The 67,177-nt window shown below is 49.0% G+C and overlaps 1 protein-coding gene across 1 annotated transcript; it reads right to left on the reverse strand.

Annotated features, from left to right (window-relative positions):
• Positions 1-16,910: 16,910 nt before the first annotated feature.
• Positions 16,911-36,357, reverse strand: LOC119400582 (homeobox protein MOX-2). The gene is made up of 4 exons (XM_049417727.1): positions 36,198-36,357; positions 35,362-35,415; positions 22,516-22,673; positions 16,911-17,095 (listed from the first exon to the last, which is right to left on the reverse strand). The coding sequence occupies exons 1-4, from the start codon at positions 36,355-36,357 to the stop codon at positions 16,913-16,915; spliced, it is 555 nt and encodes a 184-aa protein (XP_049273684.1). The 3' UTR covers positions 16,911-16,912.
• Positions 36,358-67,177: the final 30,820 nt, after the last annotated feature.

A 67,177-nucleotide genomic window follows, 5' to 3' on the forward strand; every position in this document is an offset into this window, starting at 1 on the left:
TAGTGACTGGTCGCTTTGCACATTGGATCCTAGGACTTGATATGCCATGAGGATGAATGAAAATTGACCACACATATATAGAGACTGTGAAACAGTCAGGAGTTCAGTTCATAGGTAAGGAAAACGTGAAAACGAAATCAGAACACATAGCAACAAAGGGGACGGAACGACACACTACTGACCACTGAAGTTGAACATGTGCTTGGCTTTTTTAGTCTTTCTGGGGTTTTGCCATCTTTCTGTGGTTTTGAGTACACTTCAGTTACTAGTAGCGCATTGTCCTGTCTGCCCCCTTCATTCCTCTGTGGATGTGCGTTTGTTTAGTCTCGTAATTTTTTCGTATTGCGTGTTTACATCTTTCTGTGGTTTCGATTAAACTTCAGTTGCTAGTAGCGCGTCTCCTGTCCCCTTCATTTCTCTGTGCTGTGATTGTTTTTGCACCCTCTTTAACTATGAATGTACACCAACTCGCCCAACTGCCCCTGTTAAGACTTATGTTTGCTGAATAACACTGGGTCCACTCAGCGTCTTTTTAAACAATGCGAAATTTTCAAATGCACACGATATCAGAAAGGTTGCACGCAGTATTGCGCATAACACTCTGCATCAATACCAGTGTTGGCCTAAATGTGGTAAGATGTACGAGCTGTTCGACATAGTGTAAAGTGAGGCACATCAGGGTGTTCCCACAATCATGGTTGTTGGCAGGGGTTTGCACAAAGGGCACCTGCCGCCATCAAGACACACCAGCACTTGACCCCACCCAAGCTACACCAATGCTCTCCTGCTCACCAGGCCGACACGTTATGCTGCCTTGCACCCCCAAGACAAAATCCTACCGACACTCATGCCACAATACACTTGTCTTGAACACAGACTGGTGGGCAAGCAACACTTGCTGCTTTGCCAGAAGTGTATTCCCGAAAATTACACAATAAAGAAGTCCAAGATTTCTGTATACATAAAAATGAATGTCTTACCGAAAATTCGCACTTGACTATCCTTATTGCAGACATTTTGTCAAAACACGAAATAAAGACAAAATTGAGATGCTGCTAAGTATTTCCTTGTGAGCGTTTCACTTCATGTGCACAGGGCGAAAAACAAACGGATGTAAAAAAAAATGCGAAACATCACCAGAAGTGTACTCTTGCCATGTTTACCATTATGTGGGTAGTTTTTGATGTCAGTAAAGTTATCATTATAAGTACACTTTAAAAGGGTTGTGAATGTTAGCAAGGTCTTGATTAACCGCACCTACTCTGTTTAAGAGTGAAGATTGGGCAACTTGGCACTGAACCATGGCAAAAATAAACAGCGCACTTCTAATGAGGATAAACTAAGGTCTGGGCACAATAACAGCGCTTTCACCTTGTCAAATTGTGTCAACAGTCATGATACTATGTGTTGACCTTGAAAACTATGGCAACATAATGCAAATTAATGAAAGGGAATAAACAAGATGATTCAACAATCTGGTTCAACAGACTCAACAGCTGACTTATATCAATGCGAATAAATTAGCCTTGCACATCTCCTAATGGCTAAGAATATGCACATGTAACCTTGGCAAATTCCACTGTTGATACGTGACCAATGAAGTTGCATTCCTTCCATGCCGTTGAATGGCCGTTCCTTCTTTTCTGTTTTCACTGTTTTCTGATTTTCATTGTTTTCACTAGTGTAAATGTTCACCCTTTTTGATTTTGTCACTTTGCAGATGGCGTAGGTGTTTTGCCTTTGAATGTGCACGTTTCTTCTGCTTTGTCTCTCTTTTTGCTCTACTGGGCCTTGTGCACTTCTCAAGCTACCATTGTCGCTTTTCACTTGAGGCCCATTTCCTGTATTTTGCTGGAATAAACATTTATCCATTCATTCAATACCATAAAACGCATGTGCTTCACAATACACACTGCACTTAGCAGATGTCTGTCACATGATATGGCCGTCATTGTATAGCTTTAACATGATTTATTCGTTCTAGCTAAATGAATTCAAGCGACGATAAGGGCTCGCAAAGAGAGAGAACATCAGTATTACTTACCATTTTTGCACTTAGCAGATGTCTGTCACATGATATGGCCGTCATTGTATAGCTTTAACATGATTTATTCGTTCTAGCTAAATGAATTCAAGCGACGATAAGGGCTCGCAAAGAGAGAGAACATCAGTATTACTTACCATTTTTGCACTTAGCAGATGTCTGTCACATGATATGGCCGTCATTGTATAGCTTTAACATGATTTATTCGTTCTAGCTAAATGAATTCAAGCGACGATAAGGGCTCGCAAAGAGAGAGAACATCAGTATTACTTACCATTTTTGCACTTAGCAGATGTCTGTCACATCATATGGCCGTCATTGTATAGCTTTAACATGATTTATTCGTTCTAGCTAAATGAATTCAAGCGACGATAAGGGCTCGCAAAGAGAGAGAACATCAGTATTACTTACCATTTTTGCACTTAGCAGATGTCTGTCACATGATATGGCCGTCATTGTATAGCTTTAACATGATTTATTCGTTCTAGCTAAATGAATTCAAGCGACGATAAGGGCTCGCAAAGAGAGAGAACATCAGTATTACTTACCATTTTTGCACTTAGCAGATGTCTGTCACATGATATGGCCGTCATTGTATAGCTTTAACATGATTTATTCGTTCTAGCTAAATGAATTCAAGCGACAATAAGGGCTCGCAAAAAGAGAGAACATCAGTATTACTTACCATTCTTGTTCCTGACTGTGCCGAGCACGCAGGGTGCCCATCATCTGCTTGGTAATGCACAGCGGCACGCTCGCTTGAGTCGACAGGCCGTCGAGATTATCGCACTCGCAGCGCAGCATGTCGCACTGTCGTCAAGCCACGCATATCACATCCAGCGGCGAGAACACAGTGAGGCTGCAGGCACAAAACGCGCACACACGACCGACACAGCTGATCACATGAGAAGTGGCGTTCACAAGGCCTAGCCGGGCTAGCTACGACGATCGCGCCGCCGCGGGAACGACTCCCTCCTCGCGTTTCTTTCTTTTAAATGCGAAGCATTTCTTAGCGAACCTCAGGCACTTTGGGCGTTTCTATCTACGTATCTATCTATCTATCTATCTATCTATCTATCTAGCCGCCTACGTCTGGGCGCTCTCCTGGTCGCCTCCATAACTTCTAATGTACCAAAATTGGCATAGCAGGGGATCAGTGTATGACGAACACGATTCACTGGTCATGGCATGAATAAGGCAAAATACCTGTCGCGTACGTCATGAAACCCTTTCTCTCAGTCACGTGTGGCACATACCCACGTACCAGAGTTTATGTTATGCGGGTATGTGCCACAGGTGATACAAAGTCTCAACCAACACAGTAAACGCGAACACACACAGTGACACGCAAGCAAAGTGATAATAATAACAATTGTCGGGGTTTTATGTCCCAAAACCACGATATGATTATGAGAGACGCCGTTGCGAAGGGCTTCGGAATTTTGACCATCTGGTATTCTTTAAAGTGCACCGAGATCGCACAGTACACGGCCATCTAGCATTTTGCATTTATCGAAATACGAGCGCCACGGCCGGGATCGAACCCGCGACCTTCGGGTCAGCAGCAGAGCGACGTAACCGCTACACCACCGTGGCGGACACAAGGAAAGTGAGGAAACTGAAGACAGAACACCTCTAGAAGACGCTCAACTACCATGCACTCATTCACGTGGTCCGCAATGTGGACCACGTCGATTACGCAAAAACCGGGGTCAATGCTTCCTACAATAAATCTGCCGAGCGAACAAGGCCTCTCATCATTACCGGTGACTTCAACATTGATTTATCAAGACCCAACAACGCCTGGTCCCTATGCTGCGTGAAAGACGGCTTGGATGTGGACAGGGCATCAAAAGACCTCGCTGCACATCCAGGACAGGAGACGCCATAGATGATTTCATCGTAAGAGGCATCCAGGATTTCCACCAGCTGTACTGTATACCTCGCACTTCAATGCACTTAGACCCCTAGTAGCCGCGATCACGAACGGAACCGATTAACAAGTCCGGTCCAGCTGCTGGTGCTCACTAACCACGGTGATGATGACCTTGTTCAAGAACTGCCAAGGACCCCTTCTACACATACACACGCGTTCGTGAAACTCGCGTGCATTCTCAGTCATAACGTACAAGTATAAGCATAACAACTGTAACGGAACTGTCATAACTGCATCTGCGACTGTAACGTACGTGCAGTGCGCCTGCCCGTGCAACTCGGCTGTTTGTATATCGAGGGGAACTTTCCTGACTGAAGCTTAGTTGCGAGCAACGCCTGTCCTGCGCATTTGTGTTTCTTCGTTGTGCTGTTCGGATTCGCGCTATCCAGTATTGAAGAATATAAGCACTACATATCAGCTTACCGCGTCTGGTGTTGGTAACACCCATATTGCTGTTGGCATCGTTACGCAACTGTAAACAACTGGTAATATAATACATATGCGACTCTTCAGCATATATGAGTGTGTTTATACCTCTTCCACATTTCTCTAGCGTCTTTCCGTAACCTTTCGCTCAACATGAAAACTTATGCCACATTTACCATCGCGCGCATGATTCGCATAACATCGATTCCCACGGTACGTGGGATCTGCCGAAATTTTTTTTTTCTATGTTTTTTTTTCTTCGCGCGCGCATGCGGCGCGAAGCTTTGTCCCATTTCACTTCGGTAGCGCCTCGTCTGGCTTGCTTTTAACCTGGCGGGGGCGGGCCGCAGTAGGCTGCAGCCGCCAAGGCCAAAGGGCTTCCTCGCTTCCTCTCCAGCCGTTCGGAGGGTCGCGTATATCTTTCTCTGGGCTATCTGTGCAAGGGATTTTTAGTGCGCTGAAGCATGCCGCCTCTTTCTTTTACTTCTTTCCCCCGCACAGTTGCATACATGCCCGCCAGCACTGAAGGCATTATGGAAAGCTTCGGAAAAAAATAGAGAAAACATGCCAGAGGAAATGGGATGGGAGTTTTTTGTTCTTGAACTCCATTCGACGAATGGCGTCAGACAGTGAATTTACCTCTTTTCTTCCACATAATTTCTTAACGAAGTAAAATTGAGGACGCAGAACTTCATTACACCCACCTCATTACACCCTAAGGGAGTACTGTCCAGATGAAGGTAGTATTAAGGAGGATTGTAGCCCTTAAAACGCCCAATTCGGCTAGTTTGCGTTTGCAGTGTAGGGTCTGACAAGCCACCGATATCACCAAGAATAAAGGCTAGCCTTGCCCTCAGAGTTGAGGGCTGGGCTGCTACCTGTGTCGCCAGAATATACATTGCAGAAAATGGACGTCGCTTAAAAAGTGTAAAAGTTTTTTAAAGGAAACCATGGGGCTGTCTCATAAAAACAGTGATGGATGAAGCGGGACATGTCTTTTAAAGATCTCCGGAAAGTGGCGTTTCCGCTCCATCTTCATTTGAGTACATTCGATAAGGACGTGTAAAACGGACACGTTCTTCCCACATCTTTCCCATTTTGGAGCGTTTGAGCTATTTAAGAGATGGGAATGAGTGCTATGGGTGTGTCCTATACGGAGTCTGCATAGAACAACTTTTATTTATCACGGCCGGGGAAAACTATGTTTTTAATATGAGGTTGCACTGTATGGAGCTTGTTGTTTATTTCGAGGTCCCATTGTTTCTGCCACCTTTCACGTAGATTGCGGTGGACAAGCGCTTTGAGATCTTTGTATGGCACAGTGTCCACGTCAACACGGCTTTTTTGCGCGGCTACTGCTGCGCAGGCATCCGCTCTCTCGTTCCCATCTATACCGACATGGCCAGGTACCCAACATACTGTAATCTCTGGGGTGCTCGGATATGTCGTAATTAATTGCCTTTCTAAATCACTGAGGACTGGATTTTTGTTTGGTTTGCCAGTGTTCTATGCACGAACAACGCTCAATGAATCAGTAAATACGACTGATTTCCTAATGTTATTATTAGTGATGCATTTTATGGCGGTTAATATGGCATATGCTTCTGCGGTAAAAATACTAGTGTGCGTGTTCAGTCTTTGTGAAGAGGCGAATTCAGGCCCGACGGCAGCGGCAGATACAGAGTGTCTAGTCTTTGACGCATCTGTGTAAAATTGCTGACAGCCACGATATTTGTATTGGAGTGATAGGAAATGCTGTTGTATAGCCGTGGCACGAGGATTGCGCTGTCTATCTATGTGGGAAAAAGACATGTCACATTTTATGTGGGTTTTTTGCCACGGTGGGAGCCACTCTATGGAAGGTGCTTGAGTGACTTGTTGTAGCGGTATTTCGGCTTGAGCAGCAGTCGCGGTACAGGTAAGACTGAATGGCTTTGAAAGAGACGGTCGCTTTTCAAAAAACCTATTATTATACCATAATATGCGGGTGAGTGCCCCAGGTGATTCAGTCTCAATCAACACAGTAAGCGCGAACATACTCGTCGAATCGCAAGGCTAGTGAGGGAGATGAAGACAGAACTCCTCTCAAAGACGCTCGACTTTTATCCACTCGTCCACGTGGTCCGCCATAATGACGCAGTGTTCTTTTCATTTCTTATAAGACTGTGCGATGACCTCATGGTGACCGATTATGACGTCAGATCGATTGAGAGCCGCTTTGTGACATGCGAAGAAGCAGTCGCTAAGTGCCCTGACGACATGCGGCTGTATTACATCAATGCGGACGTCGACCGCTATAACGCACGTTGCATCGACCCAGCAAGGGTGAAGGACATCACTACTGCACACCCATCAGTAGGATTGAAATGTGTGACCGTGGTAATGCGAACCAGCACAACCACGATATACGCCAGAAAAATATCTCGTGTAAGATGACATAGTTTCCCCTTGTGCAAGCAAATGCCATAGCCACACATAAGTCACAAAGGACCACATACGCCCACGTGGTCTATGGATACGATAAGCTCCAAACATTGAAGTTGGTCTGCGTAGCACTTTCCAGGGTTGGTCTGCGTAACACCAGCCTCGACGGCGCATACCTCACCAATCCAAAAGGTCACCACAGGTTCCGACATGTCGCCGGCTCTATCGACACAGTCTCTCGCAGGGTTGGGCAGAGATATTCAGAAAAGTATTCCGGAATACAGATATCGAAATACATGAACTGGAAGCCGAAAATACAGATACTGAGATACATTTGCCTTTAACGTAACGGGATATTTCGGAGATACTTTTGCAATAAGACGAAAAAAGTATTCCGGAATACAGTTATAGCGATACAGATACTGGAATACTTTTTTTTATTTCATGGATGCTCATACTACGCAAAGACACGTATTAGTGCAGCATGATGTTGTAATTAAAGTTACAGCGCATCGAAACGTTCAGTTCATTTATTTATTTATTACAGTACACTCAGCGCCATTAAGACATTGTAGGGGAGGGGGGCGGACAATGTTCATAATTAATAATTATGACATAATTACAAGTATCAATTGCAATTAAAATACACTATTTCACAGCAACAGTAACAAGGCTTGGACACCGAAATCGACATACTTGGCGAACAAACCAAGCTATACTAGAAATAGCACACTTTAAGCAAACCACTCGAATCACTAATGAATCTCTTCTAGTGCACTAATGAACCTCAGTGAATTGAGAAAAAGCGCACATTTATTTTGAAGATCTGCTTTGCTAAGAAGGTTGCCGTGTAGGCTTCTCAAATAGGCTGTCTTCTAACAGCGTCGGTTCAGCCTCAGCACAAGACTCAAGGAAAAAAAAGGTTTGTCTACCGCTGAAGGTGAGCACACATTGGTGTTATAGTGAATAAATACCGCCTTCATAGCCGGATTGCCCTGCAGCGTGGCGATATCTCTTCTCGGGTCATCTAGATACCGAAACACTTCCGCCCTCACTTAGGTTGTTCTGACTGTTCAGAATCCGAAGTCGGTCCCCATCTTCGGAATCCTCAGCCGTCTGACCCTGTCGGCTTCAATGAAGCTGTCACCACCACCGACGCTACCAGCACCCATTTTAGAAAGCCGCAACAGGCGAAGTCGGCTCCGGCGGTGGGGGAGCCTCCTACCACAAAAGACCGTTTCACGCATGTCATCAATTAGGAACGCACCCTGACATTAGAGAGGTGGCTGAAAGCGCGTCAGAGATAGCCATCTTCTAGTCACTTCCGCCGCGACTACGGGAACTGCTTTTGGAAGTGTCGCCGCTTTGAGAACTGAATGCCCGCGAAGCATTGCAAAGCCTGTTCCAAGGCGGTATCCGCGCGAGGGGTCGCGAAGTAATGGCTTGCCACCCGAAAAAAATTAGGCGTGCTGCACTGACCTTGAGAGACAGCAAATTTCGTCGGCAGAGGCTGACAACACTGTCCCCGCGATTCTGCCGTCTGCGTTGTCGCGCGCTTTACCACATGGACCATTCTGTGCTTGAGGGGAAACCATCGCCGCCCCATCTGTCGGCGACCGGCGGCGCGCCTTTGCTTGTCTTGGCACAAAAAAAAAGTCACTCCCCCATTGGAAACGCGCCTCAACTCATTTCCGACGCAAAAAAACAATGTAACGAGATACCCGTGTCCTGCATAGTATCGCGATACAGGCGATACATCGTAAATGTATTTCACTACTGAGATACAAATACATTTTTCAAATGTATCTCGATACAGAAATACAGATACTCAAAAGTATCTCTGAAATACTATCGCGATACTCTTGTATCGCGATACTGCCCAGCCCTGGTCTCTCGACATGACCCGCCTAGCAAATAGTTCTCTAGACATTGTCTTGGACTGGGATACCACCTTCATTTGATGCCACAACCACAAAATCGCCTCACGCTCGCCGCTCTCAACGTACAGTCTGTGCACGCGCAAGTACACCACCTCAGAAAAGATGCTCTGTTCACAGAAACTGGCGTGTTAGCACTTACTGAAACCTTGAGCGATGAGCCCAATGTGTCGTCCACAGCAAGCGGCTTCATTGAAGGTGTGGAGACGTGGTCACATATAGGAAAACGGCGATGCGCAACTTCAACGTAGGCTCGCTGCCATCTACCTGAGAACTCTCACGAATGCCTTCCACACACCTACATGGTTTCGTGAAACGTGCATGCGGTCTCTATCATAACAGATAAGTATAAGATAAGTATAAGCGCTACATATCGGCATACCATGCCTGGTGTTGTTGATACCCATGTTGGCATCGTGTTGACACCCATGTTGGCATAAAACACTTTCGTGTTAAAAAACAAAAAAAAAATCACTAAGACATGGCAAATGCACAATATAAAGGGAATATTAGGATAAACATCAGGTAATCTTTAACTTTTTTCCGGAGGCTGTATGTCGAAGAGTTGACCTGAATCATATTAGCGATTTCTCGATTGTTATTTAGAAAAGGTGGCATTAAATAGGCCACATTGTGGCATCACAATGTGGCCACATTGTGTTCACATTGTGGCCACATTGTGTTCACATTGTGGCCACATTGTGGTCCCATTGTGGTCACATTGTGATCACATTGTGATCACATTGTGGTCACATTGTGATCACATTGTGTCACAATGTGGCCTCACCCTATTTGATGTCACAATGTGGCATCAAATAGGGTGTGGCTCATAAAACCCCTGTAATTCATTAATTAAGCTTTGTTTGTGTATTCAGCTGCAGTGCAGTTTCTGTGCACTACTGTGTACTAGGAGGTTACACTTACCTGCGTTGCTTCTGTTACTAAAGCAAGAGGTCAGCAATGCATTGTTGCCGCGTGACGAGTTATGTTGTGGGTCATTAGGTTAGAGATAATTAGAACGGACACACTTAAAGGGACACTAAAGAGCAAAACGATTTTTCTCATATTAGTAAAGTACTCTTTCATGATGCCAAAAACACCACACTTGCTGCGAGAAGACGCTTAGTTAGCGAGAAAACGCGCAAAACAAAATGTGGGTGGCGAAGCCACCTTGAAGTTTCCGCACCATTCGCCGTGACGTCACATGTTTTGACGGCGCCTTCTAGGGACTATGTAGTTCCTAATCGGTGAAAATGAAGTACATTGTCCTCTGAGGGGGTCATAGACTTAATACACCAGTTTGGGGCTAATTTTGTCGAGGCGATGGCGCCGAAAAACGATAAATATTTTAAAATTCGTGACGTCACTCGGGGAGATTTCGGCGCGAAATTTAAAAATGAAACTTTGAACGTGATTTTCTCCTCTATTATAAAACGTGTGATGGCGAAATTAACGACGTTAGAGTTCTCAGAGCACAATTTATTGATCTAAACCGATTCATTGTTTCTCTTTAGTGTCCCTTTAAAAAATCACGCTCAGGTGGTTGCAGTGGAGTGCTGAAGACTTGTATATATTCTTTCATAGAACACTCACCAAGTGGAACACCTTATGTGCTGATGCTCTATCACTGTTCGGTCATGTACTCACTTGGTTGTCCCTTTGCTGTGTTCGAATGATGGGTTGTAGCGAAGCGCTGGAAGCCTGTAATGGGTCGCCCTCTCGAGCGCTTACTAGTGGGTCGTCCTCTTCCGCTCTTCTGGGACAGCACGCTCCTCGCGCTCAGAGTCGGCACCCCGCCTTGACTGTCGCAGTCGTTTATCGTCGCCGAGTGCCCGCTAATAAACGTCTTTATAATTTGGTGGAGGGTGCTGGGCTTTCACAACAACTTCGGCCCTCATTCGATGCCCCTGGCTCTTCGATCCCGTACCCTGCCGCCTACGATGCCTCAAGACGCCTCCCAGCAAACGGCCCCGCCTACACCGACCTCCTGCCCAGGTGTGCCTCGTATCCGCGCAGATGGCACCGGCGCAGATGGCACCGACGTGGAGGACTGGCTCGCGATTTACGAGCGCGTGAGTGTCCCGAATAAATGGGACGAGGCAGGAAAGCTGACTAACCTCGTTTTCTACGTCGCGGGTGTGGCGGGCTTGTGGTACAACAACCACGCATCAGATTTTACAACGTGGTCCGACTTCAAGACCGCCATTATCAATGTGTTTGGCCGCCCTGCCGTTCGTAAGCTGCAGGCCGAACAGCGCTTACGTGAACGCGCTCAGCAGGCCGGTGAATCATTCACCAGTTACATTGAAGACGTCCTCGATTTCTGTAAGAAAGCCGACGCCACCATGTCCGAATCAGACAAGATCCGGCACATCATGAAAGGCATCGACGACGACGCCTTCACCATGCTGCTCGCCAAGAACCCCAGCACAGTGGCTGAGGTCATAACGCTCTGCCAAAGCTATGAGGAGCTGCGCCGGCAGCGATCGATGACCCGTCGCTCTCCATCACGCGACGCCGAGCTCGCTGGCTTGTCGACCATATCCGACCACTCCGCGTTGCTCGCAGAGATGAAGACATTCGTGCGCGAGGAAATCGCGCGCCAATTCTCTCTGCTGGACTTTGCTCGCCCGCAGTACGTCCAACAGCCGTCGACCACCCTTCTGCCTCCGCTCCGTCGAGCAATTGAGCAAGAAATCGCAGAGGTCATGCCCGAGTACCACCAGCACCACACGGCTCCTGCACCCTTGAGTTACGCCCAAGTGGTCGCAAGAACGCCCCCAGCAATCCCTACGGCTGCCCCACACATTTACGCCGAAGCCTCCGCTCGACCTCATTCTTTCGAAGCGGATGTGCCGGTAACCTGCGCCGACGTCACGCACAGGCCACGACTGCAGCCCACCGTCCAGTCCAATCAGTTGCCGCCCCGTCAATCCCGTCCTGCACCATGGGCGGGCCCTGCCCCAGCGAACCGATGGCGCACACCTGACAACCGCCCCATATGCTTCGCATGCGGTTACGCCGGCCACGTGGCGCGGTATTGCAATCGCGTGCAGCCGCCTAGAGTCGCGTCGCCTGCCACCAGCCCGGCGAACCGCCCATATTACGACCCACCTACGCCACTGTCGCCGACGTCTCGCCCCGCTCCATCTACCCGCCGTTCCCCGTCACCACGACGCCGCTCGCTGTCACCGATGCGGCCACGTCTGGTCCCACGAGACCAGGAAAACTAGTCGTCGCAGTCCACGAGGCAAGGGCTGCGATACTGTCGAACTGCGAAAGCCCTCAGTGAAGCCCATCGAACGTGATAGACGTGTTTGTGGACGGTGTTCGTGCATCTGCCCTTATCGACACTGGAGCCGCCGTATCCGTTATGGACGCAAAGCTCAGCCGAATACTGCGAAAAGTGACGACGCCACTTTCCGGGCTCTCCCTCCGTACAGCCAGCGCCCAAAGCATTCACCCTACAGCGGTATGCACAGCCCGCGTCATGATTAAGGACGCTATGTACGCCGTCGAATTGATCATAATTCCTGCATGCTCTCACGACGTCATCCTCGGATGGGATTTTCTCTCCCGCCACGACGCCGTAATTCATTGCGCACCCGCCGAAATAGAGCTCTCACCATTCTCTAATTTGACGCCGGCAGACAGTCCATCGGCTGCGAGCAAGATACTCGTCAAAGACGACATAAAAGTGCCTGCAAACTCGTCAACGGCGGTGTCAGTTTACTGCGCCAGCCTATCCGACACCGTTGCACTCCTCTCGCCATATGACCGTGTTTGCACGAGGAAAGGCTTGCTGGTGCCTTTCGCGACTGTTCAAGTCACCCAGGGCAGCACCTCTATTTATGTAATCAACCCCTCCCCGTACAGTGTTACGTTGGTGCGAGGGGAATGTCTGGGCAGCGTAGAACCCCTCGAAGACGCACAAGTTATGGACGAGCCCGATGATTCGCACGGCCGAAGTTCGAGCACGCTCAGTGCTGTTTCGACGTCTGGTTCATCACACGCTGACATATTTGGTTCCTCTATAGCTGACAACCTTACGCAGGTCCAGCGTTCCCAGCTTTTGGACCTGTTGGAAGAATTTCGCCCTTCTTTCGATGTCGCTCAAACTTCTCTCGGCCGCACGTCGGCCGTTACGCATGGCATCGACACTGGCGACCACCTGCCACTGCGGCAACGTCCATATCGCGTATCTCCCGCCGAACGCCGTGTAATCACCGAGCAAGTCGACGACATGCTTCGACGTGATGTCATTCGACCCTCCAACAGCCCCTGGGCGTCTCCTGTCGTTCTTGTTGCGAAGAAGGACGGTTCTGTGCGGTTCTGTGTGGACTACAGACGACTCAACAAGATCACTCGTAAGGACGTGTATCCACTGCCGCGAATAGACGACGCGATTGATAGCTTGCAAGGCGCCGAATTCTTTTCATCTCTCGATTTGCGCTCAGGGTACTGGCAAGTACCTATGGCTGATGATGCTCGACCGAAGACCGCCTTTGTCACGCCCGACGGCCTGTACGAATTTAACGTCATGCCGTTTGGGCTGTGTAATGCGCCCGCCACCTTTGAGCGCATGATGGATACCGTTCTGCGCAACCTGAAATGGCACACGTGCTTGTGCTACCTCGACGACGTCGTCGTGTTTGCTCCGGACTTCTCCACGCATCTTCAACGCCTACGGCATGTTTTGACGCGTTTGAGCGACGCCGGTCTGCAACTGAATCTAAAGAAGTGCCGGTTTGCAGCACGGCAGCTGACAATCCTCGGCTACGTCGTGTCCAAGGACGGAATTCTTCCTGATCCCGCCAAGCTTCGGGCCGTGACTGAGTTCCCCAAACCTACGTCCGTCAAAGAACTGCGCAGTTTCGTAGGACTGTGTTCCTACTTTCGGCGCTTCATTCGAAATTTCGCGACTATCATATCGCCACTGACGAAGCTTCACGGAAGTAACGGGCCCCTCCATTCGTGGTCGTCGGAGTGCGACGACGCTTTCGCAAAGCTCCGTCGTTTGTTGACGTCGCCTCCCATACTACGCCACTACGACCCTGCGGCCCCTACAGAGGTACACACAGACGCTAGCGGTGTTGGCCTTGGCGCTGTCCTTGCGCAGCGCAAACCAGGGTTCCCTGAATATGTCGTGGCATATGCAAGTCGTACGCTTACTAAAGCCGAGACCAATTACACCGTCACCGAAAAGGAATGCCTGGCGATCATCTGGGCCCTTACGAAATTCCGACCTTATTTGTATGGTCGCCCATTTGATGTCATCACCGACCATCATGCACTATGCTGGTTGTCGTCATTGAAGGATCCCTCAGGCCGCCTCGCCCGCTGGGCACTTCGCCTACAGGACTACGATATCCGCGTGCTGTACCGCAACGGACGCCAGCATGCTGACGCCGACGCACTCTCGCGCTCCCCCTTGCCTGACGACAATGCTTCCAGCTCAGTGTCTCACAATGCCGTTTCGTCTATCGACATTCAAACCATCGCCACTGAACAGCGCAAGGATCACTGGATTGCCTCACTGATAGCCTTGCTGAGTGATCCATCGGCGACACCATCCACTCGCGCATTGCGTCGTCAAGCGCACCATTTCGCCGTTCGCGACGACCTCCTCCACCGACGCAATTACGGCGACGGCCGCCAGTGGCTACTCGTAATACCCCGCAGCCTGCGTTCTGACATATGCGAGTCGTTCCACTCTGACCCGCAGTGTGCACACTCTGGGGTATCGAAAACCTGCCACCGCATTCGCCAACGGTACTTTTGGCGAGGGATGTACCGCTACGTGCAGAAGTTCGTTCGCTCCTGCATCGATTGTCAGCGCCGCAAAACTTCAACGCACCTGTCGCCGGCAGGTCTGCAACCTCTACCTTGCCCTGACCGGCCGTTTGGGCGCGTTGGCATCGATTTGTATGGACCACTTCCTCTAACGTCGGCTGGTAACCGCTGGGCCATCGTCGCTGTTGACCACCTTACGCGATACGCCGAAACTGCCGCCCTCCCAGCGGCTACAGCGCGCGATGTTGCCTCCTTCCTGCTGCACCGATTCATGCTGCGCCACGGTCCACCCCAGGAGCTGCTCAGCGATCGAGGTCGTGTCTTCTTGTCCGAAGTCGTCGAAGCCATTCTCAAAGAGTGCAACGTTGTTCACCGGAAAACTACTGCTTACCACCCGCAGACGAATGGCCTCACCGAAAGCTTTAACCGCACGCTCGGCGACATGCTCTCGATGTACGTCGCCGCCGATCACACAAATTGGGATGCCATTCTGCCTTTCGTCACCTACGCCTATAACACCGCCCCGCAGAGCACTACTGGTTTCTCGCCCTTTTTCTTATTGTACGGCAGGCACCCGTCGCACACGATCGACACAATCCTTCCCTACAAGCCGGACCCGTCTGAGTGTGCGCCTATTTCTGCCACAGCAAGACTCGCTGAGGAGTGTCGGGAGCTTGCCAAGACATTTACTACGAATGACCAAGGGCGGCAGAAGAGCATTCGCGGTGACACCACCACTTCTGCGCCCACGTTCCTCCCTGGAGCACTCGTATGGCTCTCGGTCCCTACCACTGCACCTGGCCTCTCTTCAAAACTACTGCCGAAATACGACGGCCCCTACCGTGTCGTCGAACGCACGTCCCCGGTCAACTACGTGATCGAACCCCTTGAACCATCTTCGGACATGCGCCGTCGAGGGCGCGACATTGTCAACGTTGAGCGCCTGAAACCCTACCATGACCCGCTCATAGTGACAAGCAGTTAGGTCGCCAGGCGGCTCCCTTTTCGTACCCGGGGTAATTGTAGCGAAGCGCTGGAAGCCTGTAATGGGTCGCCCTCTCGAGCGCTTACTAGTGGGTCGTCCTCTTCCGCTCTTCTGGGACAGCACGCTCCTCGCGCTCAGAGTCGGCACCCCGCCTTGACTGTCGCAGTCGTTTATCGTCGCCGAGTGCCCGCTAATAAACGGTCATTATTTTTATTTTTCACCTTTCTGTAAAATGGATGTTAGCACTGAGTGCCGTAGAATAGTAGTTCGGCAGTATGTAACAAAAATGAATTGCAAAAATTTTATCCGATATATGTCCAAGTGCCATAGGTTTAAAATTCAAAGAACACCCATGGTTGTTGTAAAACGAACATACTCCCATTGCACACCTAAAAATTGAAAAAGGGTGCGCGAAGGGTGTGCAAAGAAAACATTACGCCCTTTCGGATAATATTGACAGAAAAATGGGGTGTACGATAGGTGTTTTATCTCAAAAACACCTATACGGGTGTGAAACGGTTTGCAGTGTAGGAACGGTGCAACTGCGCGTTGACGGGGCTAAACGCGGAGGCCTTCACTCCACCGCTCCCAGACGGCGGCACCACCCCGCGAACCAAGAGCACTGTGAGAGGAAAGTGTGAGAGATAAAAGACGCGTTCGTGAAGCCTCCTGCATGTGTGACCGTGGCACAGTGCCTGCTGCGCCATCGTCACGCATGCAGGAGGCCTTTTAGAGTGTGCTCATTAGTCCCAGTCTGCCCTCTCTCTCTCTCTCGTTTTCAGGCAACCCGCGTTTTTACTGTAAGTATCGTTTGCTCTCGTGTTTATTTGTTACACGTCAAAAAACAGGTATAAAGAAAAAAAGACCATGGCGCAGTGGCTAGAGCGTTCGTCACCAATCGTCGCGGACCGAGAGGTCGTGGGTTCGGCTCCAGTTTACGGAGCTCTGTTCTTCTAGATTTTTTTTCTTTACCATCTCATCGGGTGCATTTTGCTGACGTATTTCCTTGGTGGAAATGCGACATGAGAATCTTGGTGGGCCCCTGCATAAAACACTTTGGTGCTTAAAAAAAACCTGTACAGGCGTCATGCAATGCGAAGAGTTCCGTTAACAGGCGTACAATATTGCGTGGCAGAAGGGTAGAATTGCATTAAGCGTAACACCATGTGAACTGTTAACGAGTGGGTCGTTCGAAGGGTGCAAAACAGCGCAGCCGACAGGAGGGGACAGAAGAGGACACAGAGGATTCTGTACATAAGAAAGCATGATAGAAGCGCATTTTCTCCATGCGTTAAACCATATCAGTGTTTTCTGCAGAAGGAATGTTTTGACATGGTTGAAGGTCCAGCAGGAGTTGCGCAAGATTTTTATAGTAAGCAGTTGCCGTCGGAGTTCACTGAACAGCACGTGGGCATAAGTTGCCGCTTGTCAGGGTCAGCCTGCAGCATGATAGTGCTCCTCGGTAGAGAAGGAATGGGCTCCCATGCTGCCTTGGCTGCTGACCGGCTCCGCTTGCACTTCATGCGCCTGTTCTGGAACCATATCTTGACCTGCGCGACAGATACTTCTCAGTCTTAGAAATGTTTGATGGCTGTGTGGTTCTGCAGGCAATAATTTCCAGAAATATTTCAAAAATCGAACGTCCCTGATGCAAGCGCACTGATTGTTAACAGCGAGTTTGAAAAGACAGGAAATGTTCCCCATGAACTCGAAAATTTCGTTCGGCTTCCCTCGTGTGACTCTCTACTGGCCGTATGACCTAAGTCTTCACCGACGAGCGGGGCAAAGGGTAGTAAGAACTTAAAGCGATTAGGTGGGCTAGTTGGGATACTGAAGTTTAATGCTTTTTGAGTGCTTAAAAAAATGAAAGACCGATGGGTGCCTACATTTCTTGGCCCCCAGTCATTTTCCTATAAAATGCTGGAAGCATCAGCTGCGGTCGAAAACTGGTACCCTAAATTAAATTCAGCTAATACGAAAATGGTCAAAAGTGGCATCGCTATGAACTGCCTGAAGACCTCAAAGTCATGCGAACACCGGCTCGCTCTGAGCTTGCAAAAGAAAGTCCAAAGATTAGGTGTGACAGCGTTCCCGCAACGGATCATTGCCTCTGTGATAGAGGACCTTCTTATTCCAGTAAAATTCAATGGCCGACGGCAACTGGTGCCCGGAGTTAAATGCATAAACGACCCGTCGTTGGTGAAGCATCTTATAGCGGAGTTCAATCCGGTGGTGGTGGTGGTGGTGTGCGGCGTGACCACCCTTACTGCGCATGCGCAGGCCCTCTCCACACACCTCCTCTCCCTCTTCACTCCCCTCCCCCTCCCTTGGCAGTTGTGCTTGTCTCAGTTTCTTCAGAAATGCTTAAACCACTTAAACGTTCAGGATCCGTTCATGGTGTCTAATTCAGAGGTAGTTGTGCATTACTTGAAAAACTGCAAACCAGGCAAATTCCGTATGTTTAGTATTGATGCAGAAGATTTATATTATTCTATACCGCAGAGGGAATTGATAGGATGTGTGCAAAGATGCTTTGATTTGTACAATGATGAGTGTGAATTTGTCAATAAGTGCTGTGTTTCTGTCAGTTCCTTCCTAGAATTATTAAGCTGTTATTTAAGATCCACTGTTATAGGTTTTGAGGGTAAGCTGTACTTGCAAAGAGAGGGTATTTTTATCGGGTCGAAGATTGCCCCGGTTCTGAGCAATATATTTTTGGGTTGCGTTGATGAAGATATTGAACAGGAGCTTGGTGGGTGTGGTGTAAAAATTTTTAGGTATGTTGATGACTATCTTGTAATCGTAGATGAAAGTAAAAGCTCCAGAACTTTGGGTGACGTACTTGACGTTTTCAAGAGGGTTGGCAAGGGTCTAAAATTCACGTATGAGGCTCCTCAGCAGAACGAGCTGCGGTTTCTTGATTTGATGTTGTCCGCCTCTCATGATCACATTTGTTGGGAGTTTTGGCCACGTTCTAAAAAAGAAATTTTGAGCTATTCGTCTGGCCATTCAAAAATTGTGAAAGATGGCATTGCTGGCTCTGTTCTACGGTCAGCTATTAATAAGACGTGCTTTCATAAAATATATGACAGTGTGTCAAGACAGGTCGGTAGGTTAAAAAGTGCGGGGTTCCCGGATCATGTTTTGACACGTACTTGTGAAAAGTTAATTCGAGCAGTAAAACAAGGGGAGGGCAAGGAAGCAAAGAAAGAACAAATCGATGAGAAAAAGAAGAAATGTGTGGCCGTTGTACCGTATGTTCATGCTTTGTCCCATGGTTTGAAAAATGTCGCACGTAGATATGGGGTGGAAGTGGTTTTTTCGGTACCAAACAAATTAGGGGCTATTTGCGAACGTGTAGAGAGACAGGCAGAGGCCAAAAAAGAAAAAGAAAAGAGAGAAGGCTGTGGTGTTAAGCACAAAAATCCGGCTATCAGTTGTGCTACGAATGTGGTTTACAGTCTGCCGTTATCTTGCGGCTCTGTTTATGTAGGCCAGACGGGCCGATGTGTTAACGTGAGATTAAGGGAACATGCGGCCAACTTACGTTGTGATAGTTTTTCGCACATTTCTCAGCATTGTCAGAAGTGCGGCTGCGCGCCTCAGTTTAGCCTCACTAGCATCATTTCAAGGCATCATGATAAGACGACTCGGGAAGTAATCGAGGCATGGAACATTCAAAATAAAAAACAGTCTTGTGTCAGCTGTCCCTCGATTGCGCTACAGGATAAAGAAATCTTGTACCTGAATGGTTAACGTGCTTTGGGTTTTGGTTGTTTTTTTTTTTTTTGGTTTTTGACGTTGTGTGAGGCCACGTGTGTGTATATGTCTGCTCTATTATATGGAATAAACTTTAGTTGTGAGTCGGCGCTTGTGTTCGTGTGATCCTTCGTATTTTCGTCTTCCTTGTTGCGCCGTTCTGAAGCCATGCATCTGTACCAACTCGCCCAATTGTCAGTGCTACTCCCCTGTCCCCTCTCCCCCTCTCTTCTTTCCCCCTCTCCCTCCCATCTCCCCTTTCCCCTCTCACCGATCCCCCTCTCCACTCCCCCTCTGACACGCGGGCTCTACATGCCGAAACGCCGCTTCGAATCGCCTCATGGTCCTTTAGCGGGAGATGGCAGAGTTTTCAGGAGTAAGAATGGATTTGGCACTTATAGATTGAACATTTCATTTGGATTTGAATTCGCTATGCAAAAGAAGTCTGAATGGCATCGAATCAACGATATAGCAATATTTTTCGAGAAAATTAACACCGCCTTCTGCTTTCGTCGGCGCCATCCTTTGTTGCATGGGCGTAATGGCGACTCGAAAGGCGAGCGGTTCTTCCTGCACCGTTCTGGACTGTCGGCAGCGTGTCCTTGTCTTTGGCATCTGTTGAAGGCCTCCGAAAAATGCTTCAGCTCTTCTTCTTAGCTGCTTCTTAGCTGGCTTTAAGCGCGCCATTAGAGACTATAAATGGTCACCGGATTTAGTGTCTAAATGTTCACGATGACGATGCCTTGCTGAGTTCGAATGGCAGGACTGGTATGTTAGCTTTAGAAAGCTATCTGTGCTGTAAGTGCGTGTTATTCCTCAAAGATCGCATTAGAAGGCGTAAAAATCATGCTTCGAACAAGGCCATTACTACGCATCCCTGGTTTGCTGCTTACACTTTAAAATCATTTGTGGTTGTTTGGTCGTGGTAACCGCGATATTGAGATATGTGTGAAAAGGGGGCCAACTCATAGGTTGGAAATGAAATGCGCGTCCATTGCCACATTGCCGCTGCTGATTCGCTCTCGGTGGCGGCGTCGACTACTTGGGGTTACAGGTATGTTTCCACGCTTTCCTTGGCTCGAGACTCCAGTGAGAGCACTGTGGTCATCCTTTTTATATAAAGTCCGGCAATCTTTCTAGAATTTTGAACCCCATGAAAATGCTGAGACGGTTCTAAGAGATTTCGTAACGGAAATGTTTAAAAGGTGTAATTGCGAGTGCAAGAGGGGAAACACTTGAAAAACGGTCTTATTGTGGTACAGTAAAAGCTCATTGACTCGGAAACGAAGTGGACTATAAAATTGTTTGAATTAAGCGGAGTTCCAATTAGCGGGCGGCACTAGAATGAACATCGCACACACTGCGCGGGCAGAACCCAAAGAAGCCACCGCTGAACTCGTTATCGCGAACTAGGCACTACTGCACGTTTGTGGCTGGTGATTTCGTAAATTCAGTTCAGGGAGCTCTAACAGCGAACATAATCAATTGATCAGTCAGTGATACGCCAGAAATAAGCGCCGACATGCATGCATGTGGGCAGTGAGCCTTATTGTGAACTATATGATGATATTTATGCTCCAAAACACGTTTATTTACATGGCAGAGTTGCATTTGCATTTCCTTGCGTTTTTTCTGTCGCGACTCCACGAGCATCGTTTGCAGCTTGCCCGAGACCTCCAGCGCAGCGTCCGAATGCTCACCTGCTGAGAAATGCTGCTGTTTTGTTGTTTTGCATCTCTAGTAAATTTGGTTTGGTTTGGTTTTGCAACACAAGGCCGACTTGGAGTAGCAATGCGAACCACGCTCCCAGTACTAATTAACTGTTGTGGATACCGACGCGCTCGAATTATCGGGAGTTTTCCCCCATAGAAATACACAAGGCTATGCCGGGACCAGGGCGTCAGTTCCAATTACCTGTAAGTTCGAATTAACCGAGTTCGAATTAAGAGATTTTACTCTATTACATTCTCTTTTCAATAAACTTTGTTCACGATGACAGTGACCGGACACTGAAAAAATCTACAGCGACAGAGAAAGCTGACTTCCTGTGCGCCTTGTCCATAATGATTATTGGTTCAGAGAACACAGCGCACGTGTAATTGAGATAACTTTAGTCTTATTAAGCGCATTCTCTATACACCTAAATAGTGTATACGCCCATGTGGCTTTGACCATATAGACACCGTAATTAGTATTGAATGAGCAATGTTTCAAATACTCAAAGACCCCACATATGACGCTTTCTCATGAGGCCGTGACCTCATAAGTTGAGGAGCGCCAGCCCTTTAATCACACGCCCAATCACACAAAAGTTGGAAGCCTCGCTTCCGACTGTTGAGAGCGCGTGGCAGCGGCTCACGGGGTCGTGGACTGAAGACCTCGCTCACGCCCAGGGCCCGCTGAAAGACCCCACGGCTTCTCTTTGCTTTCATACCTGCTCTCTCTCTTCTTTCTCCCTCTTTGAAAGCTTTAACGAAGAGCTTGCTCAGTCTAGTAAGTATATGACTTGCCTGCTCAGACACCAGAGATATAAAGTTCTGCTACTGGTAATAATGGATGTCGTCAGCGCATATATAGGCACGCCTGCCTTATACAAACGGGCAGGTTCAATGGATTTCTCGATGCTTCAGGGTATATCACCATAGGCGTGCGCAGGGTTCCCCATCAGGGGGGGGGGGGCAAAAGTTCATCGCAGCGCCCACCCCCCCTCTATTTAGTCAATGTGCGAGGCAGGTTGCGCCTAAATCTAAATCTTAGGTCACCTAAACGTGCACCTAAATCTAAGTACACAGGCCTCAAGCATTCTGGCCTCCATCGAAAATTTGGCCGCCGCGGCCGGAATTCGATCCCGCGACCTTCGGGTCAGCAGTCGAGCACCGTAACCACTAGACCACCGTGGCGGGTGCGGTTAATATATCCTATGAAGTGTTTGACATAAATTCTACAACACTATAGTGAAAAGAACTTAAAGTTCTACGTTGTCAGCACCCGAAGATTGTCCTAAAGAGGGCAAACTAGTGTGGAACAGCCTGGTAAGAAGCACCAATAAATTTATTTCGCTCTCGTGAATCATTTTACAATGTACCTGTGTACCTAGGAAAGTTTGTAGGGGCCGCCGAATATTTGCTGTGTTACAGAATGTTTCACTGTTGGAAAAGCATGGCAACGTCATTCGTGTTCTCTATGCCGATAACGGCCGGGCCACACGCACCTGTCTTTCGGTGAGGTCCAAAGCCAAGGCTATCTCGTAGCGCCGCAGACGGGTGAGGTAGTTGCGCAGTGAAAACTCCGCTTCCAGCGCCTCCACTTGGCCTCGGCTGAAGGCGGTGCGCTCTTTGCGCGGCTCTGCTCGCTGCTCTGGGGGACGGTCTGCGTGGCAGAACACAGGGTGTACGCTTAATTTCGGGCTCACGACTACAACCGCCATACAAAGCATGACAAGCTCAAGTATGGCCATATCAAGAGCTGCGCAATGACATTCACAAATCATCTTCTACCGTCGCTGAAATTAACCTTAAAGCGAGAAGTGGAAATATATGTAATTTCTATCTGTAGTGAATGTTACGTCATTGAACCTAAGCTATATATTGCGCAAATGGAAGCCTACTTCAATACAAGCCTGCTCACAATGACTTTTTGGTAGCCTTGTCCATGCATAATGGCAATATTGCCACGAGATCAGCTTGTGTTATGCTGTGTCTTCCCTGACCGGCTTCTATGTGCCGCTGTGGACGAGAGATGAGGACAAGTCTTGAGCTTCGTTGTAGCGTCTCAAAGGCCATGGACACCAGAAAGAAACGTACGACAACACGCAGCGCTTTCTGGTGACCATGTCCTCTGCCGCGCTACAGCCTTAAAAAAATGACCAACAAGCCCGCGCATTTACCCTTATGGAGGACAAGGAAGTGGCAAAGACAATGAACTCGAGTTGTCAGCGATCAGATTAGTTCTGGTGTTCTGATAGACAGAGGTTTCTCAGCAGTGCCACACCAACATAACGTGGCAATATTACTAAGCGCCAGAAAAGAGACCACCCTAAAGAAGCTCATTGTCAAAAACGAGCGTTCACAACAGCGTCAAGAGTAAGCGTCAAGTCATCGCGCCGATGCCTTCGAGGGTGCGCGCGGCGCGATTTTAATCAGAGGCTGCCGATAAATACCGCGCCCGCCTTCCGCCGACAGAGAAACGCTAGCAAAACAGCCAGTGCGCTTGAACACAAGTGTACGCGCAAGAAAAACAAAACAAAATCGAGCAAGCGACGCCTGACGCAATCTGACACAAGACGGCTACAACCGACGTGCATCGAACATACGAGAAGGTACTCGCCCTTTCCCAAGTTTTCACTGTACTGCGAACGGATTGTCGAACAATCTCGTACAAGGGCTCAAACCCATATAAGCGTGCAGAGGCGGGGGGAAGTCAGTCAGGGAAGAAGTGTATTAATGATGCAGGTCGATCACTGAAGAAATGGCATGAAAGTCTGTCAGAGAGAAGAGGCCTGTAATCAGCAACTGCCGAAAGGGCATCACTGGTCAGCGCTAGAGTCAACGTGGTTCAATGTGTGTCCGTGTTTCTGGAAGAAGAATCTTCGAGAAACGCCCCAAGAATACGCCGTGAACCGGACTGTGAACCAGCCTTGTGAATATGATGGGACTTTTGGTATTCTCTAATTCGTGCGTTTGCATTTGGAGTACAACTGAATCACTTGTTATCGATTATTGTTAAACCCATGTAACGTGTTATTACTCGCTTAATTGATAATATACACTTTTTGTGTTTGTCAACTCTGTGCTCTGACTCGGTCTTTGGACCATGACCGGCACTGTTGGCGCGTTAAAAGGACCTGCTCTTAAGTTGTCTAAAGCGTTTGAGGGAACCAAATACAAGCTGTGAATTTCACCGCTGACTGAATTATTTGATAGGTTGTGGTTCCTTTCATATTCTTCTGTATGGAGTACAACCGGTTGATCTACCTTATACACGGACTGTTATGCGCCATTAACTAATAAATAAAATAAAAATGACTTGTGAATTCAGTGCGCATTTTTCTGCCTCGTCATGGTTTTAAACTGAAGCCATGAAGTCCTGAAGTCGCTGGCTCTCCGATCTGAGTGAAGGACAAAACTAGCATATCATGGCGCGCACACGAATAAAAAATATGTCGAAGCACAGGGACCGGCAACTATTGACTACCGCACGGCAGGAAGGTCTACAGTAGTCAGAATAGTGCATAAAGGTGAAGTCGAGGCTTTGACGGAAGCCCGTCTGGTCGGGAAGTAACATGATGGAATAAAAGCAGGACACCGACCATGAAATAAAATGCGGAAAAAGACGTTTCGGCTCCCCTGACAGGAGCCTTGTTCACAATGAAAGCGAGGAAGAGTGAAGCGATTCTTATGAGGGCTTTAAAATATGACGTAAGCAGCGGCTGTAGATAAGAGGGGGCGTTCCGTCATTTCAGTTCAAAGTATGATCCGTCGTTTGAATCACGATGGATTCTAAACGGTGTCTTGCAGACAGTTTTTTAACACGAAAGTGTTTTATGCCGGGGTCCACCAAGTACATACGTCACGGATATGACGTTGATAAAATGGACGCCAACGGGTGAGAAAGAAAAAAACCAAGAAAAAGACACCCCGCTGGGAATCGAACCCACGACGTTGCGGCCACGACGGCAAGCGCCCAACGCCCTACCGACTACGCTAACTCAGAAGATGCTAGACACGGCGCGAACGCGCCTTATATCTTTCACACATTCTCTTTCGCGGCGGGCGGAGCGGGGTGGTGCCGCCGTCTGTGAGATGTGAAAAGAAGTAATGCTTCACGATCGACACTCACTAGCTCTTACTCCGAGATTGCACGCGATATCGGAGGCCATGGTTAAAGCGTCTTGATACCAGAGAGGTAGACTGGCGGTGCTGGCGTCGCCGAGGCACCCTTGACGCAGTTACGTTCTTTGCCCTTGGCTTCGTGTTAGCGTGCGTCGGCTCATCGAAGTAGTGCAGCTTCCACGTGCACCAACGGGATTTCTCCGCCGCCGACTGCTTAGGTTGCGAGAGCACGGACAAACAAAACTGCTGCAATATGCGTTGCAGAAAGGACGCGATTTCGACGGGCGAATGTCGTGCCTTCGTGGAGCGAGACAGAGGCCAGCGGAACGCACGCGTTTGCGGCTCAGGCTGCGAACCTCTACCTCCCGTGTTGCTGAAGCGCAGTGTGTGTTATGTATGCATGAGCACAGGCGTCGGCTACCCATTACCAGAAAGCGCACACCGTGCCTTTTCTCTCCCTAATTGACGACGCTTTGAAGAAGTGCATACCGGGTACCAGTGTTGATTATGAGCGTGTTGATCTTCATCCTTGCGCGGGATTCACGATTCGCTGTGTCCAAATATATGTTCACACCGTCAGCTACCACAACGGTTTAATCATGATCATGGACGTTAGTCGTCGCGATAGAGACATGCTGTCAACATGGGTGCATCCACGTAAAACAGTGCTATAGCTGCCAAACACGAATAGGCATTGTACAAGCTCTCATATATCACTACACAATAAGCACTACTTCTGTGAAGACACGTTTCACTTTCGTGTTATACTGACTCCTATGACGGAGGGATCAGCCATGTTTTTTTAACACGAAAGTGTTTTATGCCGGGGTCCACCAAGTACATCCGTCACGGATATGACGTTGATAAAATGGACGCCAACGGGTGAGGAAGAAAAAAACCAAGAAAAATATACCCCGCTGGGAATCGAACCCACGACGTTGCGACCGCGACGGCAAGCGCCCGACGCGCTACCGAGTAAGCTAACTCGGGAGATGCTGGACACGGCGCGAACGCGCCTTATATCTTTCGCGGCGGGCGGAGCGGGGCGGTGCCGCCGTCTGTGAGGTGTGAAAAGAAGTAATGCTTCACGATCGACACTTACTAGCGCTTCCTCCGAGATTGCACGCGATATCGGAGGTAATGGTTAACGCGTCTCGTTACCAGAGAGGTAGACTGGCCGCGCTGCCGTCGCCGAGGCACGCTTGACGCAGTTACGTTCTTTGCCTTTGGCTTCGTGTTAGCGTGCGTCGGCTCAACGGAGTAGCTTCCACGTGCACCAACGGGATTTCTCCGCGGCCGACTGCTTCAATTGCGAGAGCACCGACTAACAAAACTGCTGCAATATGCGTTGCAGAAAGGACGCGATTTCGACGGGCGAATGTCGTGCCTTGGTGAGCGAGAGCAGCGCCTGCGAGACAGAGGCCAGCGGGACGCACGCGTTTGCGGCTCAGGCTACGAACCTCTACCTCCCGTGTTGCTGAAGCGCAGTGTGTGTTATGTATGCCTGAGCACAGGCGTCGGCTACCCGTTACTAGAAAGCGCACACCGTGCCGTTTCTCTCCTTAATTGACGACGCTTTGAAGAAGCGCATACCGGGTACCAGTGTTGATTATGAGCTTGTTGATATCATCTTTACGCGGGATTCACGATTCGCTGTGTCCAAATATCACATCGTCAGCTACCACAACGGTTTAATAATGATCATGGGCGTTAGTCGTCGCGATAGAGACATGCTGTCAACATGGGTGCATCCACGTCAAACGGTGCTATAGCTGCCAAACACGAATAGACATTGTACAAGCTCTCATATATCACTACACAATAAGCACTACTTCTGTGAAGACACGTTTAACTTTCGTGTTATACCGATTCCTATGACGGAGGGATCAGCCATGTTTTTTTCTCCTTTTCCAAGATCGTGCCGTTATCAAAATCAATGTGGTGGCTCAAGTTTTCAACGTGCTCGGCCAAGGCATTCGAAGAAACTTTTTTCTTGTTGACGTCATTGACATGCTGTTTGATCCGCTGTTCGAAATTTCCTGTCTCGCCGATATATACACTGTCACAGCCTTTACATGGGATCCGATAAACTACGCCAGGAAACTTTTCTTTTTGAAGCTTGTCTTTCACATTCACCAGCCGATCACGCAATTTCTGTGTAGGAACACGGGCTACTTGGACGTCGTAATGGCGTTGAACACGGGGGAGACCCTCGTTCACACCAGGCACGTACGGTAATTAGCATGCAATTGAATGTTTGCGAACTCGTCCGGGACCCGGTGCTCCCGCCGTCGCCTGGAGCACCGGGTCCCGGGCGAGTTCGCAAGCATTCAATTGCATGCTAATTTCAAGGCTAGACTTCAGTCTCGTCGCACGAACGAGACGCACGAAAACAAACTGGCTAGGCTATCGCAACCGTTTGAGGCCCAGCGCAGAAACGTTTCCGTGTCCACCGTGCATAACCTGTCGTCGTACCAGCCAAGCTCTGCCGAACTCGCTGTCCTGAGCCTGGGCTTGAATTTCAACGTTGGACCACAAAAAGATGCAAGAAGATTGGTTTGCGCTGTAGAAAATGCAATCAACAAAATTGAACCCGTCAGACGGGATGAGGCACGAACCCGCGCTATAGGCCTTCTTTCACGGTTACGCCCGAACCAAAACATCTCCCCGCTTTCAAGAGAAGAAAAGCAAACAATCAAAGACCTTCGCTCCAATGGAAACCTTGTCATCCTTCCGGCTGACAAGGGCAACGCGACGGTTCTTCTCAACACGGGTGACTACCGCAACAAGATGTTGTCTTTGCTTGCGGACGAGGCGACGTACTGCCGTCTCAAGAAGGACCCCACGGCCAAGGTACAACGCGAGCTGCAAAGGCTTCTTTCTGACGCTTTTCGCGTTATTGATCTAAGCACAAGGGGCTGTACTTCTCCCTTCTGTGCACAAATGGTTCTGCGCCAGCGCTCTATGGTCTGTCAAAAATCCACAAGGCGAACGTCCCAATGCGACCCATTGTCGACTTATACTGGCTCTCCACTTCAGAAGCTTTCCACTTACCTTCATAAGGTTCTCTCCCCCCTTGTTGGCAGAAGTGCCACTCACGTTCGCCATTCCAAAGACTTCATTGACAAGGTTCGTCACTATGCTCCCGATTATCAGGACGCCCTCGTCTCGTTCGACGTCGTGTCGCTTTTCACAAGTGTTCCTATTCGACTCGCCATGGAAACATGTGCCGCCGCCCTTGAAGATGACCCTACACTGCCTGAAAGGACACCCATTGACGTCCCTGACTTGAAAAAGCTCCTTCTGTTTTGCCTGGAGAACACTTCATTCGTGTTCGAAGGCGCCTTCTACAAGCAAGTGCACGGTACACCGATGGGGGCATCTATCTCGGAAACAGCTTCAAATTGAACGATGGAATGGCTTGAAAGTCGTGCATTCGCCTCTTTCAACACGCCGCCCAAGGTGTTCCTTCGTTACGTAGACGACGTGTTTTGCATAATTCACCGAGAAAAAATTCCCTCATTCCTGTCCCACTTAAATAGTATTGAAGCCTCTATTCAATTCACGGCCGAAGTAGAAAGCGACGGCGAACTACCCTTCCTGGACGTCCTTGTGAAACGTGACCAGCGCAGTCTGACGTTTTCTGTGTACAGAAAGAGCACGCACACCGGCAGGTACCTGCATTATGACTCGGTGCACCCGACAAACCAAAAGTGATCGGTGGTGGCCTTCCTTGTCGCCAGAACCAACCGCATCTGCAGAACGCCGAGTAGCAGGGCTGCAGACCTACAGCAAGTGGCTACCCTAAATTTATGCTGAACTCGGTGGAACGCCAGCCGTCTCAGCCGCGAACACCTGACCGTGTGTTGCCAAAAAAACGCGCCGCTATACCGTACGTGTCTGGTGTGCGCGAGGGTCTCGCCCGCGTTCAACGCCGTTACGACGTCCAAGTAGCCCATGTTCCTACACAGAAATTGCGTCGTCGGCTGGTGAATGTGAAAGACAAGCTTCAAAAAGAAAAGTTTCGTGGCGTAGTTTATCGGATCGCATGTAGAGACTGTGACAGTGTATATATCGGCGAGACAGGAAATTTTTAACAGCGGATAAACAGCATGTCAATGACGTCAACAAGAAAACGTTTCTTCAGATGCCTTGGCCGAGCATGCTGAAAACTTGAGCCACCACATTGATTTTGATAACGCCATGATCTTGGAAAAGGAGAACAAAACATGGCTGATCCCTCCGTCATAGGAATCGGTATAACACGAAACTGAAACGTGTCTTCACAGAAGTAGTGCTTATTGTGTAGTGATATATGAGAGCTTGTACAATGTCTATTCGTGTTTGGCAGATATGGCACCGTTTGACGTGGACGCGCCCATGTTGACAGCATGTCTCTATCGCGACGACTAACGACCATGACCATGATTAAACCGTTGTGGTAGCTGACGGTGTGAACATATATTTGGACACAGCGAATCGTGAATCCCGCGTAAGGATGATATCAACAAGCTCATAATCAACATTGGTACCCGGTATGCACTTCTTCAAAGCGTCGTCAATTCAGGAGAGAAACGGCACGGTGTGCGCTTTCTAGTAATGGGTAGCCGACGCCTGTGCTCATGCATACACTAAAACACACTGCGCTTGAGCAACACGGGAGGTAGAGGTTCGTAGCCTGAGCCGCAAACGCGTGCCTCCCGCTGGCCTCTATCGCAGGCGCTGCTCTCGCTCCTCCAAGGCACCGACATTCGCCCGTCGAAATCGCGTCCTTTCTGCAACGCGTATTGCAGCAGTTTTGTTAGTCGGTTCTCTCGCAATTGAAGCAGTCGGCGGCGGAGAAATCCCGTTGGTGCACGTGGAAGCTGCACTACTCCCACGAGCCGACGCACGCTAACACGAAGCCAAAGGCAAAGAACGTAACTGCGTCAGGGGTGCCTCGGCGACGCCAGCGCGGCCAGTCTACCTCTCTGGTAACGAGACGCTTTAACCATGACCTCCAATATCGCGTGCAATCTCGGAGTAAGCGCTAGTAAGTGTCGATCGTGAAGCATTACTTCTTTTCACCTCTCACAGACGGCGGCACCGCCCCGCTCCGCCCGCCGCGAAAGAGAATGCGTGAAAGATATACAAGGCGCGTTCGCGCCCTGTCTAGCATCTCCCGAGTTAGCTTAGTCGGTGGGGCGTCGGGCGCTTGCCGTCGTGGCCGCAGCGTCATGGGTTCGATTTCCAGCGAGCTATCTTTTTCTTGGTTTTTTCTTTCTCACCCGTTGGCGTCCATTTTATCAACGTCATATCCGTGACGGATGTACCTGGTGGACCCCGGCATAAAACACTTTCGTGTTAGAAAAAGATGGTTGATCCCTCCGTCATTGGAATCAGAATAACACGAAAGTAAAGCGTGCCCTTACAGAAGTAACTGAATGTTGAATGTACATTGATATAAGAGAGTTTGTACAATGTATATTGATGTCTGGCAGCTATGCATCGTTTTACGTGGATGCACCCACTTTTATGATTGGTGGTACATCTCCATCCCGACGACTAACGTCCATGTTAAATGATTAAACAAACCCTTGTGGTAGCTGTAGTAGTTAACGGTGAAAGCACAATCAGAGAACGAGGTGTGATAGACAGAAGAGCGTCGCATATTGGACACAGAACTTGGTCGCCATCCCGCGGCATGTTAAAATGTGATTTAACACCACGGCCGGACTAGAGGGAAATGCAAAGCGCGTCGTGCCGCCCCGGTAGCCCGGCCGCGATTTTTCTCGGGACGAGCGCGTGAGCGAGGAACGCGGTGTTACAGCCAGGTGAAGCAGGCGCGCGTTGCAGAGCTATTTTTGGTTTGGATTAGCGTGATGCTGTGAACGAGGCCGATGCTTTTACGACGCTTGGGCTAAGATCGCCACCTCGCGGTGTGTTAAGGCATTGACAAAATTGAACTTCTATTGAAAACGCGCCGAATGGGACGGACGTGTAACGCGTTGCAGGTGCTCATCGCGGAGGCCACAGTAATGGAGAATTACTTTACTTTACCGCTCCCAGAGGGCAACACCACCCCGGCGACCGGGAGAGTGGTAGATATAAAAGGCGCGTTTGTAAAGCCTCTAGAGTCTGTGACCGTGGCGCAGTGGATAGCGTGCCCGGCATATGTTGTTGCGGACCGAGCGGTCGTAGGTTCGATGCCTGTTGATGGAACTTTTTTTCTTTACCATCTGATCGTGTAAATTTTTTCGACGTCATTTCCGTGACGGAAATACGTCACTGAAGTTTAGGTGGACCCCGGCATAAAACACTTTCGTGTTAAAAACTGTCTGCAAAACACCATTTAGAATTCATCGTGATTCAAACGACGGATCATACTTTGAACCGAAATGACGTAACGCTCCCTCTTATCTACAGCCGCTGCTTACGTCATATTTTAAAGCCCTCATAAGCATAGCTTCGCTCGTCCTCGCTTTCATTGTAAACAAGGCTCCCGTCAGGGGAGCCGAAACGTCTTTTTCCGCATTTTATTTCATGGTCGGTGTCCTGCTTTTATTCTATCAGTGCATAAAAGTATGTGGAAAAGAAGAATTTTAACCTTCGGTATGTAAAATGTCGATTGTTGTATAATACAGCCGCAAGGAATTATCAGAAGTGACCTACGGTACAACTGCGATAGGTGACACTCTTCTTCCTGAGCATGCCACTAACAAGTGACAAGCACCATCGATGCTGTGAAGCGTGGGTGGCCGGAAGACAGCAGCCCACAATTAAGCTGGCATTTCATATGCTGATTTCGATTTCGCTGCTCCAATCATCTGCCGCTGGCGCTAGTTTTTCTCCGCTGCACGTTACACAAAAATACAAATCCTGTTCACTATGCACACGTCTTTCAACAAATCAATGTTTTGATTACGCAGCTAGCGATGGCTTTTCGACACATTTCCACGCTTCTTCTTTCGTCCACCGCCTTTTGATGCGTCGCAGTCGTCTTGTTACAAAAGAAAGAACCTTTAGGCCATGCGAAGTCATGTAATACAATGAACCATGATTGAAGCATAACCTGAAAGAGTTTGGTCTTTCTTTTTTCTTTACAAGGAATTCAGCTGTCACATGAACACTGATGACGTCGTTCTTTTAGGAAAAGGAAACGAACCCGATGTGCCTGTATGCGCATTGGACGTAGTAAGAGCTTCTGCAGGAGTGCTGTTCCTGCTGCAGCCAGAACATTCCAGGAAGAGGAGCCCTGGCACATCATCTCTCCCGTCCTGCAAGTTGAAACAGCCAGATTGCACTCTACTGTAACAGCCAAGAGTACATAACGTGTTACCAGATATTACGAAAGCGTACGGTGTCCACTGACCTCATTTCCGTCAAGCCAATTCACACGTCCACCCACCGCCAACATTTTCTGGGGCTCGTTATAACAACGTTGACCTTCATCAGAAGTCGATTTAAGGATGGCCTTAGGGAAGGCGTAAAAAAATTGCTTGTTTCGAAGATCAGGGACGCAAACGAGGATTTTATGAAGAACAGCACGCAGGTCACGAATTACGTAGTTCTGTTTCTTGTCTGAAAAGCTCCAAAGAATTTCACATTTGGCACATATCTGTTGCTCGGTTTCTTCGCAGACGTATGCGCTTCTGACCAAGCTCCCATGGGAACGTTACTTTGAACACACTTTATGATCGTCTTAAAGTCAGTACTGGGCTGGAGCTCATCGGCATCGTTAAAACAGCTCGTAGGTTTGCGATGAAAAAAAAAAATCCACGTATATCCACGAAGTGAATGAAGAGTGGGGCGAAGCTCGGATTGTTCGGTAACCGTGAATCTCCAGTCACATTTCCCACTCTTCATCATGTAATTGAGTGACAACACGTGTGTAGGGTGTACGCATTTTATTGGTCATACTTCGTATGTCGTATTGAGTTCTGGATTCCGTTTTCCTTTCATAAACTACGCTTTGTGATCCGTGATATTTAGAGCCAATTGTTCTTGGATCATATTGTCACGGGGTCGTGACGTCGACGAAGACAACAGCTGGCATGGTCAAAATGAAACTCTTTATTTGGCCGAACTTGTGGCCGGGAAACTGAAAGTCAAACTACAGCGATACAGTGATAGCGGCGAACAGAGCATCGACCGTCGATCAGATGACAAGCGGTTAAGCGCGTCGCCTTTTACAAAGGCGCTATCGAACTTTCCAGCGATAGACGTCAGACTCTGCCCAGGCGGCGCTGCGAAAAACACCGCCACCAGCGCCCTCATCGTAGCCCTGGCACTAACTGGGTAGTGCAAAGAGAGCCGCCCGCAAGCGAATGTGCATAGGCCGCAATATAACCCTCCTCTTTCGTTGGTGTCGAGGCGCGGTTTCCTGAAAATCAAGGACCTGGAAAGCTTCTTCCGCCAATCCACGCTTCAGAAACAAAGGAAGCTGATCAAAGCGAACTGCGAGTACAATGCAAAATAAGTTTTAGTTATTCCCGCGCGCTGCAACTCGCAAGTACAAGCGAGCGTCACACGACACCGAGTTCGAGGCAAGCCCTCCGACATCCGTTCTCTAGAGCCTAAATGCGTTAAAATTGGGTATATACGTATGCCACAGCGATAAAGTACCTACATACACGATCAATTTAATTAGCTATGCATCTTACGATCAGTGGTGCAAAACTCGGTTCATCAGGGGCGAATGGAACCGGCGATTTTCGCCTTTTTAGTTGCATTCTCCCTTAATTCCAATTAGAGCAGCTACAGGGGCTAGTTGGTGTTGCATCTTGGAAATTCGCGCTTTTTTATCGTACGAGGACGGACTGAGTACACACACAAACACAGAGCGCAGACTAACAACTGTTTTATTTCAAGGCATTTTCCTCACATATATACCCAAGTGAAAGCATCACAAAAACCCGAAGCAAGATAAAATATTCAAATGGGCATGCGCATGACATATGAGTTAGTTTGTTCCTATGAAGTGGATTTCTTTTGAAGAAAGATTAATGGATGGTGCGCTGATACATTCGTCGGCATGTGCCTGTGTCATCATGTAAGATTCGGTTATAACTCGTTCCATTTTGTCGTGTACCTGCGACAAGATTGTGGTTTTCTCGAAAAGCGCCTCACATTTACACTGCGAAACATGTGTTGCTAGATTTCCCGGATGCGTGATTAGTTGACAGTTATTTCGATGTTCTCTTAATCTTGTATTTAAACACCTTTCCGTCTGTCGGACGTATCTCCTACCGCATGTCAAAGGAATGTTGTAAACTACTTCCTTATTGCATTCCACAAACTTTCTAACGTGGTTTATACCGCAATTGTTACTCTGGCTTCTTCCCTTGCAGCCATTAACCCTTCGACACATTCCTATTAGTTTTTCCGGAGCCGAGAAAACCAGTTCGACATTCTGTGCATTTGCAATCTTTTTTAGCTTGTGTGAGACTGAGTGTATGTATGGCAGAACTATTGGTCTTGCTTTTTCGGTAGCGGATCCCTCACTTTTACCATTCTTTTTTCCGTTAATTGTTTTTAACAGCTTTTCAGCCACCGACGCAATCACACAATCAGGAAATTCACTGCACTTCAGCCTTTCCACCTGTATGTTGACGCTCTGCGCTATTTTATGAGGACAGGATTTCTGCACACTTTGCTTTAGACTAGAAAATGCTACGCCCCTTTTGATTAACTTTGAATGCGCAGAACTGTATCTCATGATGGCCTTAGTTCCTTTTGTTAAGTACATTTAAGAAAAATCTGAAGGTCTAGAAACTTTAAAGAAGACTCAATTGGCATTTCAAACGTGAATTCTAGCCCCGGAAACACTTCTGTGAACTTCTGCAAGATTTTTTCCACGTTAACTGAATCCGATCTTTTGTATGGTAGGCAAAGCAGGAAATCATCCACGTATCTAAAGCAAGCTTTCACGTGCATCTCATTAAAAAACGGCATTAAAAGTCGGTCTCCCTTTGCCATAAAAAGATTGCACAGCAAAGGAGCTAAGCATGAGCCGATACAGATTCCTTTTCGCTGCGCGTACACACCACCTTCGTATTCAACAAACAGTGATTGCAGATAGAGTTTTAGAAGTTCAATAAAACCGTGCGCACTGGTTCCACATTGTTTTTCGAAAGCTGTTTCACCAAACGACTCTATGCACTCTTCAACGGCTTGGATTGCTGGCGGTTGTGGTATATTGTAAAACATATCTTTAACATCAACAGAAAAACACATAATTGGCTCACTTTCCTTGATGAATGCGATCACTTCCTCGGATCCACGTAGCATGCATGGGTCTTCTATTGGCAGAACAGACAGATGCGTTTTTAGGTACATAGCCACACATCGTTGCCATGTTCCTTTGTCCTCGACGATCATTCGAAAGGGGCGGTTTTCTTTATGCATCTTAATGTTGAAAAACGGGTTTAAGGTGAGTTCACTACTTCCTTTTACTTTCGTTCGTAGCTTGTTGAGGCCAAGTCTTTCACACGTTTTTACAGCCAAATTTTGTACCTGCTTTAGATTTCTTTCGTCGTAGTCAGAAGCTTCAAAATTCTTCATAATTGCTTCTGTCGCCTTTTGTTTATATTCATCTTTCTTCATCACCACGAACCTTGCGGTCTTGTCCGTTAGCAGCAACTTCAGGTTGGAGTGTGTGAGATAGTTGACTGTTTCTTTAACAGCACATCCTCGATTTTTTGGTTTTGAATACCGCATGACGCAGTCCATGCTTTCCGAGATTGTGGCCTCTCTTTTTCCTTCTGGAACTCGATTAGCAATCGAGTGTACGATTCCGATCAACTTTGCCGGTTTAACAGTGGGTTTTACCGCAAACTTTGGTCCCTTGTCGATCGTGCATTGCACCTTCACCGGTAGTTGACACTCCGAAAGATTAATATGGCCTTGTCCGTCTTCGCGTTTTTTTCTTGGTTTTCCGAGGTAACGTCGAAAAGTTCTTTTTCCAGTTTTGCTCCCCAAGAGTTTCTGCCATCTTGTGAAAATGGCGTGTCATCATTTTTGAAGCTTCTCTTTCCAATACGTTGGCACACGTTACTTCAATGCATTGCCGATAGAAACGTACCTGTCTCCAGCTTTCCGCTCGCAGGATCTTGCACAGCCTCCGAGCTGTTTTTTCCGTAGGTGCCATTCTTCCTAGCACTGCTGAAATAACCGGCGATGTCAGACCGTTGTTCAATGCATATGTCAGAGTTCGAGTTCTTGCCCTTTCTTCTGCGATGCATTCCACAAAGAAGTACACACGAGGAAGAGGGGGGAGGTCAGGAACACGAAAGCCCGATGAACCAGAAATAATTGCAATTAGAGCAGCTACAGGGGCTAGTTGGTGTTGCATCTTGGAAATTCGCGCTTTTTTATCGTACGAGGACGGACTGAGTACACACACAAACACAGAGCGCAGACTAACAACTGTTTTATTTCAAGGCATTTTCCTCACATATATACCCAAGTGAAAGCATCACAAAAACCCGAAGCAAGATAAAATATTCAAATGGGCATGCGCATGACATATGAGTTAGTTTGTTCCTATGAAGTGGATTTCTTTTGAAGAAAGATTAATGGATGGTGCGCTGATACATTCGTCGGCATGTGCCTGTGTCATCATGTAAGATTCGGTTATAACTCGTTCCATTTTATCGTGTACCTGCGACAAGATTGTGGTTTTCTCGAAAAGCGGCTCACATTTACACTGCGAAACATGTGTTGCTAGATTTCCCGGATGCGTGATTAGTTGACAGTTATTTCGATGTTCTCTTAATGTGTGTGTGTGTGTGTACTCAGTCCGTCCTCGTACGATAAAAAAGCGCGAATTTCCAAGATCCCTTAATTCATCTCTCGCTTCCTGTGCATGGGAGTGTTTTATTACGCATCCTCAAATGGTCTCTTGATGGTCGTCTTCCTTTTGTATGTACTGCAAATGGGGATACGTGCGTGTCCACTTTCGCGGGGTACAACCAAAGGCAAAACCGTGGCCTCCGAGATAGCTACGGCAACCGCGGAGGACACGGGCGAAACAAACCTGAAAGGGGTCACGACCAACATTCTGCGATTTACTTGTATGACGCACGTGGTGTTAGCTAGTTAAAACCAGAACTCTGAGCCTTCAAAACGTACGTACGTCCGCGATGCTGTGTTGTAACGACCAACTCGTCGCGGTGTGCGTATCACGCGTCTCCAGTCTGCCTCTAGCTGCTCACTTCGTGTTACACGACAAGCACCGCGGTCAGAGCCTCTGCTGAGCTTCATAGTCAAGGTTACCACGGTTTTGCATCAGGGCTACGCAAAACAACAGCAGAGCCACACATTCATGCCACCGGCTGTGGAGAACGCGGGTACTTCGCTTACCCAACACGCTCGCAACGGCCCGTCTCCAGCGCTCTCGCCTTTCTTCTTCGTACGACAACTATGGAAATCGGTAAAACTGAACGTTGTTATTCAGTCTTATACGTCCGTGGCAATTCACAACGAAACAGTGCGTCTTTTGCGGAGTTTATTCGTAGCGTGCGGAGGGCTCTCGTCTGCTGCTGTTTTCGCCGTCGTTCAGGCGAGTGATCCAGCAAGCACTTCACGACGGCTCGGTGGCGCATCCGACTAGCGGAGAGCAATTCACAGCTCTCGTTCTGAGCGCTAAATGCGCAAACACACGCGATATTAAGCTCAATCGTTGTTTCGCACTCGCTAGTTGCACCTGGTCCCATAGCAAACTGTGCGAGAGAGTCGGTCTATGCACTACTCAATACTTCTCCGACAGGTGACGCCACACATCTTGGAAACTCCAGAGTCTGACGTCTATATCGCTGGTGGCGGCGTTATCTCTCGACAAAGCTGGAACATTCGCGTGCGGCGCGCAATCTTAACAAAACGATCTACTACAATCGCGAAGCTTCTCGAACACTGCTTCGCGGACAGCGTCGAACGTTGATAACCGTCCTTGCTGGTCAAACCCGAATACATCGAAATAAAACAAGAAGTGGGCGTGGCATTGCCCCCCTCTGAAAAAGCATCGTCCCGATGCTTGTGAAAGAACAAAGAAGAGAGAAAAAAACAAGGGCATACATAAATAAATTACAATAACAAAGGAAAAAGTAGAGTCCCCAGGTTCGCTAATGCGCAAAAAAAACGGCTTAAGGCGCACGACATGGATGACTTCAGGTTGTGCGCGGCGTCGCTGGGAGTCCGTAATGCCGTCCGGGATGACCTCGTAGTCAAGAGCGCCGAGATGTCGAAGAACCTTGTATGGCCCGAAGTATCGTCGGAGTTCTTCGCTAAGCCTACGTCGGCGTATCGGCGTCCAGACCCAAACGCGGTCGCCGGGCTGGTATTACACGAAGCGTCGTCGAAGATTGTAGCGACGGCTGTCGGTGTACTGCTGGGTCTTGATGCGCAGGCGGGCGAGCTGTCGAGCTTCTTCGGCATGTTTTAAGTAAGCGGCGGCGTCGAGGTTTTCTTCGTCGGTGACGTTCAGCAGCATGGTGTCGAGTGTCGTAGCTGGGCTCCTTCCGTAGACCAACTTGTACGGCGTAATCTGCGTTGTTTCTTGGACGGCCGTTTTGTAAGCGAAGGTCACGTACGGAAGGACGGCGTCCCACGTCTCGTGCTCAACGTCGACGTATATGGCCAGCATATCGGCGATGGTCTTATTTAGACGTTCGGTGAGGCCATTGGTCTGCGGGTGGTAGGCGGTGGTGCGGCGGTCGCTCGACTCGCTGTATTTGAAGAACGCCTGAGTTAGGTCCGCAGTAAAGGCGGTACCTCTGTCTGTGATGAGGACCTCTGGGGCGCCATGACGCAAGACGATGTTGTCCAGGAAGAACTTGGCTACCTCTGCGGCACTGCCTTTGGGCAAGGCCTTTATCTCGGCGTAGCGGGGGAGGTAGTGAGTTGCTACGACGATCCACTTGTTGCCGGAAGTCGACGTCGGGAACGGCCCCAGTAGGTCCATCCCAATTTGCTGGAACGGCTGGTGAGGTGGTTCGATTGACTGCAGAAGTCCCGCTGGCCTAGTCGGCGGTGTCTTCCGTCGCTGGCAATCTCGACAAGTCTTAACGTAGTGGGCGACGTCGGCAGCAAGGCGTGACCAGTAGTATTTTTCCTGTATTCTGGCGAGCGTGCGGGAAACACCGACGTGTCCAGCCGTCGGGTCGTCGTGTAGGGCCTGGAGGACTTCTGGTCGCAATAATGAGGGCACGGCAAGAAAGTAGTCGGTTCGAAGCGGCGAGAAGTTCTTCAGGAGAACGCCGTTCCGTAAGAAAAACGACGGCAGTCCTCGCTTGAATACCTTCGGAAGAACGGCGGTCTTGCACTCGAGGTACTCCGTAAGGCCCCCCAGTTCCGCGTCGGCTCGTTGCCTTTCGGCGAAGTCCTCGGCATTCATAGTTCCGAGGAGCAGTCATCGTCGTCGTCTTGCGGTGGCGCGTCGACGGAGGCATGAGACAGGAAGTCGGCGTCACAGCGTTTTCGTCCGGACTTGTACACGACGGTAATGTCGAATTCTTGAAGCCTCAGACTCCATCGTGTGAGACGACCTGAAGGGTCCTTCAAGTTAGCTAGCCAACATAAGGCGTGATGGTCACTGACAACTTTGAAGGGCCTGCCATAGAGGTAGGGGCGAAACTTTGACGTAGCCCAGATGATGGCAAGGCATTCCTTTTCTGTTGTGGAATAGTTGGCTTCTGCCTTGGATAGTGACCGGCTAGCATAACTGATAACCCTTTAAAGGCCGTCCGTCTTTTGCACAAGGACGGCACCGAGTCCTACGGTGCTTGCGTCGGTGTGTATTTCCGTATCGGCGCAATAGTCGAAATGCGCAAGTATGGGTGGCGTCTACAGGCGTCGTTTAAGTTCTTGAAATGCTTGCACTTGCGACGTTTCCCACCTGAATTCGACGTCGGCCTTCGTGAGTTGCGTCAGTGGCTCGGCGATCCGTGCAAATTCCTTGAAAGAAGCGTCTGTAATAGGCGCACAAGCCGAGAAAACGGCGTATGGCCTTCTTGTCGGTGGGCGGCGGGAAGGCAGCAATAGCAGCTGTTTTCCACGTGTCCGGGCGAACACCATCCTTGCTCATCACGTGACCCAAGAACAAGAGCTCCTCGTACGCGAAGCGGCACTTTTCAGGCTTCAAGGTCAGTCCAGAGGTCTTGATTGCCTGAAGTACTGCCTCAAGCCGCTGGAGATGCTCGTCGAAGGTCGAGGGAAACACGACGACGTTGTCCAAATACACAAGGCACGTCTGCCACTTCAATCCGGCCAGCACGGTGTCCATGACGCGCTGGAACGTCGCAGGTGCCGAGCAAAGACCGAAAGGCATGATCTTGAACTCAAAAAGGCCGTCGGGTGTTATAAAAGAGGTCTTCTCTCGGTCTTTTTCGTCTACTTCGATCTGCCAATAGCCGGTCTTGAGGTCCATCGACGAAAAGTACGTCGCGTTGTGAAGTCGATCCATGGTGTCGTCTATCCGTGGGAGGGGGTACACGTCCTTCTTCGTGATTTTGTTCAGGCGCCGATAATCAACGCAGAAGCGCAGTGTCCCGTCCTTCTTCTTCACTAACACCACGGGTGACGCCCACGGACTCTTGGACGGCTGGATGATGTTGTCGCGTAGCATCTCGTCGACTTGTTTCTTTATCGCGTCGCGCTCTCGAGTCGAAACTCTGTAGGGGCTCTGACGGAGTGGTCGAGAATTTTCTTCTGTTATAATGCGTTGTTTAGCAAGGGGCGTTTGCCGAACCCGCGATGACGACGAGAAACAGTCCTTGTATTGCAGGAGCAGGGCTTTGAGCTGCTCTTGCTTGACCTTCGGAAGGCTCGGTTTGACGTCAAAATCCGATTCGGGACCTCTATTCGTCGAAGCAGGTTCGGTAGCATCAAAGAGCGCGAAAGCATCGCTGGCGGCTACACATTCGTCGATGTAGGCAACCGTCGTACCAATGTTGAGGTGCCTATATTCGTAGCTGAAATTTGTCAGTACTACCTTTGCTTTACCGTCACGCAGCTCGGCTATACCTCGTGCGACGCAAATTTGGCGGTTCAGGAGTAGGTGCTGATCGCCCTCGATGACGCCTTCAAGGTTGACAGGTTTTTGGTGCCGACGGAAATAATGACGCTGGAGCGCGGCGGAACGGTCACCTGCTCTTCTATCACATTCAATGCATGGTTCCCTGGCGTCGCGTGGGGCGGGAGCGCTTTGTCTGAGGTTAGTGTTATCGACTCAGACCTCAGATCGATGACGGCGCCGTGGTCATTTAGGAAGCCCATTCCAAGTATCACAGTTTTGTAGGATTACAAAGCTTGCAGGATAAATCCGGTTATTGATGGTGACTCTCGCCGTGCAGACACCAATCGGCGTTATCAGATGGCCTCCAGCGGTCCGCATCTCGGGACCTTCCCAAGCAGTCCTAATTCTTCAACTTTGCTGCGAACGGCCCACTGATGACGGAATAGTCGGCTCCAGTATCGACAAGAGCGGTGACGTTGTGGCCGTCGATCAGAACGTCGAGGTCGCTAGTCCGCCGTCAGGGGCGTAGCCAGAAATTTTTTTCGGGGGGGGGGGGGGGTTCAACCGTACTTTATGTATGTTCGTGCGTGCGTTTGTATGTGTACGTGCCTATATACGCAAGCAAAACTGAAAAATTTCGGGGGGGGGGGGGTTGAACCCCCCCTTGGCTACGCCCCTGTCCGCCGTCTTGCGTTGCGGTTACGTCGCGGCTTCGGGTCAAGGCTACGTCGGTTTGCACCGCTGCTTCCGCGTTGCGTCGTCAGGTCTGCTTCCGGTCGGAAAGTTTAGTCTTCAGGACGTCGTTCGGCATGCGGCGGGGGCTCGGGACTTCGTCGTGGCGTTGTCGTCGACGGCGGAGGGTCTTCAGCATTTCGTCGTTGAGCAACCGCACCTCCATCGGTTGCTTCCCTTAGTTTTCCGGATACGGGCTAGGCGACCGGCCCCGGTTTGGGTCAGTGTACTGCCGGTGGTGCGGTGACATGTAGCGGCCGGGCGACGGCGAGCGGGAAGGTCGTCGTTCTTGCCACTGTGTTCCGGTGAGGTAGTCGTCGATGTCGCGAGGCCGTTCGCCTGGCTGCGGGCGCGGCGCGTTGACGGCGAATCCGCGTAGCCCAATCTGACGGTACTGGGAGCGGCGGTACGTGTGGCCGGCCTCTCCGCAGTGGTAGCAGAGCGGGCGGTTGTCGTGGCCGCGCCAAACGTCGGTCTTCCTTGGGGCGTAGCGCGGGGCATAGCGCTGGGCGACAGGAGGACGGTAGAGCGTTGGTGGTGATGGCGGCGGCGGCGCGGCGTCTGGCAGCAGATCTGCTGCGGTGGCGTGGCGTCTTGACGTGGATGAGGAGCGGGGGCGTTGCGTCGGGCTGCAGCAGCATAGTTCACTGCTTGCAGCTGCGGCTGCACTTAATCGGCGGTACCCAGCGACTGCTGTATTTCCTCGCGGATCATGTCGGCGATTGAATCCACTTGAGGCTGCGCTGAAGGCAACAGCTTGCGCAGTTCCTCCCGCACTATCGCTCTGATGGTTTCCCTTAGGTCGTCGGTGCCTAGCGAGTGCGCTTCGGTGTAGCCTGCCGACAGGGTTGAGCGGTTGTATTGCTTGGTCCTAATCTCGAGGGATTTTTCAATTGTTATAGCCTCCTTTAGAAATTCGGTGACAGTTTTCGGTGGGTTCCGCACCAATCCTGCAAATAATCTTGTTTCACTCCCCGCATAAGAAACGGACCTTTTTTACAGCGAAAGCTGTTATGAGATCGTTTCAGCGGCCGTTTTTGGCGCCGTAGTTGTCCGCCGCCGCCGCCGCCGCCGGTGTCCGTAACCACTTTCTTTATTGTGAGGTATGAAAAAGAAAGAAAAAAAATAAAAAAATAAACCTCGGCCTGCACCATAATAATATAGCAGGCAATGCCAATGAGAAAAGAAAAATGAACAGGGCAGAGCCAAGTTAAATTTTGGAGGGGAAGGAGAACGGGACCCCAACCCAGAGTAGCGCACAAAAAAAAAAAACTACTGTTCATGTTGCCTCGCTTCTCCGCAGAATGACGAATAATGGCTTACTAGGTGCTTCCGAACTTCACAAAAAAACATTGTTGATCCCTCCGTCATAGCAATCGGAATAACACGAAAGTAAAACGTGCCCTCATACAAGTAAAACGTGCCCTCATAGAAATAACTGAATGTTTACTGTACGTTGATATGAGAGAGTTTGTACAATGTATATTGATGTCTGGGAGATATAGCACCGTTTAACGTGGATGCACTCACTTTGATGCTTGGTGGTACATTTCTATGCCGACTACTAACGTCCATGTTCAATTATTAAACCAAATTTGTGGTAGCTGTAGTAGTTAATGGTGAAAGCGTAATCCGAGAACGAGGTGTGGTAGCCAGAAGAGCGTCGCATATTGGACGCAGAACTTGGTCGCCATCCCGCGGAATGTTAAAATGTGATCGAACACCACGGCCGGAATAGAGGGAAACGCAAAGCGCATCGTGCCACCCCGGTAGCCCGGCCGCGATTTTTCTCGGGGCGAGCGCGTGAGTGGGGAACGCGATGTTACAGCCAGGTGAGACAGGCGCGCGTCGCAGAGCTATTTTTGGTTTGGATTAGCGTGATGCTATAGGCGAGGCTGACGCTTTTACGACGCTTGGGCTGAGGTCGCCACGTCGCGGTGTGTTAAGGCATTGACAAAATTTAACTTCTATCCGCGATGCGCAGCGCCTATAGGGGCGCCACTGAAAGCCGCGTAGCGGCGGCCGTTGGAACCGCTCGCGGGTCGCGTAGCAGACGCCTCATTTGCGCGCGTGCGATTCGCCGGTTGTGCACGTCCCAGATAATTACTTTTGCGGCAACAGTGTGCGCAAAGGAGCCGCACTTTATAATAGTGGACATGTGGCCGATGTCACAGCTGTGTGGGACGACAATGTCCCCATACGCGACAAGTGTTTGTCACAGACAATCGACAACAAGCTTCTCCTACGAAGTGGAGCTCATCGTAAGTACACCGCTTTCTTTATAACGTCCCGATCACTAACGCCTGCATGCGTTGACGCGTGAACCAATGTTTTTTCTCGACACAGTAGCTTCGTTTACGTGCCATGTGCTGAGTAGATTTTGAGGGAGCGCTGTCGCACCGGCGTATAGATTTCACAGGGTTGGCCACGTGAAGGGTCAGCGTTGGTAAAACTTTGAAACCAGCACGATAAACTTGTGAAAAAATAAACGATAAGCTTCATCATCGGTGCAGAAGCGCACAGCGAACATTCTGCACCGATGATCGCATTCCAGTGCCATCAATAGGTAGAATGCAGCCGATTTCGTACAGCACACGTGTGATTCCACGGCGCTTTTTTAAAGGAGCCGTCACCTGCCCTACATTATCTCGCATTGCGCTTCGCGCCATTCGTTTTTCAAGTGAGCCAAGGTATCGCGTCTTATCAGTAATAACAACCTCATGTGAATTGTAGTGTCTACAATGCAGGCGAGGCGACCAAGTGTAAACGTAGTAGCGTTCGCTGAAAACGTAGCGACAAAAAAGAAGAAATAAAAACACGGTAATCGTTCTAACACTGCCGTAAACAAAGCGCGATTGCTTATCTTCTACGTCGTACAGCCGCAATCCACCGCCGCCGTCGCTTTCGCTCGTGAAATACCACCGGAAACCTGTAAATGTGCGTTCCTGGCGATTTTTTGTGTGTGTTTGAGCAGCCGACAACGCAGCAGGTAATTTTCGACATCGCTGAGGCCCGCCAGAATCGTTAAATCACGATGAAAAACACATCCATCCGTGCACTCGCGTATAGACGCTCGCGGGAACACTGCTCGCCGGGCCCCGCGAGCGCTTCCGAGCCATGGCGGCAGATGGCGTCGTCGGCGCTTTGCGCATCGCCTATAGACCAGAACACAGCGAATTCCATGCGCATCGCCATATTTGCATCGCGCGTCGCGCCATCTATCGCACACGCGAGGAAACAACGTGCGCGGGCTGCCACGCTAGCAGACGCCGCACAGAGCAAACGTGAAACTCCCGAAACTCAGCCCGTCGGAGAGCGTGTTTCGCGTCTTTTCTGGCCTGGACATTTTCGCTGATTTTATTGGAACATCAAGAACATCTTGCTCATGCAAGTCCACAATGTATACAGTACGTGCTGAATGGGCTGCGGAAGCAACCTCGTCGGATACGTACGCTGTTACATTTGTAAAAAAACGTTCTCGCTGTAGTACGCGTGAATCGTAATCGCAGTGCAGCTCGCGAAAGAGTGAAACGATGTTTTGTTGCCCCATATTACAAGTTGTGCACAAAGTTTTGTGAAAGCTCATCATTTCAGCATTCATCGCGTAATAATTAGAGTACGCTTTACGGGTAGTTTCGCGGAACGTAATTTTTGTTTCACGAGCGCTCTTACAATAATGCGTCTTGCTCACAAAAGCGTGCTATCAGAGAGTATCACCTGCAGTGACGTTCATCGATCCCTTTTGGAAGCTATCTGCGCGATTTTATTCTTGTAACGATGGTGTTTTACAAGCGAAACTGTGCTACTATTAGTTAAGCCGGTTAGCTACGTCTGCGACGTAAAGGACACTGGCGCGAGTACTCTTTACTTACGTGCCAATATATGTATTATGTGCAGCTGGATGCGTCGTGTCCAAATAAATTTGGGGACATCGAACACTGCAGTGAAAGCACGAAATTCTGGCCAGCTGTTGAGGAGCACCGTGCCATTTATTACCTTTCGAAGACGAAATCTCGAAGGCGTGGATGCCATCAAAAGCACTAAAGCTTAATACTATGTTGAAAGTGGCAAAGCATGCTGATTTCTTGTGCTTGAAAGCACTACCTTGCACTACATTTTCGTCAAAGGAAACGCTCGAAGGTATGAAGTGCACCCCCACACAAAGCTCGCGCCTGCCTTCAACCCAGCTGCGTGTCACGCAAATTAGGTTCGCAAAACGAAATAGGTGGGCACCACACTGCAGAATACACGCATTTAGTGTACTTACTCGAGCATTTTCACTCGGCTCCTAGTTTTTTTGCTTGAATCACAGTTATCCACTCGCGGCGAAGCTGAAAATACCGCACCGGCACTATTTCCGTGGCGCGTCGTATAATCGTCGCAGACAACGCTATTATCCTCTTGTTGCGCTGCTTGTTTTGGCATCCAAAGACGACGCAGTGGTGCCCAGACGAGCTCTTATACGCTGAAGCGGCGTGAACGGGTACTTTTTTGCACTTTAAAGCTTCAGAACTGCAGCTTGCCCTGTTTACTTAGTGCAGCCGGCGCGCGCCTCGGCAGCCCGGTCAGCCCGGCGTCTGGGTGCGAGAGTATCCGCTCGGCTCGCCAGCAGCCTGGGTGCGAGACAGGCGTGCTCTGGTGTATTGGAAACGCGCCGAAAGGGACGGACGTGTAACGCGTTGCAGGTACTAATCGCGGAGGCCACGGTAATGATAAATTACATTACTTTGCCGCTCCGAGAGGGCAACTGCACCCTGCCGACCGGGAGAATGGTAGATATAAAAGGCGCGTTTGTAAAGCCTCTAGAGTCTGTGACCGTGGATAGCGCGCCCGGCATCTGTTGTTGCGGACCGAGCGGTCGTGGGTTCGATCCCCGTTGACGGAAGTTTTTTTCTTGGACATCTGATGGTGTACATTTTTTCTGCGTCATTTCCGTGATGGAAATAACTCACTGAAGTCTTGGTGGACCCCGGCATATTATTATTATTAATATTACGTTTTATTGGCGCAAGGGCATCTAAGGCCAAAGAGCGCCAGTACAAGTGTCATAGTTTCAGTTTAGTTATCTAAAATCACTGGTTATAATAATTGCTGTACAGGGGCATATCTATAAAATATATATAACTACGGTGTCTTAAAATGAATATCTATTTCATTACAAGGCCTTGATATCGTTGGCTGCAGGTTCTCACGGTAAATGAGTCGGCAAGGTCCAAGTACCTCAATGCCGAATTCTTGCCTGCGCAAGAACTGCGAGGGCTCGGACATATTTCAACACGCACGGCAACAGGCTCTACCTCACATGTGAGGCCCAGCCTGGTGACTAGGATGGAATGATACCACTTCTAAAAACTTGGTTTTCGCTAGGTATTTAAGAAGTCGCTTATGGTTAAACATTGGGTCGAGTGATAAAAATAGCGCGGGATGAGGTGGAATATGATAGCGGTAAAGTTCCCTAAAATGGGTCAGTCGCTATTGGTGAAGCGCGGGACATTCAATTAGGACATGCAGAATGGTTAGATTATCTGCACAGTGTATACAAGTCGGTGGATCACTGCCTGTCAGGAGGTGTTTATGTGTGGCATAGGTGTGGCCTATCCTGAGCCGTGCTAGGATGACTTCGGTGAATCTGTTGAGTTTTTGTGGGATATGTTTTGTTATTTGCGGTTTGACTAGTTGGAGCTTGTTGTCGACTTGTTTGTCCCATTCATCTTGCCAGTGTCTACGTAGCGCTCTCCGTACAACAGGTTTTAGGTCCACACCAGGAACAGAATTTACATCTATAGTTTGCCGACTAGCTGCTTCTCGGGCATTCTTGTCCACTATTTCATTGCCTGCAATCCCAGAGTGACCTGGCACCCAGCATAGAACTATAGAAAAGTTTAAGTTATAGGCTGCATTGATAGTATTAAGGAGCTTGTTGAGAACAGTGTTTTTGCTGTACTTGCCACAGGACAAGGCTGTAACTACGCTTAAGGAATCTGTATACACTATAGACCTTTGTATCTTATGTTGCATAATGTGCTCAATAATTAGCAGTATTCCGAACGCTTCAGCCGTAAAAATGCTCGTATGTGTATGTAAGGTCTTAGTGCTGGAGAAGTTTTGGCCATAGGCTGCACAGGACACAGATGTTGAGGACTTTGATCCATCAGAGAAGAAGGCGGTTTAACGATATTTGTGCTCAAGGCCAAAAAATGTTGCTCAATTAGCGCATTTGGACAAGCTTTCTTTTTAAAGTCTTTAAAGGACCAGTCACAAGTGACCGGACGCTGCTTCCAAGGGGCAACGGCTTCAGCATGGTCAATTTTCTGTAGATCCGCGAAATTAATTTCAAGTTTTTCTGCAACAGGTTTTATTGCCAACGGAAACGGCGGGGCAATTGAGGGCCTGTTTGCATATAGCTGTTTTGTAGAGACATCATTTATAAGCGTTTTGCATGGGTGATGCTTCATGGACATGATTCGGGTTGCATAGGTGACTACTAGATATGTGCGCTGATAGTCCAGAGGCCACTGATCCGACTCTGCATAAAGGCTTTGTACAGGGCTGGTACGGAAGGCACCAAGGGCCAGGCGGATGCCTAAGTGGTATACAGGGTCCAATAGCTTGAGTGCTGTCTTTGAAGCTGACTGGTATACTACGCATCCATAATCTATGCGTGACACAACCAGGCTTCTAAACAGAGCTATGAGGCAATATCTGTCTGTCCCCCACGACTGATGGGATAAAATCTTTAAAAGGTTCATAGTCTTAAGGCATTTTAGCTTCAGTTGTTTTATATGCTGAATGAAGGTGAGCTTAGCATCGAAGATTACACCGAGGAATTTTTGTTCTTTAGCAATGATTAGGCTTTGTTCATTCATTAGTATGCTAGGGTCAGGATGTATCCCTCTTCGTCTGGAAAACAATACAGCGGTAGTCTTACCAGTGTTAAATTTAAACCCATTTTGATCAGCCCATTTCGAAAGTCTGTTAACACCTAGCTGTATGTGGCGCTCGCATATGGTCAAGTTGCAGGATTTGAAACTGATTTGGATGTCATCCACATAGACTGAATACGATATCGCAGGCGGAAAACATGGCGAAGAAAGTTCATTTTAACTATAAAAAGTGTGCAGCTCAGTACTCCTCCTTGCGGTACTCTATTTTCTTGAAGAAATGTGCGCGATAATACACATCCTATTCTTACACGAAACTTCCTTTCAGATAGGTAGTCTCTTAGGATGTTAATCAACCTACCACATATTCCGAAGGACGATAAGTCTTGCAGGATTCCGTATCGCCAGGCAGTGTCATACGCCTTCTCGAGATCAAAGAAAACAGAAAGACAGTATTGGTTGTGTACAAAGGCATCACGTACATATGACTCAAGGAGGACAAGATTATCAGTTGTGGACCTAGCTCTTCGGAAGCCAGATTGGCAAGGATCCAATATACCGTTATATTCTAGATAATGGATTAAACGGCGGTTGATCATTTTTTCAAATACTTTGAGTAGGCAGCTTGTGAGTGCAATAGGCCTGTAACTATTCACCGAGGAAGGATCTTTGCCGTGTTTGAGGATTGGAAGGACAATAGCCTCTTTCCAAGCGGAGGGTATGTTGCCAGTATCGAAAATTTTGTTGTAAAGGCCTAAAAGGCAGTTTAGGGTTTCGTCGGGGAGATTTGCGATCATTTCATAGGTAATTGTGTCAGAACCAGGCGCTCAACTTCCACAAGAATCTAGAGCAAGCTTGAGTTCATGGAGTGTTAGTGGTTGGTTATATCCATCTGATAGAGGCCTGTTCGGACGCAGAGGTACACTTTCAGCTATGCGTTTATGGTGCATGAACTTCTCGGTATAATTTTCTGAGCTTGATACTTTCTCAAAGTGTTCGCCAAGAGTGTTTGCTTGTTCTTCTATTGTGTTACCGGAGTCATTGACCATAGGGAAGGGATTTGGGTGTTGTCCTTTGAGTTTATGGACCCTATTATACACCTTGCGGGCATCTGTGTAAGAGTTTATTGAGGATATATAGCGTGTCCAGCTTTCCCTTTTGGCTATACGGCGAATGCGCCTGCCGTTAGCTTTGCAGCTTTTGAAGTGTATCAAGTTTTCGACTGTTGGGTACCGAGAGAAAATGCTCCATCCTTTGTTCTGGCGTTTCTTTGCATTTTCACAATCCTCATTCCACCATGGTTTTGCGTTAGTTTTATTTGTGCTAGACAGAGGTATGCACGTTTTAGCAGAAGTGAGGATATATTCGGAGATATAGCTAGCCAGCTCTTCTACACCTAGGTGGTCCACTTCTTCGAGGCGTAGTGTACATAGCTCTCTAAATTTCACCCAGTCTGCACCGCGCAAGTTCCATTTTTTGGGGTAAGCTGGTCTCTCATGCCGTTGTCTTGTTTCTAGGAGAGTAGGAAAATGGTCACTCCCATATGGGTTATTAATAACTTTCCATTCTAGGTAAGGTAAAAGTGATGGTGATCAAATGGCTAAATCTATGCATGAATATGTATTGTGAGTGGTGCTGTAGTATGTGGGTTCTGCTTTGTTGAACAGACAGGCTCCAGATATAAGCAGAAAATTTTCTATTGCGCGACCTCTCGCATCACATCTCGTAGCACCCCATAACGTACCATGAGCATTAAAATCTCCTATTATCACATAAGGTTCTGGAAGCTGATCGATCATCTTTTCAAACTCCATTTTGTCGAACCTTTCGTCGGGGGATATATAGATGGAGCAAACAGTTACCAGGCGATCGAATAGAATGGCCCGAACAGCCACAACTTCGAATGAGCTTTGTAGCGCAGTGTGCTGGCATGCTACTGACTTTTGCACAATGATTGCCACGCCTCCTGATGAGGAATTGCCACTATTCCGATCTTTCCGAAAAACCGCGTATTGATTTAGGAAGTTCTGGTGGCTTGACTTTAAGTGTGTTTCTTGAACACAGAACACTCTTGGCTGATAATCATTTAGTAAGTCTTTGATATAATCTAGGTTATGTAAAAGGCCTCTGGCATTCCATTGTAATATTTGTGTGGACATATTAAGGAAAATGTAGGTGTTCTGCGTTCAGCACTAAGGAAGTGTAGGGTGTTGATGTGGGATAATTTGCTTCAAGAAGCAGGACCGTCGGCCGGCCCCGTTATTTGCTTTTTTGTTTTCTTGGCGCGGTCCAGAGACCTGCGCCGGTTTTTCGGCACCAGAGGTACCGATGTGGTATCCATTGCCTCCTGGGAGGCACTGGATGCCCGCACGTGCGAGCTGTTAGTTCGAGTTTCGGGCCTCGCCTGGCGTGGCGAGGCCTTGAGACCCGACGACCCTGGAGTCGCGGGGCTCTGTTTACTGGTTGGCGGAGTAGATTGTACTACTGCCGCCTTGGGGGCAGGCGCCACAGCCGGCAGCTCGCTCTGCGCGGACCCAGCAAGTGGCGGAGGCCGATGCGACGCTGCCCCCTGACGCGCCACTTCGGCATAGGTCGTACCATGAAATGGCGAACATCTCCTCCTGGCTTCCCTGAAGGAGATATTCTCTCTTACTTTCAATGAGATGATGTCTTTTTCCTTTTTCCACGCTGCACAAGCTCGTGAGTAGGCTGGGTGGTCACCACCGCAGTTGACACAATGACATGGAGAATTATAGTTTTCAGAAGTGTGGTCTCTCGATGCACATTTCGCACATGTGGATTGCCCTTTACAAACAAGGGATCCATGGCCGTACTTTTGACATTTAAAACACCTTCGCGGGTTCGGTACGTATGGCCGAACTCGTAGTTTAGTGTAGCCTGTTTCTATGTGCTCTGGCAGTTCGCTTGATCCAAATGTGATTATAATATGCTTTGTCGGTTTTTCTGTGTTGTCCCTCCTTATCTTTATTCGTTGCACATTTACTACGTTTTGCTCTTTCCATCCGTCGAGAAGCTCAGCGTCACTTAGGTTCAGGAGGTCATCGTCAGAAACGACGCCGCGAGTGGTATTCATAGATCTATGTGGGGTGACTGTGATAGGGATGTTTCCAAAAGATGTCAGGTTTGGGAGCATTTCATACTGCTTCTTGTCTCTCAGTTCTAGTAATAGGTCGCCACTAGCCATTTTCGAGGCCTTGTAGCCTGGTCCCAGTTGCTCTGTGAGGTTTCTTGCTACCAAAAATGGTGAGATAGTTCTGGCTTTTCCATCAGACTGTTCACTGTGTATTACGTGGTATTTGGGAAACTGTTCATTGGCATTTGAAAAAAATTTGGTGGTTACTTCGGTGCGTAACCTTTTCGGGTGACGATCAGGTGTAAAGGAATGTGCGCTTAACATAGTAGTTATGTTACATTTCGCCAGCGGTGCGGGCCGCCCACCACCGAGCCCAACAAGGGGACGTGGCAGGAGATGCTGAGCAAATCCTGCCATCGCCAGCCGTACAACGCTGCTATAACCGAATATGGAGTAACCAAGACTGGATATCCACACAAGGTTAACCCTTGCCGCCTAGAAAATGGGAAGTAAATGGAAGGGAGGAGAGGACAGGAAAGATTTAAATTGAGAGAGAAAGACGAAGATGAGGGGAGAGAGAGACAGGAAAAGGCGACTGCCGATTTCCCCTGGGTGGGTCAGCCCAGGGGTGCCGTCTACGTGAAGCCGGGGCCAAAGGGGTGTGTTGCCTCTGCCGGGGGGCCTTAAAGGTCCAATCACCCGGCGTCGGCTCAACCCCCAGGATCCCCTTTTCCCCGGACACGGCAAAGCCACGCACGGCGAGGCGTGGGAGGGATCGAAACCCCCCGTTAGCTCGGGTCCGTGGTGTCGCTACACACCAAACGCCTGCTTGCGCAGACGCCCCTGCGGGGGGTGGACCCCGGCATAAAACACTTTCGTGTTAAAATTGTGATTTATGGCGTAGTGGGTACCTTGCTAGTGTACTTGTATTAGTAGCCCCAAGAGAGCTTACAACGGCCTCTAGAAACGCCGCTCTTCCAGCTTTCGCTGTAACTGTGCTGCGGTTTCAGCGCAGGCCTGGTGTTTTTTTCCTCGGGCATGGCAGGATCAGCCAGGCCGAAAAGTCGCGTCATCTCTTCCGTGCAGATAGTGACCGTCTCATTCGGTAGCTGTGCTCTTGTCTCCAGCAAAGCGGTGGCCTTTTCCTTGCGGATGATGCTCGCGAAGGTATTAAGGAACGTCGCCCGAAAGAGGTCCCAGGATTGAAGGCTCGATTCACGGTTTTCGAACCACGTCTTCGCGGCGTCTTCTAAGTAGAAGTAGACGTGGCGCAGCTTCTCTTCAGTGTCCCAGTGGTTGAAGGTGGCGACTCGCTCGTACGTCTCCAGCCAGCTCTCCGGGTCTTCAAACGACGATCCATGGAAAGTCGGTGGCTCCCTTGGCTGTTGTATCACTTCCGTTGTAGGTGGCAGGGGGGCTGTCATCGTCTCGGTGGTCGATGTGACGGTCTTGGGTTGCCTGGTGTTTTCGGGAAGGAGCCCGTACTCTGGTTGTACAGTTGAAACCCGCAATAACGAAATCGGCGGGGAAAGCACAAAATTTCGCTCTTGCGGGAATTTCGTTGGCGCGAGAATGTGGCAGAAAAGGCATGGAATTTACAAAAAACACATTTTATTTCCAATAGTCAGTAAGTTAGCTTTAGCGGGCCTTACCATGCAGCAATTTCATGCCTCTCGATCGAGAATCTCGTCTGCCACGGCACTAAGTTCGCCCCACGCACTGGTCAGTGACGGCGGCACTGCGCTGTCCCCAGCACCGTCATCAAGTGCGCCTACAGGCGAACCTTCTTCCGGCTCCGCTGGATCAGCGCGGATCAGCGCAGAATCGTGGACAGCGAGCTGCACGCAACGCCGAATTCTTCGGCGATGTCCATTTTTTTTTCCTGCCCTTTTCCACCTCACTGATGATTGCAGCCTTACCTTCCGGCGTGATTAACTTCCGCTTTTTCGTTGGAGGCGGCATCTTCGCAGTCAGCGAAATCGGACGAAGCAATCGCAACACACGGTTCAGTTTGCACCAAGCGACCAAGCAAACCTTCCACAAATGGCTCCACACACGCAACCATGTGCGCGCAAAGCCGAGAAAGCCAAGCACAGAGCCAATCCAACGAACGAAACTCCATGAGGAATGTGGATTTGGCTACGTACTCCGCGATAACGAGCAGGTGCTTCGGCAAGCCATAGTCATCATTATTGTCGCCAGATTTATGTATTTTTGTAAACAGTAATGGCGGCTGCTTCTCATGTGAGCTGTAGCGATTGTTTTGCACAATTTAAGTGTAGCATGAATGCATTTCAGCAGTTTTCGAATGTAGGTAATGTTGCGAGAGTAGATTATTTGCGCACTCGTGTTTCAAAAATTTCGTTAATGAGGGACTGCGGTATGAATATCTTTCGTAGTCTCGAGTTACGAAATGCATTGACTCCTATGGGCGTTCGCCGGTGCTCCTAAAATATTTCGTTGCTGTGAGAATTTCGTTCCCTCGGGATTTCGTTATGGCGGGTTTCGACTGTAGTCCCTTCTGCCGGCGGCTGGTTCGAGGATCCGGGTTTTCTTTAGCGTCGTCTTCTTCGGGGCTTCGGCTTGGGTCAACGCCCCGCGGTGGCGTCCGGATCATGAAGCAGCACCTCCGCCAGATGTCACGGAGTCGTGACGTGACGAAGACAACAGTTGGCGTGGTCAAGATGAAACTCTTTATTTGGCCGAACTTGTGGCCGGGAAACTGATAAGACAAATTACAGCAATGCACTGATAGCGGTGAACAGAGCGTCGACCGTCTATCAACAGGCAAGCGGTCAAGCGCGTCGGCTTTTATACAGGCGCTATAGGACTTTCCAGCAATATCGCTGGTGGCGGCGTTATCTCTCGACAAAGCTGGAACATTCGCGTGCGGTGCGCAATATTAACAAAACGATCTAATACAATCGCACAGCTTCTCCAACACTGCTCTGCATACAGCGTCGAGCGTTGATAACCGTCCTTGCTGGTCAAACCCGAATACATCGAAATAAAACAGGAAGTGGGCGTGGCATTATCCAACCTGAAGTCAGCAAAGACAGGGTCTATGCACGTCCCCCTGATGTTTGTTGGCTGTTTACAGTCATACGAAATGCATCGTAGAGCGCATCGAGACGTCATATTCTGCACAAGCTAGTCGTTGTCGGTGATGCCAACGTTAATGTCACGGACCAGCACGAAGGGGTTGTAGGGGTCGTTTCGCCGCCGCTTCCCGCACTCTCAACTCCGGGTCCCCTAGTCGACGTTGCCGTTTATCCGGTGCTTGCCCGGGTCCGCTCGACGTTTAGCCGCTGCTTTCCGCGCTCTCAACTCTGGGTCCGCCTGTCGACGTTGCCGTTTAGCCGCTGCTTGCTGCGCTCTCACCTTTGCGGTAGCTGGTTGTCTGCGTCGACGTTGCCTTTCGTGGGCAAGAGCTCGTTGACGTTCGTTCACACATCGAAGGCAGAATGTGTGGTCTGGAGCGCGCTTATATAGACATGTTTGCACCGCAGTGCCCTCTCGTGTATTTCTTCCGCAGCGCTCTCTCGTGTATTTTTTTTTTCACAAATGTCGTATTTTTTTTATTCGGGTTCGATTTTTGTTCGGTTTTCGGTGCACCCCTCGCGTACTTTTTTTTTCACAGGTTTTTTTTTTCGATTTTTTGATGCGCCATCTCATCTATTTATTTTTTCACAGATTTTTTTTCCAGTTTCGGTTTCGTGTACCGTGACGGACGCGGATGGCGGATAAGGCTAGGTCTTAAGGATCTTCGCCCTTCAAAAATAAAACGCACACCGTAAAGCGCTGTTCAACAGCTTGGTGCAGCTAGTAAAACCAACAGGCCCATTGATGCATACATCTGCAACCACATCTGTGACTCCGTTACCTTGCCGCAACGCCGTGTAAGCTCTCCTCGCTTGCTTTTTAATCTTTACCGTCTTCATTTATTTTCGCCTGCCGCTTTCAAATTTATCACTCACTACGTGGTCCGTAACCTAGCTTCCTTAACTTAAGTCATTCTATTAGATTAGCGCTTTTGTAGAATTTTCTGCTTGTCATTATTTCGATGTGTCCGGCCACGTGCACTCCGACCCACATTTAATTTTTTTTCGTTTCAAAATGCGCTTGTTACTAACAAGAAACCACGTGAATGCGCAGGTTACTTGGCACCTGTAAATTTATTTATTTTATTTATTTACAGCGTTTCTGCTGGCTTCAAAATGAAGTCATAAGCAGGAGTGGGTAACATATGAATATAGCACACTGAACATTTTCACAATATATTACGCACAGAAAATGCCGCGGACACACAGTTTCGAACGCAGTAAAAAAAATACAGTGCATGGCATGTAATTGCACATAGCATGATACTGTCACGGGAGTGAGAATACCCGCAATAAAGAAAGAATGAATGAAATGTATTTACAGGATATACACGGGGAGTCCTTCAGCCAAGATGGCGGAACGCCAACAACAACAACGCCAGCGCTATTGCGATCGTCGTCTTCATCGACTCGATGGAGCATTCCTGCTTGTTTGTCACGGCTTGTAACAATACATATAAAAATGCGTACTAACATCACATACGTACAAACATCGCATGAAAGCAAGCAAAAAGAAAGAAATCTTACCATCTCCCTGTAAAGGGAACCCTGAGTAGTGTGCGAAGCAGCCATGAGTCGACTTACATTTCTGTAAATCTTTTATTATCTTCATCACTGTTCATGGTCCTTCCATTCGAGGTTCCCCTGATATTCGTCATATATGACTTGAAGCTCAGGGGAACGGTACCTCTGATGTTGTTACTCGTCATATATGACTTTAAGCTCAGGGGAACGTTTCCCCTTGAGTATAACGGCCTTGTGGTCCGTCAAGTGTAAAGTTAATGGCTCTTGCTGCAAAGGTTGTAGCTTGAAGTGTGAGAATGCGATGTCAACGCGCCCGTTTCCCTTCGGCTTCGCGAGCCCGCCCCTCCGGATCGGAGCTACGCCGACGCGACGCAGGGGGGACAGGCCTCGTTCACAAGATGCTTCGCATCTAAGGGTACCTTGCATGATTTATGGAGTAGTGGGTACCTTGCATGAATGACGATGATTTCTGGCGCAGTTATTACCTTGCATGATTTATGGCGTAGTGGGTACCTTGCATGATTTATACCAGAGCACGCGCTGCAGTGGAGCGAGCGCTCTACCGCACGTCCATATGTCAGGCAAACATTCCTTTCTGACACCATGCGCGAGCTCTCCTCTCGTGCCAACACTTGGCTCTCACTTCGTCCTCTTCCTTCCATACATCTAGTGGCACCTTTCTCTCAGGCAAACATTCCTTTCTGCACACCATGCGCGTGCTCTCCTCTCGTGCCAACACTTCGTTCTCTTCTTTCTTCCATACATCTAGTGGCACGCGGGGCACTGGTTACGCCATATCCACGAAGTGAATGATGATTCACGAGCTGGCTCGGAGATAATCTGGTTTTGCCTGCGTTATTATCATCATCAAGGCTCTCCAAGAACAAGAGGAAGAAGACTTCTCTTTCGCGCGAGCGTGCGAGCGAGTTGGCTATGCTATATGTAGCGCACTGGTTACGCCGGAGGGACAAACCTCGTTCATTAACTGCTTCGCATCTAAGAAATCGTGCCAACGTCACAAAACAAAGAGTACAAATATGGCAGGAAGACATGCTATAAGTTCTTTAGCTCCGCTAAGAATGAGGCCACTGTCTCCGCATCCACAACCTCACGAGGGAGGCGATTCCACTTGCGTACAGTTCGTGGGAAAAAAGAGTGATAAAATGAAAACAGGTGCGAATTGAGACGGCTACAAATCACCAGCCGTTGTCCGTCTGAGCAGTCGTTCTGTGTGCCCGAAGCGAGACAAAGGCCTCTCCCACTGATTTCCACACTCAGCAGTTCTTGGCGATTCGGAAAGGTTCAGTGATTTCACGCACACGCTCGTCAGGGCTCTTCTCGTCAATGAGAAAATTCAACAGCTCTATGTATTTTTGAAGTGAAATCAACAACGGAACGAGACACAGACCGAGGGAAACAAGCAGGGATAGGTGCAACACCTCCGATCAGCCTCTGTGAGTTGTATGCGTGTTGCGGTCGCGTTCACTGTGGAATATATCTGGCCTCTTTCTTTCTTTTATCGCATTCACACAATCCAATCTACCATGTGAAATCAACTCATTACGACACCTATGCTTCTTCGCCTTCTTGGGAAGCTTCGTCGTGCTGCCCGCCTATACAAGCAGTGCCCGTCTGTGTAATTTCCCGGATCTGAATTTCTTATATAAACCCTCTGGAGCAGCTCATTTTTACTTGTTAATTTCCGCAGAACATCGTCCCACTTTACCTTCCTAAGAAAATGCGTACCTCGCCTTTAGCAGAAAATACAAAAGAAATGAAACTGCTGACTGCTAATGAAAAACGTCAGCAATATATCTCAAACATTCCAAAATAGGCCTGTCATCTGTTGGGAGCATCCTACTGTAATATTGTTACAGGGTTTGTAATAGAGGTTTATAAGAGAGGTAGGAGCTGGACGGCGGGTGTGAGAAAGTACAGCACGTAGTTCTTCTCTTCGTACCTGCTCCGTTGTTGTTTTCGCTGCTACTCTTTCGCTATAGATTACAGCCACTAACATTGCTCCTCTTGCAGACGAAGCCCTCCGGGCGAGAAGTCTGCTGGAGGACCACTGAGTAAAGGCTTGCTACATGCATGACTTCCGTCTCGGACGACCATCTTCCACTGGCAGTAAAATGTGCAATGCTATAATCCATTTTAAAATTTTTAATTCATTGTAAAGAGGAAGCTTCATGCATTAGCCATCCTTCAGTGTCATTATCACAAAGTGAACAGAGCTATCTGCGGGCATCATTTGGTGACTTCACGCTTCTCACGCGCATGCTGGCGGCGTCCATGTGGCATATACATGCTTTTGTTTGGCTTTACTCTAGTTTTCGGTTGTCAATATCACGTGTCTTTTTGTACTGAAGTATCTGTTTTTTTCGAATAAGCTATAATTCAGCCTACTAAGACGCTCCATCACAGAAAACTGCCCAACATAGTCAGCGAGCAGTTTTTGACACAGTCCACGTTACCGTACAGGAGTCCATAGCCTCACTGGCGTACCATGACTCCAAGTGACCTGACTGTGTCGACTATCATACCAGCATTTATAGTGCTTTTGTGAAGCCAGACTACGCAATCGAGTGAGGCGCCGAGCCTCCTCCGCCCAACAGAGGGTTAGTTGTTATTCCATCATAAATAGCATTTGCGCAAAACACTCCCCCCCCCCCCCACACACACACACAACGACGAGACGAGCCTCGTCTTTTCTTTCTATGCGCAGCAAATGCGATTCACACTAAAGTGCACCTCGGTGGGCGAACGTAAAGAAAGAAAAACGGGCTCTATCCAGTGGTCATATGTTGCGTGGTATTATATGCGTGACTAACGGGAACACTTCGTCCCTGTTCTGGTCTGAGCTAACATACGTGCGTATCATGTTCACGAGAGTTTTATTCGTGCGCTCAGTCAAGCCATAGGTCTGAGGGTGATAGCGCATTGAATGTCGCAGGTTTGAGGCACCGAGACATAGAAGTTCTTCAACAATATCAGCTGTGAACTGAGGGGCAACGATCAAAATGATCATGCAAGGAGGACTATGACGAATCTTTATCGAATGCAGTACACACTGTGACACTTCGCTTGCAGTTGCATAGGGTAGCGCCGCCGTCTCAGTGAAACGAGCGAAGTAGTCAGCGCATACTATGAAGTATGAACCAACGGTTGCCTTTAAATGAACGTGGGGACTTTCCTCCCAGGTCGATGCCTACTTGTTCAAAAGGTGACCTGAGTGGCACCACGGGCTTTATGCAACCGGCTGGGGCTGTAGTAGGTCTCTTGCGACTTTGCCACTCAGCACAACTGGTTACGTATGTCTCCGTTCTCTAGCCCATTTGAGGCCAGTAAAATCAGTCTTTGGCACGATGGAGTGTCCGCGTGGATCCTAGGTGACCCGAACTCGGCTAGTCGTGCACGACGTGCAATATAGAAGAGCCATGGGCTTCTGGCACCACGAGAAGAAACTGTGCACCGGTCGCGGAGAAGTTCTTATAAATCAACCCATCTGGAACACAAAAATGGCACGCTGTCGACTCTTTCGCGGCAGAGAAATGTGGCACTAAACTCGGATCTTCCCGCTGTTCTCTTGCGAAGGTTTCGACATCTCGAAAATCCCGATGTACGGTTTCGATTAAATTCTCCAAACTGTGAGCGTCACATTCCGTTTCACGAAGAAGCATCCTGCAAAGGCAGTCGGCGTCAGCATGCCGTACTCTGCTATTGTGGGAGACAGTGAACCTGTACTCTTGCAAAGTTTTAAATACATAATATAGCGGAACAAAACAAGGACAGAAGAAGAAGCACACAGGACGACCGCTAGACTTCAACTAAACATTTTACTCTGAACACGTGACATATAAAGTGCAAAAAAACAACATCTAAACTGACTAAAGAAAGATGATGTCCTTATTTTTAGGTCTGGCGGTCCCATGCCACCAATTTCCCACAGGGTGAGTGCCCTCCCAAGCGACTATGAACTTCATTCTGCCGAGCACCAGGCCGGAAGTGCGCTTGTACCTATTTTACAGATGGTACCCGGCGGCAGCAATTCTCTGCCTCCCACAGCAGCGGCGGATGCTCAACTATTTCACCAAGGCTGTGGTGGGTTATGGTGCTCCCAGGGGCATTTACAAAGACCTTATGGGGCCACCTTTCGAGATGAGTACCCATTAACAACAGAGCGCCAGGTAGATGTATTCCTCTACCCTTTTGGGAAAAGCCGGTGGGTTCCCGGTCGGCACTGGGAATCGAACCCGGTACCTCCCGCAATGGAAGCGGACGCTCATCCATGTAGCCACCGCTGCTGCTGAGCATCCGTCGCTGCTGTGGGAGGCAGAGAATTGCTGCCGCCGGGTACGTACCAGTAAAATAGGGACAAGCGCACTTCCGGCCTGGTGCTCGGCAGAACGAAGTTCAAAGTCGCTTGGGAGGGCACCCACCCTGTGGGAAATTGGCGGCATGGGACCACCAGAACGAAAAATAAGGTCACCCTTTTTTTTCGCTATATTATGTATTTAAGTCAAGACCAACTAGCCCAAACTTCAGCTTTAACTGTAACTCTTGCAAAGGCAGCGTCCACCGTGAAAGGCGTCTTGATAGATTACGAACATTGACGAGCCATCATAGAGAGTGGTGGCCGGTGATAATCGTAACAGGGTGGCTACTTGGGCTGGTTGGTACTGCATTCTAAAAGGAAAAATACGCTCTTTGTGCGCAAAACGTTTCAGAAAAGAAAACAGATAGGACAGAGCGCACTTCTTTTCTGAAACGTCTTGCGCGCAAAGAGCGCATTTTTCCTTTTAGGATGATCGTAAACTCAAGCCCATACAGGTGGTACCGAAACCGCTGCACAGCGAAAATAACAGCGAGGCATTCCTGTTCAGTAACCGTGTAGTTACGCTCGCGTTTGCTTAATGACGGACTTGCCCAGGCGATGACATGTTCATTGTTGTCCAAGCGCTGAACAAGAGCAGCATCAAGACCTACGCCACTCACGCCTGTGTGGACCTCTGTTGGGGCTAAGTGATAGAAGTGTCGGGGTATCGGCTGCGACGTCAGCAGAAACTTCAATTGTCAAAATGAAGCAGAACACTCGGGCGTCCAGTCGAATGCGGCGTTCTTGTGCTGGGGGCTTATCAGGGATAAGCGATGTCAGCAAAGCAAGGAATGAATCGCCATAGTCGGAGCATAGCCCGAAGAAGATGCGAAGTTCTTCCACAGACTGAGGTGGCTCAAATGCTTCAACAGCCTGTCTCTGCAAGGTGGGGCCTGACGCCGTCTTTGTCCACGAGATGTCAAACACCAGGGCTTGGCCTTCACCAAAATGGCACTTTTACAGCGAAAGCTGTTATGAGATCACAACAAGAGCCATTTTTGGCGCCGTAGTTGTCCGCCGCCGCCGGTGTCCGTAACCACTATCGCTCGAAATCAGAAACAAATTCCAGGATGGAACAAGGTTCGAACCTGGGCCCTCTGCGTGGGAGCCCAGTGTTCTACCTCAGAGCCATGCCGGTGCTTGAAACTGCTTTGCATAAAGACCCTATACAGGCTTCATGTCGAGAAGGAACCACATTAACATATGTAATGTAGCGTGGTAGAAGAGTAAAACATCAACCAGGCGTCACACAATGCGAATTCTGTAACCAGGAGTCGCACAATGCGAATTGCTCAACGAGTGGGTTGTTGAATGCTTCCAACCCATTACAAAGGGCTCTGTCATAATTCTTCATCGTCATCAGCCACGGCATCAACAAAGTGCACATAATGCCTTAGAGGTGCTTAGCGGGTACCACGGTTCGCTATTGTAGCGAAACAGCCACTTGGGCTAGTTGGTAACGGTTCATATTGATGCAAGCCATGAAACAGTCTTTAAACTACGCGCGCCCTCCCAGCGGACAACGGCGCCTTCGCCGCACGCGATCGGATCGCGTGAGATTGTGACCAGAAAAGAGAGGAAGAAGAAGTGAGGAGCCGCTCGATCAAGAGGGAGAACGCTTCTTGTTTTTGACAAGTTAGCCCTCAATAAATAGTTCTCACAAGACTACCTGAATTGTTCGTTACAATATCTTAAAGCAAAAAGGCGCACTGCGGGAACAAGGACATAAGACTCTTCTATAAGGACATAAGTGCTCTTCCAATAAACCTTCAGTTGCTAGTGTGCGCTTTGTGTCGTCGGTTTCTCCCTTCTTATGTCCTTGTTCCCGCAGTGCGCCTTTTTGCTTTAAGATATGAACCACGGTTCTCCGCGGAATGACGAAAAATTACATAGTGGCTGCTTCCCTACTTCACAAAAATTATGATGATTTATAGCGTAGTGGGTTCCTTGCAAGTGCACTTCTATTGGTTGCCATGGAAGCCCATAACACTCCCATGATCCATTTCCTCAGGGTCTCAATAATGTTAATTCCCTCTCCCTCCACGTTACCATATGTTATAAAGCGTGGTGGAAGAGTTAAATAACGACCAGGAGTCACACAATGCGAATTACGTAACTAGTGGGTCGTTTAAAGATTCCAACCCATTACAAAAGACTCAGCCATAATCTTCATCGTCATCAGCCATCGCATGAACAAAGTGCACATAATGCCTGAAGCTAGCTTCTCCGCAGAGTGACGAATAATGTCATGGTGGGTGCTTCTGACCTTCACAAAAATTATGATTTGTGCCGTAGTGGCTACGTTGCTAGTGTATTTTATTAGTAGCCACAACAGAGTTTATAACGGGCTCTAAAAATGCCGCTCTTCCAGCTTTCGCTGTGACTGTGCTGCGCTTTCCGCGCAGGCCTGGCTTTTTTTTTTTTAGTTGCGCACAAGACAAGCCTTCTGTATGCAGCGGAGGACAGTGTCGAGATTCGCCTTGTGCTCGTCAAAGGTGCGCCCAACGATAACATCGTCGAGATTGCACATGTATATATCCCATTTTAAACCTTGCAGAATGGTGTTCATAAATCATTCGAAGGTGGCGGGCGCGTTACACAAGCCGAATGGCATGACGCTGAATTCAAAAAGTTTTTCACGTGTTACGAACGTTGTTTATAACACCGAAGCTGTTCTTAGGCGAGGCTTTCATGTCTGGGGTCGGCGTAGAGCTCATCACGTGGCCTTTGGCCTTGCCGTGCGGCGAGAGTCAGGCTCGCTAGGAAGGGGAGGGCTGTGCCGTGTTGCGAGAGGCGAGGGCGTGCTGTGATATGCGAGGGTGTGCTGCGAGATGCGAGGGCGAGGGCGGAGCATGTCCAGGGGTGAACCTTCGAGAAACGCGCCAAAATGGGGTGACAGTGAGGCGCAGTGGAGTGTAAAATAGCGTGTCAGTGTCAGTGTTCAGGAGTTTGCGCTTTCAGAATGGCGACCATTTCTCGTTCTCCCTATGAAGAAGCCTCCCGACGTGAGTGTCAGCGAGAGCTGGCTCGAGAACGGGCATGTCATCGCCGAGCCAACCGCGATGTTCACGCAAGGGAGGCCGAAGCTAAGCGCCAGCGAAGGAAAGACATGAAGAAGAAGAAGAAATAGTAGAGAAGGAAAGGCAGGGACGTTAACCAGTTTAGGAAAACCGGTTTGCTACCCTACACATGGGAACAGGGTGGGGGAGATTTAAAGATGGACACGAAAGAGAGGGAGAAAGATAGCACATGACACAGCACACACAGAGTCAGTCACAGTGCGTGGTACGCGACATTTCTGTCACAGCCGCTTGTCCAAGTTCGTCTATCTTAAAAACCTCAGCAGTGCCTTCGTCGCCTTCAGCTGCGATGTCTTCTGTTGACGACATGCAAGAATAGTTTCAACGGACACTTGTCTGCTGTCAAAGTGCGCTAGAACGGACGCGAGTGACTGTCTCTAAACATTATATACCGGACAGTCGCACAGGACGTGGTGTAGAGTCTCCTCGCAACGACAGGCATCGCAAAGAGCGTTGTCGGCCATTCCATTCCGAAAGGAATAGGATTTCGTAAATGCCGCCCCTAGCCATAAGCGATAAAGCAGTGTGGCCTCTCTTCGGCGGAGTGCAGTTGGCATACAGAGGTGCATCAAAGAGGACAGGAGGCGTTGACGATTGGTCCGGTTGGTTTGGCTGCTTGGTGGGCATCATAGAGCGAGCGTGATCTCCTGTGCAAGCCCTCGAAGACTGCTGGCAGCGTCAGACCTTGAAAGTGGTATGGTATTTTCCTGTGTGCTTTCATGAGCTGCCCGAGCAGCATTATCGGCATGTTCGTTCCCTATGACGCCGCAGTGACTTGGCAGACACTAAAACGTTACGTGGTGCCCTTCTCATGTGAACTATGGAGAAGACATCGAATTTTGAATAGGGGCTGTTCGTATGGCTCGCGACGCAGAGTAGATAGCAGAGATTGTAGGGTTGCCTTTGAGACGCTCAAGATAGACCATTGTTGAGGTGGTTCCCGATTGACCAAACAAAGTGCAGCGCGCAGAGCAGCTAGTTCCGCAGTTGTCGACGTCGTGGAGTGGTCAGTCCTAAAGCTGATGGTAATAGCTCTTGCTGGGACAACCACCGCACCGGACGAACACTGGATGCTTGTGGAACCACCTGTATATATATACATATATATATATATATTGTACTGGAAATAATGGGTAGTGGGGATCTGGCTTGGAAGGAGAAGACGACGACGAGATTATTCATAAAAGCTACGTTTCGGTGTTGTCCCGATTGTCATCTCTCGCTGCTCGGCTCTACCATCTGAGGGCTTGGTCACCCAGAACGCCTCGTGACATTTGGTGGAGGTGCGGGGTACTTCCAGACCTGGAACTCCGAAACCGGACGATCCCTCCCGTGCCAACCATGCCTGACGATGCTGGGCAGAGCACTATTCCCCAGGCGTCACCTGCAGTCGTCTGTTCAGGTACGCCACGCCAACGAGACCCTCCCATCTTCAGTGGAGCTGAAGATCAAGACGTGGACTATTGGTTGTCATTGTACGACAAAGTCAGCGTCTCTAATAAATGGAATGACGCGGATAAACTCAGCTTCGTCAGCTTCTACCTCTCCGGAGTCGCGAACGTTTGGTTCCACAACCACGAATCAGAGTTTCCCACCTGGACAGCATTCAAAGCTAGACTTCAAGAAGTATTCGGTCGCCCCGCCGTCCGCAAGCTTCGGGCTGAGCAACAGCTGCGCAGTCGTGCTCAACAAAAAGGTGAAAACTTCACCAGCTACATAGAAGATGTAGTTGACATTTGCCGGCGCATTAACCCGTCCATGACCGAAGACGAGAAGATAAGGAATATCCTGAAAGGCATAGAGGACGACGCCGTTGTTTGCGTTGTTTGCGCAGTTCTTCGTAGCTCTGGCATAGTGTAATCACTTCGTTGACCGTCTGTGGGTTTTTCGCCAAGAGCATTTGGAAGGCGTCGTCCTCTATGGCCCTCTACCAAGCACTTCAGACGGCAACCGCTGGGTTATCGTGGCCATCGACCATCTTACGCGTTATGCGGAAACTTCACCTCTGCCCAGCGCCTCTGCGCGTGATGTTGCCTCGTTTCTTCTGCGCCACATCATACTTCGCCATGGAGCCCCAAGAGAATTACTCAGTGATAGAGGGCGTGTATTTCTATCCGACGTCATAGAAGCTCTTCTCAAAGAATGCCGTATCATTCACCGTACAACAACTGCGTATCACCCGCAGACTAATGGGATGGCTGAGCGCTTCAATCGCACTCTTGGTGACATGATGGCCATGTACGTCGCATCTGACCATAGCAATTGGGACCATGTTCTCCCATTTGTCACATATGCTTATAATACCGCCACGCAGGCCACCACAGGATTTTCCCCCTTCTTCCTGCTTTATGGGCACGAACCATCCTCCACCATGGATACAATTCTTCCGTATCGCCCTGATGCCTCGGAATCTACCACCCTCTCCCAGGCTGCTGCACACGCAGAAGAGTGTCGAAAGCTCTCCCGTATGTTGACGTCAGAGGACCAGCAGCGCCAGAAACACCACCGTGATGCCGCGGTCGCGCCTGCATCCTATTCTCCTGGCTCGCTTGTGTGGCTTTGGGTGCCTGCCTCGACCCCTGGGTTGTCCCCGAAACTCATGTCAAACTACCAGGGTCCCTACCGTGTAGTGAACCAAACATCTCCCGTGAACTATATCGTGGAGCCTCTTGAACCACCTTCGGATAAGCGTCGTCGCAACCGCGAAATTGTGCATGTAGAACGTTTAAAGCGTTACTATGATCCCCCTGTGCTATCGTACCCCTAGGTAGCCGGGACGGCTTCTTTTCCCCGGGGGAGATAACTGTACTGGAAATAATGGGTAGTGGGGATCTGGCTTGGAAGGAGAAGACGACGACGAGATTATTCATAAAAGCTACGTTTCGGTGTTGTCCCGATTGTCATCTCTCGCTGCTCGGCTCTACCATCTGAGGGCTTGGTCACCCAGAACGCCTCGTGACAATATATATATATATATATATATATATATGCACTGTCCGCATACTTCTCCTGCAAAAGAAGCAGAGACAGTTGTTTCAGCACAGGTGACGACAGCTCAGATTTTTTCCGGATCCCTCGTACACTGAGTTGAACTGTGGGTCGAATAAAACACCAAGGGGGCATCGATGGTTTAGATGCAGTGGTGAAGCCCGAGAGAAGTATGTCGTTGTACTTGACGATAGCTTTAGAGAATGATGCTTGGCGCCTCTCTGAAGGCAGTGTTGCAAGGTGATGGCAGGGAGCACGTGAAAAATATCTGACGTG

This window comes from Rhipicephalus sanguineus, chromosome 7, assembly GCF_013339695.2.
Source record: "Rhipicephalus sanguineus isolate Rsan-2018 chromosome 7, BIME_Rsan_1.4, whole genome shotgun sequence".
Lineage (NCBI taxonomy): Eukaryota > Metazoa > Arthropoda > Arachnida > Ixodida > Ixodidae > Rhipicephalus > Rhipicephalus sanguineus.

Bases quoted from the DNA above. Each gene is read 5' to 3' on its own strand.
- LOC119400582 (XM_049417727.1), bottom strand. From the start codon at position 36,357: ATGCATCGCAGAAGAAAGGGCAAGAACTCGAACTCTGACATATGCATT. The intron at 22,674-35,361 runs GTGAGCCAATTA...TCTGCCACGCAG, and splicing joins GATCGCATTCATCAAGGAAA to ACCGTCCCCCAGAGCAGCGA. The intron at 17,096-22,515 runs GTGCGTGTGGCC...TCTGTCGCGCAG, and splicing joins TGGACCTCACCGAAAGACAG to GTCAAGATATGGTTCCAGAA.